Here is a 71,075-nt window from a genome sequence, read left to right as displayed (position 1 = left end):
TTGGCGCAAGTAAGTGTAGTGCATTGAAATTTGACTTACGAACCCAATCTAATAGGACTACCTGACCAATAACTTTTTGAATAGCAAGCTAACACTTTATCAGTTTTGCTCCCTCCTTTGCAGAGCTTGCAAAAGGCCTGATATTAGGAAAAAAGGCTTAAAGTTCAGATTTGAGACCAGAAAAAAATCACACACTGCATAGCAAGCAAACAGGTTTTATTTGCTCCTCGAGGATAGATATAAAGGTACACATGAGAGATCTTACATTCCTTTTATCTGTTGAGAACCCCAGTTCCAGCAATTAAACACCACCTATGTACTCTAATTCTGGGGTTAGCTATAGCAGAATGGTTCCTTCAGGTGGAAACATAGCACATTTGACCAAGTCTGCCTATGGTAATGCTTTGCCTAACCTTACTCATTTCTGACAAGGCTTATCATAGTTCTAATAACCAAAGCATCCCTAATAAACCTTATTAAATTCTGATGTGAGAAAAATTACAACTACTTAAAATTAGCACATTTAAATTAAGAGAAATACCTGGTATCTGTGGCTCACAGACATACTGTCAGCATTATGTATCAAAGTGGATTACATGCTAATTAGCCTGTTCAAGGACTTTGATGTTGACCAAACTATGAGTTCTTGTCTTCCTAGAGATTACAATGGTCTTCTGATGAACATTCTGTACACCTGTGGTGCCTGAATAATAGTATATCATAAATGTTCTATGGGAATAAATGAAATATAATTAAGACATATAAGCATTATGGCTATAAATAAGTTAATTTAAGAATTGCTTGAGTTCAAATTCACTTCACTAGTTGGAAACAGTACAAAATCTAATTCCATACACTCATCATAAATCTTTCAGAAAACTGATTCTGTTCTTCACCAAAACATGAATGGCTTAATTTCATTGGTCCTTTTCCACTGGAGGAAAGAGAACTCTCCAGTGTCTGTACTCATAATGGGGGGAAAACCCTACAACCTAAAGATATCATTCTCTAAACATTGTTTACAACATTCACAAAATGTTGTACTTTGTTCAGTAGAAGTCAACTCCAGGAATGATTGCATTGTATAATAACAGTATACAACTGGTAAATTACCCATAGTCATTTCCTATATTTGAACTAATATAATTTGGCAATTGTCATATTTTTATTTATATTCCTCATATGGCATCTATGGCCTTTGATACACATATGATATTTGCATATTAACATATTACTTATATTTCTGTGACCCCAGAAAATCACTGATTTATGACACTGTGATTTGCAGCTCTGAACCGATGAAATTACTTGTTGCTCCAAGGAAAAGGCCATGTAAGTAGGATTGCAGGGTTTTCTCTAGAGCTGCAGAGTGAGTCAATTCCCAGTGGCAGAAATGCCTATTCCTGTCTGCCAAGTCCTTTAATTCTTACCTCTAAACTGAAATCAAAGCCCTGGGATGCCTTGCTGTTATTCCCCATCCTCCCCAGCAATTCAAGGGTTAGCTTTGCCACTCTCTCATGCAGGCCCTTCGCAGCACAGTAAGAATGCCAAGGTTAGGAAGAAGATAGACACGGGAGTGACTGAAGCACCATTTTTTGCATTCGTCCATTGAGAACCTGAAAGGAACATTGGTCAATCCACAAGATTTCTTAGCACTTGGTGCAAATCGTCAATGTGGAGTGAAAATGTGTCTGTGTAATGTTGGCACATATGTGTAATCATGGCACACATGTGAAGGGCAAGCAAGCATTTCTCACGTTCAGCGTTCACCTTTTTACATTTAATACGCATGAGTACATAAGAGCCACTGGAATTCTCCGATCAAATAGGAGCTAATCATCTCTCACTAAGTGCTATCAACAGTGCTGGGAAAGTGACTGCTAGAGTGCCTGTGTTTATTTGCTACTGCAAGTTGTCTGGTTCTACAATGCCATATACATTATGGCTCAGAGCAGGGATACCTGGAAAAAAAATCACCTCCTCCTAAATGAGCCTACCCGTAATCTACAATTTCAGCAGAGGTCCTGCTGGATGTTCCCCACCACGAGAGGTTACACTGTGGATACAAACAGTAGGGACCTTTCTTTATAGGCTTCTTAGGTGTCCGATTCTCTTCTAGAGGAAGTCAATTTAGTCATCTCGCTACTGAGTTTCAGATATGCAATATACATTATTAACTTATTTTGTCCCTTTAAATCATTTTATTTTACTGATTTGCTAGCATTGCTTTGAGGCAAGTTGAACCCTAAATATTTACAATGAAAGAAATAAAGAGCTGTACTACAGTCTTCTTGGTTTACATTCCAAGCTATGCTTTTAAAATTCATTGAAGGGTTTGCACATACAGTTAAGATCTCTCCCCAGCAAGCAAAGATATAATCTTAGAGAAAGCTGCTTTAGTGACTTCAAGTGTCAATAATATGCAGAGATTTAAGTATCAGATTTATATGTTTGCTTATAATTACATTATACATCATAGTAACTAGAATGTGAATTAGATCTATACAGTTGCTGTGATTACTTTCTTGTATATTAATGTTTTTTTCTCAAAATCTTCAACATTTTGTAAAAAGCAAATTAAAAACACTAAAGTAATATAAAAAATGATTGAGAGGAAAATAACATAAACATATTAAAAACAAAAACAATATTTTCAATAACTAATTTTAAACTCATAGTACTTTAATTTTTGAACTTACTTATTGAACTACATACTTCCAGGGAAGAAACTGTGCACTGAAGACATTTTTCAGAGCTGACATTTGCCATTAAGAACAAGGAGCTGATGAATTCTTTGACCCTCTCAGAAGGAGACGGGGGGAAAAAAAAGATGTGAGATTGCCCAGGTTGAATTCCATATGGTTGCTCCTCACCAGGGGACTGCAAGGCATTGGTCTCTGGAGGGTGGTGGAACCAGGAAATTCTTGCTCCAGCCACATCTGAAGCCTTCAAAGGACACTAAATTCAAACTTCTTTTGTTAGCCACCTTCAGAAATTGCTTATAAACTGCTTTAAAGAAGTTAGACACCTTCAAATGTCAAGGCTGGAAACACATGAGTGCCTTCAATCCTTAATATTAAAAAAAATGACACTGTATCTTTAAAAGCCTTAAGAATTCAAAACTGAACAGCAAAAAGCAAGACTAAGTACTGACTATCGAAAGTCTTAAACCGATTAAGAAAAACTTGGACCATTGGATTTTAAATATTGACTGACAATAATTACAAAGAATAAATACATTTTTGTGAACAAGAAAAATTATTTTCAATATTGGAAACAAGTAGCTTACAATGGCATTCAGGAACAGCAAAAAGACTTTGAATTAACATTGTCAGCTACATTATATTTTTATGAACACCCTGTTGCCAGATGATGTTATATCATAAAACATTACAGAAAAATATTGGGGGGAGGGAATCATAACTGAGGTGTTTGAGGAGACCAAAATGGGAAAGAATGTATCATTGGATGTGCAAGAAAATTGGATGAGCCTCTAAAAATTAGGAAGGAAATAAAAATGTCGATTGAAGACAATAATTGGAATAATGTCTTCCTGATGGATTTACCAGAGTGGCTTGATAAAGTTCTGAAGAGGATAGTGATCGTTTGAATGCATTAAAGAGAAAGATTGTTTTATGTAAAAAAAACCATGATGATAATGATTAGGATAAAGAGTTTTATATTCACTAACTAAGAGGAGGTGAAGAGATAGTGAAATTGTTGATACTTGTTGAGATAAAGAGGGAAATTGCTTTTTTGGTGTGTTTTTTTCTCTTTCTTTTTTTTTGCACTTTTTCTTTTTTAATTTTTTATTATTGTTGTACTTAAAACTTTTCGTAAAAACATTACCTTAAAAAAACTTATTTATTAAACTTATTATACAGTAATGGACAGCAAATTGTTATGAGCTTCAAATTGTCAATACTCGTTGTTTTCTCATTATTCAATAAAAATTGTGTCTATGTCATGGATGGAACTAGTCGTTTATCTTTTGATTTCCTCCTAAATATTTTTTTCTCTTATTTTAATTTTTTTTTTGTATTTTTTTAAAAAAGACCTGTTCAAATTCATTATCAAATAAATCAGCTTGGCCATCTGAGGAAAATTCAAATGTAATTTGCTGTGTTTCTTACCTGTTCCCTCACTTCCAGCTGGATGTATTATATATTATATCAGATTATTTTTTGTTGCTATTGTTGTTTAACGTTCTGATGTCCCCAAACCCTTTCTGAGGCTTCCAAGTTTCAAAATTCCAGAAATAATAAATGTATTATTAATAAAAGAACATTAGAATATTCTACTAGAAAATTTTAATAGAATAGTACTATATTTTTTTTAAAAAAACCAATCATCATTACATGTACTTAAACTTCATTGCTTCATTTAAGAGATTCCCCTTCCTTGCTTCCAGAATTGAAATGATAAAGGATGATATCTATATATTAATAGAGTGCATTGTAATTTTGTGAGGTTTAATGTCCTGATCCTAGATCATGGGAGTGATTATGGAGAAAAATGCCTGACTTCAACAGACCTCTGAATTGGGTGCTTATGCCTTTAATCTGCTGAAAAATTCTATGGGTCCTTTCTGGGTGTGTTGGCAGTTTATGCAAAAGGGATTTTCTGAAATGGATTAAACCTCCCTTTGCATTGTTTCCGGACTGGAGAGAATTTGCTGAGCCACTAAGGGCTGAAAAAACAGAGCCAATGAAAGTGCATACCTGCACATTTCTGTTGGTATTAGTCTCCACTGCCTTAAAAAGATTTGATTTGCTACACATATGCAAGTTATATTTTCACCAAACCAATAAGAGAGAGATGGTTTTTTTTTTTTAAGATCTCAGGATAAAAATGGACATTTTCAAGAAATCAATTTCTCTTTCCCTCTACTCAGGCACATACCTATATCTGTATCTCAGAGGATTGTGCAAAATCTTCCAAGAGGTGTTTTGCAAAGTGCAGGTTGCTGAAAAAAGCATCTGTTTTGGGACTGTTAGAGCAGCTGGATTCTTTGTATAGTAGCTTTCCTAAGAAAGTGGGAAATGAGCAAGTGTTTTACTAAACCAAAAACTACTTTGTATCACTCTGCACATTGTGAATCATTTCTCTGGAAATGTTTGCTCAATCCTAGAAATTTGCTGTTAGATAAACAGATATCTTTGGCTACCAGATAAATGTATTTCTTTTTCTGAGGAGGTTCCCAGAGCTTTTGTTTCTATCATTATCATTTTAAGACATATTTCTAGCAGAAGAGAAAGCAAGAGAGCACAGCTATCAGATGGCTGCTGAATCTTATTTCGGTATTGGAGATGGGACCTTGAAGGACATAATAAAATTCTCTGTCACCTCACTGCTACTTCCTGTTCTCCCAAGTAGCAGGAAGGCTGCCAAGGAGACTCCTTTACTCTACCAAATAATAGGGTCATCCCATGCTATGGCTGAAAACACAATAATGAATAGTAAATCTCAGTTTGCTCCAACAAAAACATTTAAAGGGTTCTATCCAAATACATCCAACCAGCTTCATTCTGCACTGGTCCTGCATCAGTCCAAACCACTAGACTAATGACTTGAAGGCTATGCAAAATAGACCATGCAATCAGTATAGTAGGAAATATATTACTAGGACTTCAGCTTTAACATGTAGCTCTCTAGCAAAAAGCAGAATAAGGTATCATTTGGAATACAATTATAACTCAAGTCTATATTCTCAGGTTTTTTTTTTTTTTTTACTTTCCATTTGCTAAAAATGATTTAGCTAAGGATAATTTAGCCTTCGGCTACCTATAATAAGCAAATGGCATTTTCATTATATAATACAATCTTGGACCATTAAAATCCACATTTTTTTCCTGGAGCTCATAATATATTACAGCTACAGGGAGGAAAATAAGATGCAGCACACTTCAATACATACTGTAAAATGCCGGTATTTTCTTCCATTTTTAATGTGATCATTAATAATCTAATAGGAAGCTATCCTTCTCCAAAAACAGGAACAGCTAAAGTGGGCAAGATGTTACACCAGTACAGCCACTTCCCACGTGGTTGAAGATACCCATTTAACCAAGCATTTACTACTTACTACACTGTACGTTTTGGAAGAAGTTCAAATGAAATAATTTATATTTTTCACATTTGGTTTATGTTATGTTTTTTACCTGTCCCTGTCCCGTGATGAGAAACAATCAAACAAATAAATCAGCAGATCTCCAAAAAATTATTTTGATCATGCCAACAGTTTGTCTGACACAATCACCAATATTGCTCCTGTAGCTAATTAGGTTGTCTGTGAACTATGCTGATTTATAGAAGTAAACCTCATTTGTCTCCATAAGCAAACATTTTTGTACATTCACTGGGAGATGAATTAAAGCCCCATTTGAAAGGTAACTGATTTACATTCCACAACAAGGAAGGTGAAGAAAGCCCCAAGCTATCAATTTATCTCTATATATGACCATCAAAGAAATAACACCTCCCAAATGCTAGAAGAAAAGGAGAGCATAAAAACAGTTGCAATCACAGTTGTTACATTTGTTTTCCTCATTGCTTTCAGTGGTTGGGGTTGTGTTGTTGTTTTTTGTATCTTAATATTGTTATAGTGCATTTTATTTTATAGTAATGAAATCATTTCAAGTGAAGAATTCATTTCATTGTTGCATTACATGACTAACCTGATAACTAGTACCAGTATCATGAAAAACAATAATGATAAAACAGTTAACTTTCATAGTACTTTTTTCCTAGCTAAAACATGGATAAATATTAAGAAACAATATTAAAATGACCACTTTAGCATCTTGTTTCAGACATCTGAGGTGTGTATATATGTAAGTGTAGGGGGTGGACTCTTAGGCTCACTACTCATACAGTCAGGTCATCAGACCGAGCCCGACTGCTGCCTTTGCTTAACCTGCTAAGGGGCCTTGTGTCAGTTGTCACATCAGCAGATGATAGTGGCAAGTTCTGCTGTGATGGTTCTAACTCGTTCTCCGTGGGCTTTTCTTCTACTTGTTTCTCTGTTTTCTCCGTTAACAGTTCTAACCTTTGTGGTTCAGCTTCCTCAGCTTCCTTCTCTTCTGATTCCTCTCCTGCTTCTCCTTTCTCCTTGTCCAGTTGGTCTATGTGTGTGTAGGAATGCAGTTGTTCATTAAATGTCCTGGAGAGGTCTTTCAGGTGTCCCATGCTAATCTTCTCTTCCATGTCATGCAATGAACTTTCTACTCCTACTTCTGTCAAAGGATAGTAATGGAATTCTTGCTTCCCTTCCTCCTCTAGCAATTTATACCCTTTGGCTTTTTGGATAGATGAAACAGCAATAGAACGAAGGTGAGTCTCTGGCATTTCCACAGGTTGTTGTTCCGCTGGTTTTTTGAAAGCATTCAAGATTTTCTTGAGACCCAAGTGGCTGATCTCTACAAGATTGAGGAAAAGGGATACTGATGCCACAGCCAACATGAACATGATAAAAACAGTCTTCTCAGTAGGCCTGGATGTAAAACAGTCTACAATGTTGGGACAAGGCCATCTGCCACAGCGGTAGAGAGGATAGATTCGGAAGCCATACAGAAAGTATTGACCCACTATAAACCCAACCTCAAAGAGGGTCTTAAAAAAGATGTGACAGATATAAGTTCTCAGAATGGCTCCCTCAAGATGGAACTTTTTGATCCCTCTGTGGCTTGTATCCTTGATAGAAACAGAGTTGCCGTCATCTTGGTCAAGGGGTGAGTTTTCTTCCTCTGATTTTCTTTGCTGAGCTCTTTCAGCTTCTTTCCGTTCTTTCCTTTTCTGTTGCACCTTCACATAGTGGGCAGCATGGCCCAAATATACCAGTGAAGGAGTGGAGACAAAGATGATTTGGAGAACCCACAGACGGATATGAGAGATAGGGAAGGCCTCATCGTAACACACATTCTCACAACCTGGTTGCTGGGTGTTGCAAACAAAGTCTGACTGTTCATCACCCCATACAAATTCTGCTGCAGTTCCTAAGATCAGGATTCGGAAAATGAAGAGTACCGTGAGCCACACTCTCCCAATGACAGTGGAGTGTTCATTCACCTCTTCTAAGATGTTCCCTAAAAAACTCCAATCACCCATTGCTGGCTGTTTAAAAGAAAGACAATGATTACATTGTATTATACTTTAATAGTTTAAATATATATTATCTACACGTCTTATTAGTTTCTCGTTATTTTTAACATGCTTCACATTTTCACAATCCATATTCCAATGAAATCAAAAAGCATATTTCATTCTGAACTGCACATTTTAATCCAAAGAGGCTGCTGCAAGCAAACAGCATACCAAAGGGTGCAAAGCCATGCTCTCTTCTCTTTTTTATTTTTAAAAATACACTGAAACTACTCTGAAATTAGGAGCCATTTTATGCAATAAGTTGCTAATGCCTTCTACAAAAATCTCACAATCCAGATATTTTTGGAAGGCAGTTCTTGGAACTCTGCATGCCGTCTGAATAATTATGGTTCCTACATAAGGGAAGAATGCTAGGTCGGGGAAGACTAAAATGAAGATGATTCTAGCCATCACTTTTCCTGAAGGGAATCTTTTTGCTGGTTACTTCTGCAGTGTGCTGGATTTTATTGAAAGAATTTCAATGGCAATGCCAATGAATTATTTTCCTACCCATAAATTGAAATCTGACATCTGGTCTTAGAAGCTTCTATTTATTAGATAATATTTTAGATTATCTAATATTTTAGATAATGTTGGTTACTACATTGTTAATTGTTAGATAGGTATTGTTATCAATTGTAACTGTCTATAATTACAATGTTCATAAAAGCAGATGCCTCATTTAGCTCTTAATCAAACTCTATGGTTTGGAGTCATTCATTGTGCTAAGCCATGGTTTGTTCATTATGGTTGAGTTTAAATCATAAACATAATACAAATGTAGTATATCCCATAATACATTAAACCAAAACCAAATAAACTACCATATGGTTTAGCACTGTCTATGAAACCAACCATTGTCTTAAAAAAATCACAGCTATGAGCTGGCTGGGCTGGGAATTGTATGGATAGAAATCTATTAAGTTAATATATATAATAAGTAAATAAAGTTGGCTTGTTACAATGTGTAATGGTTTGAGATGTACAAGCACTTTCCATATTAAATATTCAAATCCAATGGGAAATATGTAAGCTATCATTGTGCTATACTAGAAATCTGAAGAATCTGGAAATTCTTATGTTCTGTTCGACTGTACAAGTGCTCTGCTGTTCTAAGCATTATCAATAAGGCATTCCCCATATTATTCTATATGCACCATGTATAATTTGCATTATTCCTTAACAATTATTCATTTCTCCGGGTATTCATTCACAGTGCAATTCAGTTCAGAATAATTAAACCAAACATAAACCAAATATAATTACTTTCTGACAAACTTAAAATAACATCAGTAGCACATCCTTTCATTAATGTAATATACAGCAATAGCCACACCACCATTTATGCCCCTATAGTTTATGCCTGCAGGTCAACACATCGTACAGTTCCTTTTAACATATTTAGAAATAATCTATTATAGGGTTTTTTTAGTAATAGGATCACAAGGGTTCTAAATACTTTAACCTTTTCCTGAACAATTCCTGCAACAATGATAGGATGCAATGGTTATTGTAAATTTCTGGCTTCTTGATTTTTTTTCAAAACTACAAACTCTTGGCCAAGTTTAGTTGAGAAAAAAATGTATTCTGAGAAGAGATTAATCTAATATTAATCTATATTTAAAGAAGCATCCGAGCATCTTGTCATTTAGTTAAAACAAGCCACATTTCATCCTAAGAACCAAATTACACACTTCCTATAAAAAGCAAACAGCATTTAGGCATAAATGTGCAAGAAAATTCTTATCTCCAAGCCTCCTATCAAACAGGACACCTTTTCATATTCAAGCTGAATGTATGTTTCTCCAAGTGCAGAAGTGCAGAAAGAAGAAAGCAGGATATTATAGATGGTTTCACTAACATGTTTCTAAATGTTAGATGCATGCTTGCAAAACAGCCTAATACCACCATGCATTCAGGTGTTTCTTTAGAACATTAATACTTTTTTTTTTAAAGGAGGAACCTAGCAGTTGGCCTCTAGATGCTGACATCCTCAGATTCCAGGAGCTGGGTTTTTTTTCCAACCACCTAGGAAGAAAACAATATTGTTATGAATTTATGAAGCAGCAAACTTGCCACAGTGGAAGGATCCGCTGAAGATACGTGCTCCCGTTGTTGCTGGGTACTCTGCAGCAAAAAAAGAAAAAAGTTTTAACTTTTCCCTCCTCTAAAAGTCCCCAACTTTGTCACATGACTGAGCAAAAGTGACTGGATCAGCATTGACAGGTAGGCTTTACTTGCCCCATAGTATATAAGCTCTAAGCCAGACATCTTTACAAAATGAATGACATTCGGTGACAGGAAGAACAATAGAGAGAAAAGACAAATAAAAAGAGGCCCATACAGTAATGAAAAAAAAAGGAAAAAGATTCTGCATGTTGAATAGAACTAAAATGAATTGGTAACAGGCTCTGGGCACCAGACACTGATAATATAGTGCAAGCAAACATGCTATTTTCAGAGACCAATACTATCCTATAGGAATGGTCTCCAAAGTTGAAATACCCAGGGAACCCATATCCATATGAAAAATTAATGGACCCATTAGTAAATAAATTTTCTGTCCTACAAATAAATTTAATTTGAACAAAATGTTACAATTATTGTTGTATCAATACATTTAGTTCAGTGTAAACAGAAATTGGCATGGAACACAGTTTGAATACTGCAGCTATAGAGGATATTCCACTGGCATATTATTATTCTTATAATCACAATCAGAGCAACTTAATTCTGCCTAAAAACATATTTAGCAATTGTAAACTTAGGGGGAATTAAGGAAAGGTGATAATGAGGAACTATGGGCCTTCAAAGGATGCTGAATTGAAATTCCCATCAGCCTCATTCAGTATGGACAATAGTGAGATGGTTGGGACTTGTAGTTCACAAATACTTTCCTATAGTCTTTGACAAAGTTTGACCAAACTTTCTTTCAGAAATGTCTATGGATATTCTCAGTCATCCAGGTCATAGTTGTCCCAAAAGCATTTGCTTGTTTGAAGACATTTCACTTCTCATCCAAAAAGCCAAGAAGCTGAAGAAGCTTCTTGGATGAGAAGTGAAATGATTTCAAAGAAAAACAAGGAAGTCCAGTTGCCTCTTGAAAAAGCACCTTTGGGATTTCTTTCATAAACCTTAGAACCACGTTAGATGATATCGGAGTGTATATTTCTTTACATTTAGCAGGATGATAGTGGAAATTTCTCAGGATGCTTATATAACTTCAATTATATTCAAAATTAATAGATTATAGGGTATTTCTACATTTAAGTTGCAAATTCCTACACTTAGTGAGCACATGATCTGAAAGCAGTACAAAGAATATCGACAAGAGCATCATATAGTGTCATTCCATAATAAGAAGAAAGTAAAGGGTGTTTTGGCAAAAAAAAAAAACCAGAGCAGAAACAATAGAGATACTAGTATAAGGTTTATGAAACTAGAGAACAAGAGGTGAAAGAGTAATATCAAGGCCATTAGATTGCTAGGCATAAGTACCATATAGCACAAGGGAGTTGGGGAACACACAAAGAACAAATGCTACCTTTTTATTTTATCCTTCTTTTTATTTTTCTTTATCTCTGCCATTGCTCTCTCCACCTGCAGTCTTAGTCTGGCAACTCTCTATGGCAGTCCCAAATATAATTGCAAATCCATTCAGGAACTAAATGAAACTCTACTCTTCAGTCAATGGTAACATCCATTGCTTTCAAGTTGACAGGTTGTTTCTTCATGCTTCAATGATGTTTTCTGGAAACAGAAGATTTTTGCCTGGTAATTCCTCTTGCCTTCTTCATATTTCATATCCATGAATAGTTACAAACCTATCTCTAAAACTGGTTTACCTTGTTAAAATTAGCATGGAGCCTACATTTTCTATCATGTGTGGATGCAATTAGAATTACTGAGTGCATGGACAAGCCACTTGATATGTTCCAGATAAGAGAGCACAATGGCTCATTGGTTAAAGACTCTGAGTATCAGTTGGAAAGCTGACAGCCTGGGTTTGAATCCTAACTCTGTGTGCTGGGGTGAACTCCCATTACTTGCTCCAGCTCCTGTCTCCTTAGTAGTTTGAAAGCATGCAAATGTGAGCAGATAAATAGGTACCATTTCATTGGGAAAGTAACAGCATTCTATGTGCCTCTGTATAGTCATGCTGACCACATGACCATGGAAGTATCTTTGGACAACCTGGCTCCTTTGACTAAGAAACAGAGATGAGCACTGCCCCCTAGAGTCAGACACGACTTACCTTTATACTCCAGATGTTTTGGATTGTTTTTTATTAACAGCTAGACTGACTCAAGCCAATGGAAGTTGACATTCAAAACATCTGGACCACATGAGGTTTTTTAATCTTATCCTTTTTCTCCCAACATGTTACAAAGTAGTACTGGGAAATAGTTTTGACCAAATGGCTGAGGTTATCTAAGGAGCCACCTCTTCCCCATTACATCTACCCAACCTATCAGGTCCAGCAGGAGAGACATATTGTGAGTCAGAGGTGGTATTCAGTAGGTTCTGACCAGTTCTGGAGAGCCAATAGTGGAAATTTTGAGTAGTTCGGAGAACCGCTAAATACCTCCTCTGACTGTCCTGCCCCACATCTATTCTCTGCCTCCCGAGCCCCAGCTGATTGGGAGGGAATGGGGATTTTGCAGTAACCTTCCCCCAGAGTGGAGTGGGAATGGAGATTTTACACTGTCCTTCCCCTGCCACGCCCACCAAGCCAAACCCACAGAACCGGTAGTAAAAAAAATTGAATGCCACCACTGCTGTGGGTCCCTTGTGTGAAAGGGTTCTATCTAAGAGATGAGCATTTTATGCCATGGCATTCACCTTCTCTCTCTCTCTCTCTCTCTCTCTCTCTCTCTCTCTCTCTCTCTCTCTCTCTCTCTCTCTCTCTCTCTCTCTCTCTCTCTCTCTCTCTCTCTCTCTCTCTCTCTCCATACATACACACACACACACACACACACACACACACACATATATATTGTTGTATTCAGGTCTTTTCCCATGTAAGGTTGAGATTGTCCTGCCGAAACGTTGCAAAGACAATCTATATATATAGACAATATATATATTTGTGTTGTATTTGTACAGATAAATAAATGAAGGGAGATTAGTATAGATCTATTTCGAGCTAATTAGCTCTCATCAGCTAGCCATACCCTTACTGGGATTTGAACCTGGGCTGTAAAGAAAGAGGGAGTAGTGACCTTCCTCCCATATTTAGGCATACCAGGGGTTGTAACACAAATACATATATATATATATATATATATATATATATATATATATATATATATATATATATATATATATATATATGTGTGTGTGTGTGTGTGTGTGTGTGTGTGTGTGTGTGTTTGTATGTACGTCTTTGGTTGTTCGGGTTTTCTCCCGCGTAGAATTGGAAGTATCTTCACGACGTTTCAATGAAGTCTCATTCATCATCTTCAGGCTGGTGCTTCCGGCTTGGTGCTTCCGGCTTGGTGCTTCCAGGAAGCACTAAGCCGGAAGCACCAGCCTGAAGATGATGAATGAGACTTCATCGAAACGTCATGAAGATACTTCCAATTCTACGCGGGAGAAAACCCGAACAACCAAAGACATACATACATACATACATACATACATACATACATACATACATATATATATACATATACACACACACACACACACACACACACATATTATATACTATTATATATTATGTGTGTGTGTGTGTGTGTGTTGTAATTGTACTGATAAATATATATATATATATATATATATATATATATATATATATATATATATATATATATATATATATATATATATTCCTATTATTCAGTGCCAATTTATATTCCTATTTCTCACTTCTTACATTTATTGCCTTTCATTGCACTTATTGCACTGATATTTTAAAGCCAGATTTTGACTAAAGACTTGCCACCTATTTATTCAGATACAGAAATGAATTATCGATAGAAATATAGGACAGGAGCAATGCAGAATATTTATATGAGACTCCTCCTTCTCTGGAAACATGAAATCAGTATACAATAAGATCTTATGTTATTTTAACCATAGACTTACAAACTTTTAAAGTTTTACAAACTTTTAAAGTTTATTTTAAAAGCTAGTCATTGTAATAAAATATGGTCTATATATACTGTAGAATCATTTTCCTCTCTTTTGGAGGAGCTAAGAACAGAGATTCTTTGCTAATTATCTATATTGTAAATCACTATGGGTTTTATGGGGAAAGTAATGGTGCTGAACTCTAAGATCATCATTTATCCACTTATCATAATCTCAAAGTGGGTGGATGCTTGTAAATGGATAAATTACTCTGCTCTTAAAGCAAGACAAGTCATCTGAGTAGGACCAGAGAAGGACTAAAATGAAAAGAGAATGATGGCAAGCCAGCAGAGTGGTGGACCAGAATAGCATAAGAAAAGGTGGAGAATATTGGGGGGGGGGGGAGACCAGAGATTAGGCAGTTGCAATAAGAAATCACATAGCTAAAACAGTTTTATATACTGCTCCAAAGATCACTCCATGGAGTGATGCTTATGTAGTCACTGAAGTAGCTTTATTGACTTTTTTAAGCCTCTGGTATATAATCATTCCACAAGAGGGTGTTGCGTTGCTACATTAGTATGCCTGCCTAAGATCAAATAGAAAATTTAAGTTGTACTTTGAATCTTTGTTTTCCCTGTTCCATTTACTTTAGATGGCATGATTCCTAATATAATGACCCTACATTGTTTGTATGTATATATGAAAGTATGTAAATATCTCTGTCTATGTATTCATATTTATGCAGGGTACTAAATGGCCCATTCTACCTCAGTAAAAAGGCAATTAGATTGAGCCTAAACACAATCTACTTTCTTTCCTTTCTTTCCTTTCCTCTCCCTCTCCCTCTCCCTCTCTCTCTCTCTCTCCCTCCCTCCCTCCCTCCCTCCCTCCCTCCTTCCCTCCCTCCCTTCTTCTCTCCCTCTATTATTTTGGTGGACATTCTCAACTAATTGTAATGGGGAAAATCAGGACATTTTGTTTAAGACAACCACATGTACTATGTGGCCTGTAGATAGCAGGTAACCCGACCAATTATTTTTGTGACATGTTAGGCTGCTGATACTTGATCCATTCTCCCTGTTTTTCAGTAGAAATGTAAAATGTGTTAGGCTTAACTCACTACAAACATTAGATAGTCCAGTAGCACCTTTTCAGTCTAACAAATATTTAAAAATATACTCCTTTATGAGCTGTAATTGTCTTAATCATATGCCTGGAATTCATGAAATATTATGCTGTTAATAACATTTTTTAGTTTGAAAAGGTGCTAACTCACTCACAATTTATCTTCAGAGCCTATACAGCTTTCCCGTTACAACTTCTATGAAAATTTAAAATCCTGCTTCCCTCTCATCTCTTCAGGTGATAGCATTATATCACTATCCCACCCAACCTTGTTGTCCAAATATTTAAAATGTTGTTCATTATTGCTGCCTATGCTTGTGTAGAGAGATTTTTTTTTTAAAAAAAAAAAACAAGTTCATAATACACAGGGATGGGCCATAGCTGAATCTCAAACATGTTGCTCTGCACGTCTCTCCAACCTTAGCTTCAACAGCAATGAATTCCATGATGTTCAATGCCCTCCCATTGGCTAGATCAGTGCAAATGAGGTCTAGGAGAAGTTGCATACCATTTTCAAACTTCTGATAACTTAATTGCTTGTGACTATCCATATGTTTTTAGCATTTAGCTCTCATCTTTTATTATGTTGAGTGGGACTTTTGGGAAGTAGACTCTAACAATAACCTGGAGAGCCACATGTTTTAAAGGAGTCACTTAATATGAAGATGATTTCTAGCTGCTCCATCTTTTTACCTGCCTGTGTACAGATATTCCCAAGTGCCATTGTAGGACAAATGATTTCTACTTCTGTGTTACTTCTGCTGTTGGTTGCTTTCCAGTCCTAAATGAAGCTTTAAAAACCAAGAGTCCTCCCTGGATCTCTCCAAAAGCTGCCAAGACCATCTCCTCTCAGAATAATAAAGTCGAGTTCCTGCAGATATACTGAGGAATAAGGAGACCCCTACCATCAGAAAGCGTCCTCTCATCTGAGATTATGACTGTCCCCCCCCCCCCCCCCATAGGAAGACATACCCACGAGAGAGGAATTTTCCCAGAGCTTCTGCAAGCAGAGCAAAAGTCCACTCAGAACCACTGGTATTATAACTTCAGAGAAAAGGAAAATTAAGGGCCCAACACAAAAGTGAGGAAAGGAATAAAAAAGGAAATGCCAAGAGAATTGCAAAAATAAAAATGAATTGGAGATGACAACTGATATAGAGAGAATGAAAAAGGCAGCTAAGAGTAAGGAAGTGAGCAGAATGTTCACTTCAAGAAAATAATATGCCTGGATCTTATTTACTTTAATATTCAAATATAGAGGCATAGAACACATGGTAGAGATGGGGCTGGCCAAGACCTGAATCTATCATTTAGGAACAATGCTTAGTATCAACAAACATATAATGGAAAAGCATATAATATATTTTAGATGAAGCCTTTATTGTGAAACTGTCACACTTCATTCACAGAATTTTATGGTGGGGACTAACTGCAGCATTTTTTTCTAGCCACTATTCCTATCTCTTTTTCTTATCAGGAAAAATCCACTAGGGACACCTTGTGGCAAGATGGCAGCAAACACATTTAATAAATAAATAAGTATACAAACTCTACAGTGGGTTTTGATTGCAATTACAATAGAAGTCATTATCTGGATGCAGACCCAATCTCATAATTTCATTGTATTGTACAAGCATTATTATATGAAGATATATAAAGCATAATTAAACATTATTCCAATGTTAAAAGCTGCATGTTTACAGATATGTTGTAAGAATTCAATGTAAGAATTCAAGCTCAGTGAGTTAACAGAGAGTTACTGGCCCAAACTATCCAGTGAGTTTCTATGTCTGTGGGTAGAGTAGAACTTTACTCTATCAACTCCTAATCCATCATCTTAAACTACTGCATAAGTTGCTTATGTTTATTCATTATTTTCTTTCCTACTCCCCAGAATATATAAATAGCTCTCTCTTCCAATGCAAAGTGCATAAAAAGAATAAGATTTAAACTAAATAAGTGAATGGTAAAGTACATGTTTCGCATTTTGAAACTCAAAGTCCAAACTATTATGGCATCACCAATTAAAAACAAACCTTAATTTTATGATCATATAAATCTCCTACCACAACTACTGTATGTTGGCCTGTCTGACATCCCCACTTGATTTCTAAAACAGAAGAGCACTCAGTTGGGTCTTGGCTTTGAAACCAACATTGTTTTCCCTAACTGATGAAGTAGATACTTCGCTGTGAACCTTGGTTGAAATTGGCTTCACTGCTTTCACCCTTTCTGTTTGTTCCAGAAGGTGGCTGACTTCCCTCCCAGGAGGACATCCGTAGAGACAGTTCCTGTTTCCTTGCCCTTCCCACTACTTGCTTTCCTGAACCTGATATAATTGTTTCTCTGGGCAGAATACAAAATATGCCAGCAAGGAACGGAAGCATCTCATACTTCAGCAATTTACCAAAAAAGAAAAGCTTCATGGGCATGAGAGCAGTCTCGTTTCCTGACATGGGATCCAGGCCATTCTCAGATCATTAATCTCTCACCAGAACTGTGGCCAGACACCCCCTGATTCACAGAAGAAGGCATATTCGTGGGAATATTGCAAACTGTGAACCAAGACTGTGAGCAAGATTGTGAGCAAGGCTGGAAGGACAGATTCATTTTGCCCATACATGGAGAAGTTGGCTATTGTAACATCTTAGTTGAACAGAAATCTGAAGCGCTATCATTAGCTTAGTTTGGGTAATAGCCATACTTAATTCTAAGATACCCATTCTCATAATAGCAGATTTAATCATGATTCAGATAACGCTTAGAAATAAATCTGAGAAGCAAATTGCATGTTCTTTCAATTATCCAGCAACCAGATGATTCTCCTTTTTATTGTTTATTCTTCAATAAGATTATGACTTTAATGATCACACTTAGATTGGGAAATCCCTCCATTTAACACTTGATTCTTGACTTAAAGAAACAACAATAAAGTATCCATTTGTGTCCTTTAAGATCTTTTATCTCTTTTTTCTAAATGCCTAGAGAGGAATGGGGAGACTAATTCTACAGTGGGGGTTTAGTGGATCCAGTCTGTGTGTAAGACATGAGGAATAAGGGAAAGCGGGCGTAAATTGTGCTGTGTTTGTGTGATTTGACAAGAGAAAATGTCTGGCATATGATTCTGAAAGACTTCCAATGCAACCGATGTACAACTCTTTCAAGCGTGAGGTGTGACACAACTGTTACATGTAGAGGGCTACCAGACAAGGAGTTTACTGCATCTCTGTAGCTACACTCACCCTGGTAATTGCATGATCCAGTTCAGGCAATTCCTTGATGGGTGGGGCTTAAAACCTTTTAAATAAAATAATTAGAAAGTTTTGGTGGGGAATAGACAATTAGCTGTAATGAATTGGATGGTTCCCTATAAGCTCTACAAAATTGCATGCTAAATGTAAGCTGCAGGGGAAAATGGGTGAAACTAAGTTTGCATTTAAAGAGATGATAGCTTGCAAGCAGAACTAGTTCAAGATTTTTTTTCTTCATGATTGTTGATAATATTCAGAGTGTTATCTGGGTATGGACTGTACAAGATTTTAGTAGATTCAGAATATTTACCACAAAATACCATAGTTATTATTAGTTTAGCTGAAGGTGCCATGCTGAGCTTAGAAAAAGGAGACAAAACTCAGAATAGACAAGTGTATGAATGGAAAATCATGCTTTAGGAGTATCTCTGTGTCAACTAGAGCAGATGGGACAGAAGAGAAGCAATTGACCATTATAAGTTCTGTCCACTACAAAATTGCAGGAGATAGAAGCCACTGATATGAGTGTTGCTCATAAAAGACTTGTTTCAAAATAAATGGAGGAGAAAGGAGGAGGGAGAAGGGAGAAGTAGTACTTCTGTCTGCTACTAAATTGCACTACTGTAGAAGCCACTATTATGTATGTTGCTCATAAAAGGCTTGTTTCAAAATATGGTAAATGGAGGGGGGGGGAGGAAGAAGAAGATGATGATGATTATGAAGCATCAACTGAAGAGCAACTTTCACATGCTATTTTTTCATACATTCAAGTCCCATATAAGGGTTATCAACACATCCTTAGAAGAGTGGTGAATACTGTGTCCATGCCATCCAATAGTCTTGGCAAATGTGTTGTTGTGGAAAGATTCTGTGAGTTACTTTTTTTTTAATAAAAAGTTTTTATTTTTAGACAGACTATCACTATTATTCCTTCATTTTAAATGAGATATTCTAGGTATTGAATTCATTTATATTATAACATTTCATTACATCAACTTGAATCTATCCAATAATAATAATATATCTTTATGTTATATTCTGTATCATTCTATTATTCTTGTATTTATAACATTCTCTAACATCTTTCATTTCCATGTTTTTTAAATCTAACCACTGATAAAATAGATCCCATACCTTATAAAATTGTTTATCTTCCTGTTCTCTAATTTCAAATGTCAATTTACTCATTTCAGCACATTCCATTATTTTGTGAATAACTTCCTCTTGTGTTGGCATTTTCTCATTTTTCCAATTTTTAGCAAATACAATCCTAGCTAAGATTCTAGGAGTTACTAATCCTGAGAGATCCACATTTTGCACTTCAGTTATTATTATCATTAAAATTCTCATTCTAATTCTCTGAGCACCAATTACTTCTCAGGGGCTGGATTAAAGAGCAAAGAAATGCATTAAAAATAACTCTTACTTCTTTCCTATAAGCATGTTTCTTTCCTCTTCTTCCATTATTGCCCTATTTTTAAAATATTATACAGTATGTTATCCCTCTTTGTCCTAGAATTAAGGCTAGCTAACTTCATATTATTAAACTTTAACAACAGTAACAGATTCATAGTCCTTCATTCATACCCCCTAAAAATTATAATTGCAAAATGACCTATTTATTTGTTTGTTTATTATATTTTGCATTTCTTAACCACCCATCTCCAACAATTAGTACAACAATTATAAAATAACCAAAAAAACTATCAAGGATATATTTACATTAAAAAAATTAGTAGATCATAAAAATATTTAAATTGTGTAAATGTCAGTGGAGATTCTCAATCATCCAGGTCATATTTGTCTCAAAGGTGCTTTTTCAAAAGTAAACTGGGCTGTTTTTTCCTTCAAGAAGAAGAAAACATTTAGCTTCTCATCCAAGAAACTTCATCGGTTCTGATGGGGGAGCGATGGAAAGATAAGATATTGACAGTTGAGGTTACACATTAAAATTGTATAGGCATTTAAAACAATTCAGAAGAATTGCTTTGGAACTTGCATCAGTATAACTCCCATTCCATAAAGCAGAGCCTCTTTTCCAAGCACAGCTGGAAAATGTTCTTTCAGCATTTCAGAAGCATATTAATGGAGTAGATTCTATTAAAGTAGGCACAACTTCTGTGCAGATGCAATAAAAGATTGAAAAAAGGAGGCTGATTTATTGTAAAATTGTAAATAGATATAATATTTAAGAAAACAAATTTCCCTCCAAGTAGTGGCTACTCATGGCCAAAGGCAAAAGGGGGGAGGGAAAGTCATATCAAGTATTTTTTTAATGTGTGTGTGTGTGTGTGTGTGTGTGTGTGTGTGTGTGTGTGTAATGTAACCAGAAAAATATGACTGTTTACTCAGTAAATACATCTCCAATTTTTGGAAGTAAAATCTGGTCTGGGAGAAAGATGCAGGAAAATTGAATTTGGAGTCAAGCTGCAGTTGGAAAGGAGGCCTCCATCATTCTACAGGCCATTCATTGGAGCAAGTGTGATCAGTGATGTAGAAGACCAGCAAGGCAGTCATCTTTCCTCTGTATGTAGCTGTTTTATTGCTTTCTGTGCTGGTTTCATCCTTAATGTACTGCATGCAAATTGAAGAGTTCATTTCTATGTCTCTTCTTTGTGCGGGCCATTCATTGGAGCAAGTGTGGTCAGTGATGTAGAAGATCGGCAAGGCAGTCATCTTTCCTCTGTAAGTAGCTGTTTTATTGCTTTCTGTGCTGGTTTCATCCTTGATGTAGTAGTGCATGCGATTAAAGTCTTCCTTTCTGTGTCTCTTCTTTGTGCAGACCATTCTTTGGAGCAAGTTGGTCAGTCAATGATGTAAAAGACACACAAAAGGACAGTAACCTTCCTTTTCTATTATTTTGTGTGCTTGTTTCATCCTAATGCAGTGCATGTAATTGAAGAGTTCATTTCTGTGTCTCTTGTTTGTGCAGGTCATTGGAGCAAGGTGGTCAGTGATATTGAAGACTGGCAAGGACAGCCATCTTCCTTCTGTAAGTAGCTCTTTTATTGTTTTGTGTACTTGTTTTAATCTTATTTATGTAGTAAGTGCACAAAATAATAAATTTCCTTTTTTATATCTTCTTTTTGTAGATCATTCATCGGGGCAAAGAATTCAGTGACATCGACTTGGCCACTCCCACCCAGCCACATGACTGTCAAGCCACTCCCCCTGGTCACATGACTACCGAGCCACTCCTACTTGGTCACATGACCACCAAGCCACTCTCACCTGGTCACTTGACCATCGAGCCACTCACACAAAACAGGCCACACCTACAGAATAGGTTCTAAAAAAATTTGAAACCCACCACTGCTCCATTTATTTAGCAATCAGTCTGACTCCTATTGTTGATGATAGGTTCATGTCCTGTCACTGCTATTAATGCATTTCTCTAATTAGTAAAGGATGGCTTTTTGTTCTGAATATGGATATATGAATATGTCCAGTGAGCCTCAGTCAACCACAGTAAATCCAGGCTCTCAAAGGGGAAAACTGAAATCTAAACTCATATCACATTATGCTAACATGCAATTTTTTAATACCAGGAAAGAAGAACTAAGTGCCCAAGTGTTAGCAATGAACAATGGACTTTGAGCCTTTATTAACAAGAAAGTCAAAAAACAAAAAATAAATGAGATTTTGGCAGAACAGCTGGTTCCATTCCCTGGTGGGTGAACTGTGTGAATGCAGCAGGCCAGACCGTATGCTGGGTCACATTGATAACATTGTGTGTGGAAACCAGCATGCAGTATCTTGATTTTCACAGAGGCCAACTAGGCCATGAAATTTCATTTTTCAATCAACTCAGTTCTCTTGTGTTCCTGTTGAATTTTCATAACCACACCCACAACATTTATATATTTTGCTTTTTCTTACTCATTAACCTGTTCCAGGGCTGGCCTATCTTAACTACACCAGCTAAAATACCATTATCAAATAGAAATAACTTGTTTTCTCAATAAATCTAGTACAATTTGTGATCTGTCTTTGAAACTTAGAGGACTGAGCCCACCAAAGAAGATAACCACAGCTAAAATGAATCTAAGTATTAAGAGATCAGACTTTTTAAGCTTAAATAATAAAACAAAAAATATCCAAATGCAGATTGAAATAAGGTTCTATTTGTATATAACACTTGCACAATTTTATAAATTGTGAATAAGACATTGTTTTCCTCATTTAAGCATTGCACTCAGTGTGTTGTAGTTTCTTTTTACCTGCTAAAACCACAAAAAGGAAAGAATTGTAGTTTGACAGCCTAATCTCTTAAAGTTGTACAATTTCTCTGAAAACTTTAGTTCACTTGTTTTATTATTTAATGAAGCACAGAGATTTGTCTCCTTCCAGAGAATTTAGCTGGTCAATTCCCAGAATGGGAGTGTGCCCAGTTATCACACAATAATACCATTCCCAACCATATTGTTATGGGTTTCCTGTCTTGGTTTTCTTGGGTTATAATATATAAGGCACTACAGGTGGACAGAAATTTACAGTAACTGAGTACAAAAGTAAATATCTTGGAGAGAACAAAAGCTGCATGAGACACAAGCAGAATGGCAGGACTCCAGGAAAGGGGAGGTTGGGGTGCATACTTCATGTTTAATTTTGCTGTCATTTTGTACAATAAGTGAAAGCACCTAGCAAGCTATGGGTAACCTCAGAATGTTAAACAAGTTCAGTAAGATCTCCCAAGAAATATCAGATGTTTAGACTAGGCTGGGAATAACATTTTGGAACCCACTTCTATATTGTTGCCAATAAATCTACATTAATCCCCTAGGGCCGTGTTGGCAAATCTATGGCATGCATGCCAGAAGTGGCACACAGAGTCATCTCTCCAGGCATGCAGAACCGTCACCCGTTCCTCTTTCAGGTTCTGGTGTGCAGGCCAGCTGTTCTTCACATGCGTGGGAGTGCCAGAAACCGAAAGAGCAGCCGCCCGGTGCGCATGTGCGCACTGGAAACTGGGAGATATCTGCCTTTCCGGTTTGGCACTTTTTGGCACTCTATGCATTTATATTTTTTTAAATATATATTTTAAAAGCATTATTTTACATACAAATTATGCATATATTTATTTATGTATATTGTTAGATATACTTTATATCCTATTGTTTTCTAGGAGCTTTGGTACATTTTAATAAAATTTGTGCTTCGTTTTATGCCTTGCACAACAACCTCAAAGCAACTCACTCAAAACCACACATTGAATTTCTGTGTCTGAGAATTGGGCTTTCCCATCCTAGTCCAACCCCTTAATACTACGCCACACTAATGTGATCTGTCAGGCAGCACAATTTTTCTAACAATCTCTTTAACTTGATCTTTAACAGATGAAGTTGTACGCCTTCTATTGTGAATCCCTGACTCCAGTCAAAGGCATATATTTGGAACACATCTGTGGTAGCAAATGTGGATTTTGAAAACTTCCACCGAGCAGAAACTGATTTGACGTCTATAAAGTAAATGAGTAGCAGCCGTGCCTTCCATATCTTTAGGGCAGCCAGATAGTAGCAGATACCCAGGAATGCAGACGAAGTTTGGAGCTTTCACAAAATGTATCTTAAAGTAAATGGCCTCTTTTTTTAAATTAGATGCTGAATTAGCATATTTATTGCCTGTGTTTGAGTGGACAGCATATAATAATATACACAAATGATATTGAAGAAGGCTTTACCGTGTATGTACACACACAATTTTGAACTGGAATACAAAAGCCTTTAAAATAAGGATTAAATAAAGCTTACATTCAAAATTCACTAGTCTGGTACTGACTCCTTGTCTTTCATCATTTTTCACCTTTCATCAATTCTTATGGTTTGTATATATTTTTATCTTCTTTTCCCCCTCTGTTAACTATCATTATTTATTTCATTCTTCCGTCACTTCTAGGTGTTCTGCTTTTTGTCTCAGTTTGCTTTAATTAATTTTATTTATTAGGTTTATTTGTGATGCCCTGCTACCTTCTTCTCTAAATGGTCTCTTCTTCCCCACAGGTTGCTCATTGTTTCCTCCACCTCAGAAGCATCTTCCCATCAGCCCAGTCCTTCTCTTAGCCTCCCTCCATTAGTTCGTTGAGGATCAGTTCAAATGGGTGCTGTGCAGATTGATGGCAACTGCCCAGGATCAACTAGGAGGCCAAGCAAAAGGCATCAAGGATAAAATGAGAGAATCCCAGAAATCTCACAAAATAAGATACATGGGAAACTCTTGCCCATGGAAAACCACTCATCCTGCAGCTCCACAAGAAATGCCACAAAGCTATACAGGTAGTCCTCGACTTACCACCACAACTGAGCCTAAAATGCTAAATGAGACATTTGTTTAGTGAGTTTCGCGCCATTTTATGACTTTTCTTGCCCTGGTTGTTAAGTGAACCACTGCAGTCACTAAATTAAATTAGTAATACGTTTGTTAAGTGACTCCAGCTTCCCCATTGACTTCGTTTATTGGAAGTTCGCAAAACAGGGATCCCGGGACACTGCAACCATCATAAATATGAATCAGTAGCCAAGAGTCTGAATTTTGATCACATGATCCTGGGGACGCTGCAATGTTCGTAAGTGTGAAAAGCAGTCATAAATCCCTTTTTTCAGTGCTGCTGTAAGTTTGGACGGTCACTAAATGAACAGTTGTAAGTTGAGGACTAGCTGTATTTGGAACATTTCTAATGGGAGAGTAGCAGCACTGAAATTAGTTAGTTAGTTGGTTACCTAGTTAGTTCACTCATTTGTTCATTCATTCATTTGCTTTTATGATGCCCCTCTTGCTATCATATGACCCTGGGTGCTTTACAATCTGATACCACATTATAAAAACAGCAACAACAACGTTAAATTAATTAGGTCAGCTTCAGGAAACTAATCCTTACAGTCTTCAGGACCCATCAGCCCGGTGCAATCTTGCATTACCACAACCTTTCATGTACACAGGTTTCTATTTATATTCATCCCGTGATTCAATTATCTCAATAAGTACCATTCTTCTAAATCTCTGCAGACAAAATGTCATCCTCCTAATTTCCACCAGATACCTGTTGCTCAGGAAAGTATTAATATGGAAAGTAACACTTGTAAAGTGTTTGTCCCATAGCAAAAATATTTCAGGAATGTTTTGCCTTCCATTTTCCTGCTCAAACAGCTGAAGGGAACCAAGAATTCTGTCACCCCTACAAATTATCTGCTCTATCTTTTACATACCTCCCGAAACCAAGTCTACCTTCAGACCACCAGCAAATGTGCTATCATATATCTAACTGGATCCGTGCAATCTGAGATGTCATCTATATCAGGGAGAATGATTAATAACCAAGTTTATTTAGAGCTATCCTTTTTGACAGCCCCAGTGCATTTTTGGAATGGCAGACAATGTACAAAGCCCCTTTGATCACTGGGAAACATCTCTCAGAATGCATTGCCCCTCTATATTAATCCCGTCCTTTTTCCAAATTAACTTTGTGCTCCCCCTCCTTACAAATCTGTTCTGTGTGTATGGATGGATGGGTAGGGAGAGGGAGAAAGAGAGAGGAACACAGACCGAGTGATGGCTCACATTCAGTGGTGAGATTCAAATAATTTAACAATCAGTTCTTTGCCCTAATGTCAGTTGGGTAGGCGTGGCTCGGTGGTCATGTGATTGGGTGGGCATGGCCAACTCAACATAACTCACATTGATGGGCGCTTCACCTTAGCTGTTACAATGTAATACGGGTTAACTGGAGAGGCAGTTTCTGTAAGCAGGGCAATAAGGATTAGGCTAGAAAGAACACCAGAATGTTTCCTTCCTGCCTTCCTTACAGGATTAGCCATGTAAAGTGGAAAATAACAAAAGGAGATTTCTTCCAACAACTGGTTCTCTGGACTGCTTTGAAAGTTAACAACCAGTTCTCCTGAATAGGTGCGAACTAGCTGAATCCTACCACTGGTCACATTTGATCTGAAGATAATTGATGCAAGATTTTTGTTACAAGATTAATTGCTGCAAATGTTATTGCGATGTTGCAATTTTAACTGTGTATTAATAGACTAAAATAGAAATACCAGTAAGTGAAAATCTTTGAAGACCAACATTGGGATGATTGAGAACAGACAAAATAATTTAGAAAAATCCACTTGGCTTTTATTCTAAGAAAATGCTTTGACAAAAGGTGTACTAAATATTAAATATGCATTTAATATGCATGTTTGAAATATGGGTAGTGCATCCATCCTCGCTCTACTTGAAATCTCAGCAGCTTTCAGTACTATCGACCTTAGTATCCTTTTGGATTAGCTCAGAGGATTGGGAGGGGCATTGTGTTTTGCTGGCTCACCTCCTTCCTTCGGGGTCGATTCCAGTTGATGATGATTTGGGTCCTGCCCCTGGCCTCTACTATGTGAGATGCTATAGGTTGCAGTACTTTCTCCTACCCTTTCCAACATCTACATGAGACCACTGGGTGAGCTTATCCATCACCATGAGGCAAGATATACTGGTGATACCAAATTATATAGCAATAGAAATAGCGCTTAGACTTATATACCGCTTCACAGTGCTTTACAGCTGTGTCTAAGTGGTTTACAGAGTCAGCATATTGCCCCCAGATGGTTATATAAATCTGATAGATAAATAAATAAATACATTCTCTTACTACAGCTAAGTTGATGGGAAACCATGTAATCAAATACTTTTAATAAATTGACTATTATAGTTTGTTCAAAAAAAAAACACTTCTTAAAAAATACCTGACAGAAAGGATTAGAATTACATGATGTGTTGTAGATATTTAATGTAATAATGTAATATAGAGAACCTGGGATACAAATGAAGATAAATTCTGTTTTAGTTTCTCTTCCTGATGGTATTACTTCTAGAGGTTATATTTCATTGATTTAAATATCTAGGGGGGGATCTTGAATAAGTTTCAGTGGCACTAGAGAAGGTGATGCCTCTGGAGAACCGCATGGCCACCATAAAGCTTTATTCTAAGGCAGGGCTGTCAAACTCACGGCCCGCGGGCCTGATGTATTATGCACTGGGCATGCCCACGCCTGGTTTCACAAAGGGGGAAAAGTCATGATATGTCGTGTGACAATGTCATGACAGCACGAGTTTGACACCCCTGTTCTAAGGACTTGTTAGAGTGAGGCAACAGGTGAGTGACTATTGTAAATGTCAGGATGGTGAAACAAACATTGCTAATGAGTCGCTATTTTTTTCAATTTCTTATATTATCCGAATCTGAAGGCCTTAAAAGTTCCTTGTCTGGTGCTACTACATATATAAAATGGATAGAACAGAGGTAGAACAGTTTGAAATAATCTGAACATTGGCAACGTACAAACACACACACTTTTCTCCGTGTTTATGAGTTCCAGTGTTAGTTCCACTGCTAAAACTGCTGCATTCTCAGCAAGCCTGGTCAGAAGACTTCACTGGAGATAGTATTTTATCAGAACTTAGAAGGAGGTAAACCAACAAGTGATAAGCAAGTGTTAAAAGTTAATAAGAAGGTGCTGTTGAAGAGGATTATGTCCTGCCAGGCATACATTCTGTAGCCTTGTACAAACAATGTCCTTAGTATTTGTTCTTCTCTCTTCAATGTTCCCAGGCTTCCATAGAATTATTACCATGGAAAGATTATGGCAGAATTAATGTCTGATTAATAAAGATGTCTTTAGCGTTTCTGTACATAAACTACATCGTAGGCAAGTTCTGCATGCTGTCGAACCTGTCTTTGGTCCATGTCATTTCCTGTAGACAGGAAAGAGTTACAACATCTCAGTAGCCAATGCTGAATTAAAAAGATCAGTGATTTTATTAGGTACAAAGTATTTTTTTAATTTATTCCTAAATTCCTGTCATTTCTGCCAAATGCAAGCTTCAAATGCACCACTGTCAACAATTAGAACTTAAATAAGGTCAGTGGGTTTTATGCATCATGTATTTTGAAATCTACGCATTTTTGGCATGTGACAACATATTTCGGTGAAACTGCTCATGCTGCAGAAAATTGATCTAGAAACTCAACTGATAACACTTTTTCATTATCAATATATCCTGCCTACATGTAATGGTTGGGTTTTTTTAGATCAGAAGCAAACTCTAAAATATTTCTGTGGAAAGCCTTATGCATGTGACAAATTACATTTTCTGATTTTCCAATCAAAGTTATGGTTATGCATAGTTATGAATGGTTATGCAAATTTCTATTTAAGAAGACTTAAATTAAGAAGACTTGTATTAGCATTACAGGTAATAATTTCAGATTATTCTTACACTTTATGGCAACCAGAATAATTCAACAAATCATAGTTGACTAATACTAATTAGTTTGAATCTTCAGGTTCAGATAAACTGCTTCCTGGGGTTTTGAAAGTATGGTCAGCCTATATTCTTACATATTATAGTTAAGAAAAAATCTGGAAAAATTATGAATTAGCAAATGAATGGTCATGATCAAAATCAAATACCTTTATTTGAAATATCTGACAAACTCTCCAAGTTTATTGAAATCAGCTCTTTCTTAAAGTCTAAGACACTAGTTTGCTTTTGCTTTATTGCTTCTGTCTACATTATATTGAATTCAACATTACGTGTTCACTCTGCCCCAAAGTTCCTGCAACTTCAACCCCATCTAATATTTTATCTATGTTAGTAAGAATTAAAAAATCTAGAGTAGAGAATAGAATTGAGGATTTAAATAGTCCCATACAAATCTATAATGTTAGGGCTCTAAATCCAAAAGATGAGTTAGCAATGAAGTATATTTTGTATGTAGACATCAAGGTACAAGGGAAAGTAACAGTTTCTTTCTTAGAATCTAGCAAAGGCAGTTTAGTAGCCTGAGAGCCTCCATGGCATTTAGATATGTGTTGACAATGACATCTCTTGCAATTTTTTAAAAACTTTTTTCTTTAATTTGAGGAATGCAATGTGATGAATTCATAACCATTTCTCCCTGAATTCATGTTTCTAACATCTACACAAATAGCCAACCCAACTATTAGATCTCTGTGTTGAAAATGACTGAGATTGTAGCTGCCAGACGACTTATAAAAAGGCAGCCTAAAATGGCATTGGGTTAGGCTTTACCATTACAATTAAAGTTAAATATCCAACTAAATAACAACTAAATAGCTACATTTACAATAATTTATTTGGGTCATCAGCTCACTTTTCTACATGACTCCTAACTCTCAACTTTTGCCTGCTGAACTCAGAAAAAAAATTGGCATATGCCAACTTAATTGAGAAATTTTAAGCAGCAGAATGAAGTGCTGCACAATCTTCACAGAATTAATTGTAAAGAAGTAGATTTATAAACAGACATACTGAACATAATGTAGATTTAAACTGTTTTTAAAATGTTATTTCCAACTTGTAAGAGTTGTTTCTACATATATACTGTAAGTAGTCCCTTCCAATAGAATGAAATCCATGCCAAAGATCATATGGAAAGACAAACCAAACATAGACTTTAAGAAGTATGGTAGTGGGTCCAACAGAACATTACAGCTGGGTTCACACATTGCATTAAGCAATAGTGCATTAATATTGCATTGAGCATTATAGTGGTTTCTTTGAGTTGGGCATAGCACACAATTGACTTAGTGCTTAATTTGCCCTTTTATCGTGCATGGTTTAAAAAATGCATAAAATCAAGATAATAAGCTTTTGAGATGTTTATTTATTTTAGTTATTTATTTATTTATTTGATTTTATTTGTCAATCATTTACAAGATAATAGGTATAAAAATAAACATGAGTATGAGTGAAATGGGTACGAATAAATGGGGACAGTAGGACAGGGACGGTAGGCATGATGGTGCACTTTTGCACGCCCCTTACAGACCTCTTAGGGCCCTGGTAGACAGTTTAAAGTTAAAGTTTGGGGGATTTGAAGATGTAACAACAGAGTTGGGTAGTGCATTCCAAGCCTTGACTACTCTGTTGCTGAAGTCGTATTTTCTGCAATAAAGTTTGGAGCGGTTTACATTGAGTTTGCATCTGTTGTTTGCTCTTGTATTATTGTGGTTGAAGCTGAAGTAGTCATTGACCAGTAAGATGTTGTACTGGATAATTTTGTGTACTACGGTTAAGTCCAACCATAGGCGGCATAGTTCTAGGTTGTCCCAGTCTAAAATTTCAAGCCTGTTGCAAGCAAAGGAGTGTAGTACACTTCTCATGAAATACTTCTGGATTTGCTCAATTGTATTAATGTCCGATATACAGTGTGGATTTCAGACAGATGAGCTGTATTTGAGAATTGGTCTGGCAAAGGTTTTGTATGCCCTAGTTAGCAATACAATATTACCAGAGGAGAAGCTTCGCAAGATTAGGTTAACAACTCTTAATGCCTTTTTGGCGATGCTGTTACAGTGAGCTCTAGCACTTAAATCATTTGATATGAGTACTCCAAGGTCCTTGACAGAGTGAAGATCATATCCATCTAGCTTGTATTTGGTGTTCTGATTTTTTTATCAATGTGCAGGACAGAGCATTTGTTGGTTGAGATTTGGAGTTGCCACTTTTTTGACCATTCAGACACAAAGTCTAGGTCACTTTGAAAGGGAGTAGAATTGTCAGTTGTGTTGAATAGTTTTACATCATCAGCGAAGAGGACACAGTTGCTTACAAGATATTGCAAAGGTCATTTATGTAGAGTATAAAGAATGTGTGCCACTTTAAGAAAATAATGTGGCAAATAATAATTATTCAAGGGACAATGCACTACATATTTTAATCTAGGGAGCACACTTCTTTAATTCTGTGGTCCCATGTGCATTGCAATATACAGTAGCTCCAGTCAACCTCATCATGGCCAAATATAATGAGAGTAGTAATCCAACTCAGGGTTGAATTGGTTATGTTAGTTGTACTGAATGACATGCTGCTGCAAAGAAAGTTAGAATAGCCTAAATTGTTAGAACAGCTTCTGCTCCCTAAATCCCACCATTCAGAAAAGTTCATGTTTGTCTTTTCTTTCGGTCAATGTGAGGAACACAATTTTTTTTTTCAAATGGAAGAGCAGTATTTTATCAAGTTATGTAAATGAGTGCTATTTTTGCCAGTTTTCCATGTGTCTGTTAAAAATCAAATGACTTGAATTGCCCTGCTTGATCTCTAAAAGTCTTGTGGAAATATTTTTGAAATGGAAAAATTCATTAAATATTTTATGCCTGCATTCCTTGCCCTTGTTTTTATCACTAGATAATTTTATAGCAACAATGATATGCATCAGAATGGTGGCACTTGGGAGCCAAATATCTACTCTACACCAGGGCTGGGGGGAAAGGGACTATTCTCATGAATGCCTCCCAGGTTTGTTTAGCAGTTCTGTTGATAACCAATACAATAATTCATGATGTAATGGTTAAACAATACTCCAGAATCAATCATGATTTATTCTGGATCAAAGATTTGGCATGTGATTATGCAGATTTTTTTTAATGCTGCCTTAAATTGTGCTATTTAAAAGAATATAAATTTGCTTCCTTTCATCAAATTTTACATGCTTATGGGTATATCTGACATAAAGTCAAATCCTCTCAAGAAGCAAATTGGGTCTTTTCCCAATTGGTTGATGGGCATAACAGTAAAAAGAAAACAGGCTCAGACATAAGGGTGAGGGCCCACAGATATCAGTGGCAGGAGTGGCTCTAACCTAAAGCCAAATAGGCACAGGCCTGACTGCCAAATTTTAGTCAGCACCAAAATCGAAAAGACTTCCAACAAACACAATTAAAAAGAATGCAAAGCAGTGCATTCTGTGAACCACTATGCCTACTCAAGAGTTAAATATAATTTCACAGAATTGTTGCCACACGACAACATTGGGGGCTGATGTAATTAAAATTACCCATTGTGTAAATGGAGTGAAAAATGTCTGAAAAAAGAAAAAAAATACAGTCTTTAAAATCATAAATGTTAAGTCTAAAAACTCAAAGGGAAAAAAAAAGAAACAGAAGAGGGAACCTTTTAAACATTCTTAATAAAATTGGAAGTTGAGCCAAACCACAGGGGGCACCAGCATATGAATTTGCCTAGGATACCAAAATGTTCCTAGTGCCAGCCCAGGTCACTGATTGTCTATAAGGAGATCAATTCACTTCTTATATGGATATGAAGCAGAATTTGGTAATGGCCTATAAACTGCTGCAATCGTACATCAACATCCAAAAGAGCTATCAGAACTAAAGTTGTCAAGAATAATCACAATAATAGCTACAGTTCTGGGCAACATTGTTTAAACCAGTTCTGATTGCCACCAAGGTGTAATTTATGCTGCTTCCAGTGCCCAAGAGGGTCACTGATTGGAGAGTACTGTTCAACTGTTCTACTTTTTCTTCTTCTTTAACATTCTCTGAAAAGAACCATAATGAAAGAAGAGATAGCAAAAAAAATGAAAGTTACAAATCAAAGGTCGTATCAGCTATCAGCTAGATACCCCCTCCTCAGGCTCCATCAATAATATCCTGTGATCCTTCAATAAGAATCAATTTAAAATGTCTGTAACTCTGTAACTGCCACCAGCTCAAGATGCTGCCACATACTGTAAATCACAAATATCTTTCAGTGTATGAGCTTTTATTGGGGTTCTCCTCAAATAAGCCAGGCAAAGGATGGGAATGTGCAGCGGCTGACTGATAGTTCCTGCTGCATTGTCTCAAAGATCGACATGATCACTAGTCAAATGAAAAATAAACAGACAAAAGAGAGGTTTTAGATAGATCTGAACTACCACTTGACTCAGCGTCTAGGCAGGATATTGATCAGAAGGGCCATTCTTTATTGTTCTGCTATTGTTTAGCATTCACCCTGTTCTATCGTGGGAACCTAGCAGATTGAGTCTATGTTAAATATCCTATTATCCACAAGGCAAATGTAAAAGCTCTCTCCTCCATGTGGAATGGGAGATAGGCAGTGCTTACAGTAAGTTGTTTTCCTGAAATATCATGCCATATATCCTGTAAATATAGCCCAGGCCTTTTTGCCAGCTCAGTCTCTCACCGGGTAAGAATAAGTGGAAAAATAAAAGAATTTAAAAGAAAAGAAAAACACAGCCCTCCAGTTCATTAAATGTATGCTTGTAAATATGTGTCTGTGCATGTGTTTGTGCGTGTGTATACACACACAAGCATAAACATGTATAAATACATATCAAATCAATTCAAATCTTTATTACAATCATAGATCAGCATGTATACATACATAATGTATATACACATCTCAGGGGTAGGTTCCTGCCAGTTCTAACCTCTTCTATAGAAAAGGTTCCACAAATCTACAGTGCTGTTTAGAACTGGTTCCAGCTCCCTCTCCCCACCCATCTGCACATCATCAAGATGAAGAGCAAGAGGAGGAATTCTGGGAGTTGAAGTCCACAAGTCTTAAAGCTGTCAAGTTTGAACACCCCTGGGTTTTTTTTTTCTAAAGGGTTAGGGGTGCAAGGGTCTTGTAATTTGACAGCTTTAAGACTTGTGTGCTTCAAATGCCAGAGTTTTTGAGCCAACATTTTGGTTGCTAAGCAAGAGCATTGTTAAGTAAGTTTCACCATATTTTACAAGTTGGCCATGCTCACCCAGTCACATGGCTGGCAAGCTACTCCCACCCGGTCACATGACTGGCAAGCCACTCCCCCAAAGAAGGCCACACCTACAGAAGTGGTTCTAAAAAAAATTGAAACCCACCACTGATACACATCCACACATGTACACATACTTAAAATAAAACAAAATAATACTCAGTGGCATCAGTTTAGGCCTTTTCAGAGCAAAACATAGTACAATATTTATGTCATTCATTTTTCAAAAAGTAATTAAAGTAGGAAGATTATATATTGATTAGAACTTGGCAAAATGCTAGGACTATCTTCCCCAACTGACAACTTCTCGAGATTTAAGATTACAAGGCCATTATGCCCAGTCAGCAGGATTATGCAAAATAGTTTGGAACTGCTAAGACATCTAGCCCAGCATATCTTGCCCAGAGCGTGGTAAATATTAAAAATTGTGCATATCAGCTCCAAGGCAGTATTATGAGCCTTTCCCCTATGTATAATTACACAACAAAAGACAAATGTTATTTTTAAATAACAATCTAGGAAAGAAAATTAAAGGAGTCACAAAATAATTTCTTGATTAGACTTTAATCCTGATTGTATTATTTTAATAAATAACTCAAGTTGGAGAAGATACCTAATGCTCTTTTATCCTCATATTTTCCCAACAACTCTAAGAGGTGTGTCTGGCTGAGACAGGGACTGGCTCAATATCACCCAGCTGCTTTTCATGTCTTAGGTGAAACTAGAATTCACAATCTCCTGGTTTCTAGCCTGGGGCCTTAACCACTAGACCAAGCTGTCTCTTTCATGCAAGCTATCCTTGCCTAAAGAGGAAGCATTCACTGAGACTTACTCCATTGTGAGTGGATACACTTTAGTCAACACACCTGCTGTGATACTTATTATTTGCATTATTTGCAGTGTCAGTCTTCACAATACCAGTATTTGGAAATGCAGTATTTCCCAGCCATCGAAATAGACATTATACTCCCCATACCCAAATCATCATACAATGGTAAAACAAAAATATTAGAGGTTAACTCGAAGAATATATCAGAAAAAAATATTCTAGAAAATTGGCTTGACTAATATAGGATATTAGTCTGCAAGCTGATGATGATAGAGCTGCTCCCTCTGTTCAGCTAAAACCTTTGAGTGAGATTTTAACACACGAGCAGTGGGAAATAGCTGTTAATTCTAACTTCCATGGTGATATTGATGGATAGCAAACCCTTCAGAAATACAGCACCACTGTCTAGCTGTCATATACGAAGCAGTCTAGTGTGTGTAAAGGCTCCATTGTGCCCAAATCACATTGTGCCCAAAAGACATACCAAACTACTTAAGCCAGTGCTTCTTAGCCATAAGTAGATTTCATTTGTCTGTGGTTGTGCAACTAGTGCCATGATTGAAGAGAGTGCATGATTGGTAGAAAGGTACTCAGTTTTCTTGGTTGTCAATGGGCATAAACCTGGAGAAAGAAAGAAAGAAAGAAAGAAAGAAAGAAAGAAAGGAAGGAAGGAAGGAAGGAAGAAAGAAAGAAAGAAAGAAAGAAAGAAAGAAAGAAAGAAAGAAAGAAAAGTTTCCCCTATCTGGGCCATTCTGTAAGAAGAACGGTTAAATTATTGACCTTCCTTCCTTCTTTCCTTTCTTCTTTCCCTTCCACCAACAATTGTGGAGGCTATGTGGCTGTTAAATACAAGCTAGAATCAACACTGCCTCTCTTTTTTTTCTTTTTATGACCCTGCAAACCCTTAATTTGGGAATAGAGTTGAGGAGACTGAATGGAACTGAGCATTTACTGGCTGGATGCCCTTCTTGATGCCTACATGGAATTCACAGCAGATTCTTTTTTTTCCTTTGCACCCTAAGAGAGAAACATATGCTGCTATTTAGGATTGAACGCCCAACCTTCCAAGTGGGAGGTATCTTCATCACTAGGCCACCACACCACCCAACATTGGCTCCAATAAAGACACTTTAAAGAGCAACCTGTGGAAAGGAAGAAAATCAGGGCTTGCTTTCCCAGTATGAGTGAGAGGTTTAAAGAAAGAAGAAAAGCATTAATCAGGAACCAGGGTGACCACCATTGAAACAGGAGAACATCACAGCCAAAGCTAAAGAACTATTAAAATATGGATCACAATTTCTTAATATAAATCCATTTCTAGCCAATTTCAGTATGTGACAAAAGCAGGCCAAACCTACCCTATATATTTATCAGACTTTCCCATTGCACCCTAATCATCTACAAGTAGGCAAAAGCAATGGTACAATAAAAAGGCATGGGATCAGGTTGCCTGAGGAACTATTTCAAGAATACCTGCCCATTCTACCAGAATAGAATGATAGTCATGCTCCATGCCCCTTCCCTTCAACCTTGTCACCTTGTGGCTTCTCAGAAACATGTTTTCCACTGCAGCTCCTGCCCTACAAAATATCTTCTCACTTTTAATCTTTGGAAGAGCACTTAAGAACCATCACTTCCCTCCGTTGCTGGGAAAGGGGAAGTCACAGCATGATGAGAACGAAAAGGGTTGTACCAGGTATGTGTGGCTGCAACATCCTTTTTCTCCCTTTTATTTCTTCCTTTTGGGTTTCCTTGCTTTTTTTGCTTTTTTTTTTTTTTGCTTTTTGCTGTATATGTTGTTGATATGGTTAGGATATAAGCCATTCAAAGACTGGTTTTAGAATGGATAGTTATACAAATGTTTCAAATAAATAAACAAAGAACTATCTCATAAGAAAACCATCTCTTCCACAGTAGTCAATGAGTTTTTAAACGATTTTCCTTTGGCTCAATAAACTAGACAATGCCCATCTTTTCTTATATACAAAACCCAAACAAAACCCAATATTATTTGTATGAAAGTATTTAAGTAACTTTCACTAAACTATATGATTTCATTTCTTTGCCCTTCTAAGCATACAAAAGCTGCAACATTTGTTTTTCCATGTCTGCCCTGTTTCCCTGCCAAGACTGGGCAAATGTTCCCTTTCATAAGGGTGTTTGTATGAATATAGTTTGAAATGTCATTTTCACAGCTCTGCCAAAATATTTTGCCTGACCCTTAAATCATTTCTAATATTCTGTTAATAAAATAATGATCCAGAACATCCCGTGATATGTTTCACTTGTGGCCAAAACGCTCAAATAGTGGGTGCATTGTGTTAAGCCAGTCTTAAAAAATTTTTGAACTCTGAAGAACCAGCTAAATGAGTTGCTTTATATGGACACAGAATAATTTTCTAAAAGGCTTTCAGAAGCCCACATGAGGATCACATGTGGCACTGATGTTGCATTCTTCCTTAGACACGCAGATACTAAATACTTTTTAAAGACAGGCTCAGAGCTTCATCCGATCATCCTAACCTGTCACCCATTTTCCAGTCTGAACAAATCTTTTTTTTTCCTTTTTTTCCCTGCCCCCAAATTTTCTGCCTGGCAGATGGCATGTTTCTTGTGGCATTTCCTGTCATACAAACTGTTTGAGATTGCAGGAGTGAAAGATGTAGATAAAATGAAATAACTGATTAGCTCTGTAGCTGCTTTTCCTTCTTAAGAACACACATAATGCATATTATCACAATACTTATGTTAAGAAAATATCCTTTGGAATGCTAGTTGAAAGATAAACTAGGCTGCTGTTAACTTGATAAAGCTGGGGAAAGCCACCCTACCATCTCCGTGGGCAGGGTGCTATTTATTTTTATTTAATTTTTTTGGTTTATCAAATATGTACAAGATAACAGGTATAAGTATAAACATGGACATGAACAAAGGAAATGAATACAAATAAATGGGGACAGTAGGACAGAGATGGTAGGCACACTGATGTGCTTATGCAACCCCCCTTACAGACCTCTTAGGAATGGGATGAGGTCCATGGTAGACAGTTTACGGTTGAAGTTGTGGGGGGTTTGAAGATGTAACAACAGAGTCAGGTTGAGCATTCCAGGCATTGACCACTCTGTTGCTGAAGTCGTATTTTCTGCAATCTAGTTTGGAGCGGTTTACCTTGAGTTTGTATCTATTGTTTGCCTGCGTATTATTGAGATTGAAGCTGAAGTAGTCATTGACAGGTAGGACATTGTAGCAGACAATTTTGCGTACTATGCTTAGGTCAGACAGTAGGCGGCATAGTTTTATGCTTTTAAAAAGATATATTCATGCACACACTTTAACAATTGCGATATTCCAGTTTTAAAGAGAACTGCAGTATCTGTTTTTTCCCAGCTACTGCACTAAAGTCTTTCCCTGGTCTAGTGCCCTTGAAGAGGAATACCGCTGAATCTATCCAACAAACCACTGAGGGAAGTGTATCCCAAAATTCCAATGTGTCGGCTCTCCTCTGAGATGCAACTAGTAAGTAATACAAATATTAGAGAATAGTGAAGGGAGGATACACAACTCCATATAGCAGAGATGTGAAGTGTGGCTTCTCTTTCTTTGTACATCAGGATGTAAAATTCTTTGTTGAGTTCTCACCAGGTTTTATTCAGGCAAGTACAGATTGGGCATGGGCCCACCATGGGTCAAGTCATCCATTATTTGTTTCTCCTAAGGGAACTGGTATCTATTTGACAAAATGAGTTAGATACCGCCGCAGCCTCCAAAACCTGATTAAAACTGACCTGCAGAGTTGCAATCCAGCCTCAACTGAAATCAGCTGAGTTCTAACTAGAAAAGTGTATTAATAAAAGAACAGTGAATTTGAAGTCCTGGCTGAAATATTAATTTACTGACCATTTCAATTTTCCATAAGGAGGGGTTGGTGGCACAGTGGTTAGAATGCAGTATTGCAGGCTAATTCTGCTGACTGCCAGGAGTTCAATCTTCCCCGGCTCAAGGTGGACTCAGCCTTCCATCCTTTTGATGTTGGTAAAATGAGGACCCAGATTGTTGGGGGCAATATGCTGACCCTGTAAACTGAGAGGGCTGTAAAGCACTGTGAAGCGGTATATAAATCCGGGTGTTGTTGCTGCTGCTATATTCCAGGGGTGTCAAACTCGATTTCATTGAAGACCGCATCAGGGTTGTGTTTGACCTTGCCGGGGGGGGGGGAGACAGGCATGGCTAGCTCAACATTACTCATGTTGGGGCACTTGTGGTGGCCCGGGCAGGGCTAGAGGGATCCATTGTCTCTAGCCGAGGAAGGCAAGACCAAGGAGACCTGGGTTTACCTCATTTTTAGTCTGGACAGCCTCCTATAGCTCTCCGCCAGCAAAAATGGAGCTTAGGGGTCCATGTGCACCCACTGAGCCTCATTTTCAGCTGGGACAGCCTCCTGAAGTCCTCTGCCAGCAAAAATGGAGCTCAAGGGGTCATGCACACATGCCCTCGGCCCCATTTTAAGCCAGAACAGCCTCCTGCAGCCCTCTGCCATGAAAACGGAGCTCGAGGGCTGGCCGCCTTCCATTTTTACTGGCAGAGGCACTGCAGGCCAGTGCTTTGCTGTTTCCAGGGCAGCTCCGCAGGCCAGATATGATCCATGGGCCTTGAGTTTGACACCCCTGCTATAATCCATCAAAATCATGGTCCTCAAAGGTATTGTGTGAGAATTAAGATGAAAGGACATTCCATTTAGTATTGGACCAGGGAGTAAAAATTATGAGAAGGGGCAGTCAAGAGAAGACAGTCTAAGTTGCAAAAAGGCATTACCAGCTTTCATGAGACAGTTTACATGTACATAAAATGGCACCAAGAATGACTTATGGAGGCAGAATGTCACCGCCTCACCATTCCCTTCTAATATTCTCCAGTCATTAACCTGAATTCTATTAAACTAATAAGTGTCATTAGTGCTTCTGGCCCTCCTGTGAGGGAGAACAGAATGGAATTACTTTGTGTAGCAAAATAGGCAGGCAGGAATGTGGACTCTTAAAGAAGACTCCAACACAAAATTCTCAAGATGCCAGCACTGTAATGTTTAGTCTTCCAAAATGCAGCCAGTTTCTCAGTTAGCAACTGTGCTAAAATGGCAGCTTTCATGCCTCTTCTAATTTACTCTGATAAGGAATAATTTTATTCATTCGTAAAAGGGGGTGGGGAAGTAGAAACAAAGCATCTTTACATAGCCATAATGCTGTTAGAATTGACACCAGGTTGCTTACAGGCAACACTTTACACAAACTGGAGAGTTGCTAGTGAAAAATCAGTCATCCATAAATCCATTTTTGATCTTTTTTATTTTTTAAAAAGATAATCTCCTCTAGAAATGCAAGTGCAACATCTCCTTATACAAAGGAGGTTTTCCAATCAAGTTTAATATAGGAAACTAAAAAAAAATATTAGATACTTATTTTAGTGGCTATATCTATGCTGCAGAAATATCTATCTGAGTGGTTAATATCTTCCTATTCAGAGAAGCATACTTTTTTTGGGGGGGCTTACTTTTCCTGGAAAAAAACTTTTTTGCTGATTTTTTTTGTCTTATTTTTTGCTTTATGTTCGAAAGATTTAACATTATATTATTTTTATAAATAAATAAGCCACTTCTGACTCTATTAAAACATGAATAATAAAATGTATATTTCCATGATGGACATTATCCCCTCAAATTTGGAAAGGTTCAATAGATGGTGAAGAAATGGAGGTAGTGACAGATTTTATTTCCCTGGACTCCAAGATCACCATAGATGGGGACTGCAGCCAAGAAATTAAAAGACGCTTGCTCCTGAGGAGGAAAGCTTTGGCAAATCTAGACAGCATACTAAAAAGCAGAGACCCAACAAAAATGCACATAGTCAAGGTACGATTTTTCCAGTCACAATGTATGGCTGTAAAAGTTGGACCATAAGGAAGGCTGAGCGCCAAAGAATTGAGGCCTTTGAATATGGTGCTGGAGAAGTCTTCTACGAGCCCTTTGGACTGCAAGGTGATCAAACCAGTCAGTCCTAAAAGAGATCAACCCTGACTGTTCTTTATAAGGCCAGATCCTGAAAATGAAACTCAAACATCTTGGCCACCTAATGAGAAGGAAGGACTCACTGGCCTAATGCTAGGAAAGATTGAGGACAAAAGAAGAAGGGTACGACAGAGAATAAGGTGGCTGGATGGAGTCACTGAAGCAGTAGGCATAAGCTTAAATGGACTCCAGTGGATGGTAGAGGACAGGAAGGCTGGTAGGAACGTTGTCCATGGGGAGTGATCTGGCCCACTGAGCTGGACACAACTTTGCAACTAACAACAAAATTTTCTTCCATCACTCATTACAGAATTTGTAAGATATGTAAACTATAATCCACATCATCTTTGCCAATATGGTTAATTTTAAGAAATGTTATTGACTGGGCACATAGCTTACAAATCTGGTGCACCAACTTTGGGGAGGGTCTTTAACAAAGTAAACACAAACTTCTCTACTGCAAAATATTTTTTAAAAGTTTAAAATTTCTTGCCAGAGATGTTTGAAAGTATAGATTTCTCTGTTATTAAGAAATGCTTTAGTCATTTATTTCACAGGGTCAATCAAAATGGACTCAAATGTCTATACACCAATGTATAGAGTATGAGGAATAAAAAGGGTGAATTAGAAATAATAAAGTAAATAAGGGCAGATATGATATTGTTGCCATTACAGAAACTTGGTGGGATGAAACCCACAAATGGAACATACAGCTAGAAGGATTTAAATTATTTAAAAGAAATAGACCAAATAAAAGATGAGGTGGAGTTGCACTAGATATAAGAAATAACTATATCTCTACAGAAATAGAGCACAACAATGATGAGACCTATCTCGGATGCATTTGGGTCAATATTAAAGGTTGGGGGAGAAATGACATTGCCATAGGTCTATACTACAGGCCACCCAATCAAGCAGAGGAAGTAGATGAACTTTTTGCTAGTCATCTATGTAGGAAGCACACCACAATACTAATGGGGGATTTTAACTACCCTGACATCAACTGGGAAACAAACTCTGCACCAAGTGGAAGATCCAATAGATTCCTAACAAACCTAGCAGACAACTTTGTTTCCCAAAAAGTATAGAAGGGAACAAGGGGATCAACCATATTGAACTTAATTCTCACTAACAAAGAGGAAATGATAGAAGGTGTTGAAGCCACAGGAACCCTGGGAGCAAGTGACCATGCAATATTGGAATTCAACATTATGCAAACACAAGTAGCAGAACAAAGTCAAACTAGAGTCTTGGACTTTAAGAGAGCTAATTTCAATAAACATAGAGAGAGCTTGGGAAGAATTCCATGGATGAGAATCCTCAAGGGGAAAACAACTCAAGAAGCATGGGAAATTTTGAAAAATGAGATTACAAAAGCTGAGTCTAGCACAATACCAATGAAGAAGAAAAATAACAGCTCCCAAAAGAAACCAGCATGGCTGCATAAAGAACTCTCTGACAAATTTAAAGACAAAAAAGTTAAGTATAAAAAGTGGAAAGAGGGGGACATAACTAAGGCAGAATATCAGCAAATAGCCCGAGCCTATAAAGATGAAGTGAGGAAAGCTAAGGCTCACAATGAAGAAAGGCTTGCCACAAAGTAAAAAATAACAAAAAAAAAGCTTCTTCCAACATGTTAAAAACAAGAAAAAAGTTAAGGAAACAATTGTCCATTGCTGGGAGAAAGTGGCAAGAAGGTGACAAGCAACAGGGAGAAAGCAGAACTATTTAACTCATTTTTTGCATCTGTCTTTACACAAAGGGATAAAGCAGTCCAACCTATCAAAAACAGCAACTCAAAAATCAGATTAGGAACACAGGGAAGAAAATGGTAAGTGAGCATCTGTCTACCCTAGATGACTTCAAATCACCAGGACCAGATGGATTATACCCCAGGATTCTGAAGGAACTGGCAGATGAGATCTCAGAACCACTGAACTATATCTTTCAGAGATTCTGGAGCACTGGGGAACTGCTAGAGGACTGAAAAGAGCTGATGTGGTTCAAAAAAGGAAAAAAATAGATCCAGGAAACTACAGACGTATCAGCCTGACCTCAATACCAGGAAAGATTCTGGAAAAGATAATCAAGCAACAAATTAGTGAACACCTAGAAGTACACAAAGTAATAGACAGAAGCCAACATGGGTTTGTCAAAAATAGATCATGCCAGACTAATCTTATTGCATTCTTTGGCAAAGGGACAAAATTAGTGGACCAGAGGAATGCCATCAATATAGTTTACTTGAACTTCAGCAAGGCATTTGATAAGCCCATAACGTACTAATAGATAAAGTAGAAGAATGTAGGTTAGACAGCATCACCACCAGATGGCTTCGTAACTGGCTGACCAACTGCACTCAACGTGTAGTCCTCAATAGAACTGCATCTACATGGAGGGAAGTACCTCAAGGCTCTGTTTTAGGCCCAATGCTCTTCAACATCTTCGTCAATGATTTGGATGAGGGAATAAATGGGGAACTCATCAAATCTGCAAATGACACCAAGCTGACAGGAATAGCCAATACTCCAGAAGATAGGCTTAAGATACAGAAGGATCTTGACAAACTTGAACATTGGGCACTATCTAATAAAATGAAATTCAATGGTGAAAAAAGTAAGGTTCTATATTTAGGCAAGAAAAACAAAATGCACAGGTACAGTATAGGTGGTACCTTGCTCAATAGTAGTAACTGTGAGAGGGATCTTGGAGTCCTAGTGGACAACCATTTAAATATGAGCTAGCAGTGTGCAGCAGCTGCCAAAAAAACCAACACAGTTCTAGTCTACATAAACAGAGGGATAGAATCAAGATCACGTGAAGTGTTAATACCACTTTATAATGCCTTGGTAAGGCCACACTTGGAATACTGCATTCAGTTTTGGCCGCCACAATGTAGAAAAGATGTGGAGACTCTAGAAAGAGTGCAGAGAAGAGCAACAAAGATGATTAGGGGACTGGAGACTAAAACATATGAAGAACGGTTGCAGGAACTGGGTATTTCTAGTTTAATGAAAAGAAGGACTAGGGGAGACATGATAGCAGTGTTCCAATATCTCAGGGGTTGCCACAAAGAAGAGGGAGTCAAACTATTCTCCAAGGCACCTGAGGGTAGAACAAGAAGCAATGGGTGGAAACCAATCAAGGGGAGAAGCAACTTAGAACTGAGGAGAAATTTCCTGACAGTTAGAACAATTAATCTGTGGAATAGCTTGCCTCCAGAAGTTGTGAATGCCCCAACACTGGAAGTCTTTAAGAAGATGTTGGATAGCCATTTGTCTAAAACGGTATAGGCTTTCCTGCCTAGGCAGGGGGTTGGGTTAGAAGACCTCCAAGGTCCCTTCCAACTCTGCTATTGTATTCTATTGTATTACATTAGTGTGATTGTGTGAACCTTTGATACTTATAGGGGAGAAAACATTTATTTTATATGAACCAAAGTTGCTAATCCTTCAATATTTGGAGAGAGAGAGAGAGAGAGAGAGACTGAGTGTCTGAGGGAAAGTAATAAATTTATTAAAATGAGGTTAAAATAATGATAGAGAATGTTCTGCAAAAACTATGACTGTTGGGCAAAGAATGGAAACAATAATCTATAAATCTGGAGAAATGTGCACCAAAAGTTTCTGTAAATTGAAAAGAGAATTCTCCAGTTTGATCAACCAAATCTTATTTGCAAGAATCTGATTGAAACTGACTTGTCAAGAAATTGACTCATTCATTCTCCATAAACAGATTATATGGGTTGCTCTCACACCCTCTGAATCATTACATAACTATTCTGATTGTAAGCAAACTGCATATACTGTTAGAAGAAATATAACTCAATACCAGTTGCTGGGATGCATAAGTGGAAGGCTGCTATTCCTCTGACATCTGGTGGCCAATAGAAAACAGCTTCAGTAAGCTTTTGGTTTGACCTATCCAAGCTGTTATCATTTACATTTATTGGCTGTTTAGCAAAATACTCTTTCCCATTCTATTCTCCATTAATATCCATGTGCACCATAATGTATCTATAAGAAGAGTAGTCTCATTCACTTCCAAACTCTGGCAGCATTTGTGAACTATCAGTTTCCAACTGGTACGTGACATTGTGTTGAAACTCAAACCATCAGATTTCAAAGCTACAATTAAATCATAGATGAATACATTTTTCTTTCTTTTCTTTTTGACAGTTTAAAGTGAAAAGTGAGAGGTATCGTTGTTTGCTCTTTGTGCACACATAACCTTTTATTTTGCCCATTATTGCATCGGGCTTTTCAGACAATACCAGAAACTTGCAAAAACCTAATTTCTGGAAATGGTAGTAGAGTAACTCAACACATCATAGGAAAAGACCTCTCTGTTCTAACATTTTCAACACTCCATTTCCAGCTACGGATGATTAAATAGAAGAGATAATGCTCAGCCATCACACTGTTTTACTTCAAGTTATTTATTACAATGCAAACTCCTTGTCCTATGTGGGAAAATGCTGAATAAGTTTTAGATTTAAAAGTGGTGAACTTTTCTTTTAAGAAATAATGAGAAAAATGTACATCAAGAGCCCAGATCCCTGGGACATTCTTCTCAACATTTTGTACTTACAGTTTAAAAACAACTTATGAACATTCTTGTAAATAGTTATCGTAAATTTCAACGCAGCCTGTATAAACAAATTCCCAGTGGATTGTGCTCGGTGACGCAGAGCAAAAGACTAGTGTTTTCTCTTGGGAAGACTTTCTTTCACTTTTACCACACTTTTAATTCAAAATTGAATTGCTTAACTGGGAAATCACTGTAGAGAGGTGAGCAATAGGGGGCCTGTAAACACTTAGCCTTAGAGGAAATCATATCGTGCCTCTATATTGTCACTAATGTTTTACTTGAAGTGTTAAATTGCTGCATGGCTTACATTCTGGTTTTTTTTTTTTAAAGTATAAACAAGATTGGGCATGTGAGCCCTAATAATTTGTTTGTTTTTTTAAAATAAATAATCCATACATCACATTAGTCCAATTGACAAGTCTATCCCAGACCTCAGGGGAGGAACTAATAAACATTTAGTTACTTTGCTATTGTTTTCCTAAAACAATTTGACTTCCTTTGCGATAACCCTGAATTCCTTCATTAAAAATAGAGAGCCTGACAGCCAAAGGAAGTGCTTGAGTGGAGCCAAGTCACTGCTTACAATAAAGTTTTTTTGGGACCACATTTATATCCCGATCCATGGCGAGGACTCTATAGGAGGCTGACAGCTGCTGGGGCATGTCATACATCACACAGAAGCTGGAAGACCCTCCACTGTGCTTCTTTTAGATTTTTTGGGATCCTTCGGCCAGCCGGCTGATCCCAGACAAGGCGGCTTGGAGCTCCAGCAACCACCTAAACTGTGTTTATCTCACATCAGACAAAAATCCGTACTGGATATAAATAGAAAAGGTACAGTCCTGCAAACTCTAAAAGAGATCTGAAAGCTAATGGATTAGTAATTTTATTATTAGCAATTTTTTAAAAAAAATTGGTGGTCATGGTTTTCTCCTGTCTGGTCAAAATATATAAATTATTTATATAATATATAATATATTTTTAAATTTAATATATTTAAAATACATTAAAACTGTATTTATATATGTGTCCATGATTCCATTTCATTCTACAGTGTCATGCATTTAATCCAGGAATTTGCAGATATTGTTGAATACAAATATGCATTTCTATAGTTTTGAAAGATGACATTGCTACATGATTCTTGGCAAATAATGCATTATTGAAAATGTATATTCTGCAAAATAATCTGATAAATTAGATGTCATTGCAGTCTTGCAGTTGGGGGAAAGGCTTCCAGATGGGGGGCTCCTAGCCCTACCAATCCAAAAACTTTTCCTCTGATTTTTTTTGTAGATTTTTTAAAAATACATATAGAATTAATTATGGGAAACATAATTCATGACAATGCAAGTTCTCCTAAAAGTATGATAACTGGAGTGCCTGGATGATGAGTGCATTTTCTGGAAGGAATCCATGTCCTAGGGTAATAAGTGGGATTTATACTCAAAATAACTGTGCACAGACACTGCCTATACTAGATGACTATTCATGAGATTGGCATAATAAAAAGACTGAGGATTAGTGAGGAAGGGTAGCTCTAAGTAATTAATTTCTGTTCAAAAGATATTATAAAAACCGTTGACAGCATATTTAGAAATATGTTTTCTTTTATTGAAGTATCTTGACATTTTATTATTTAAATCCTTAATTTTGGGTCATAACGCAAAATAGATCATCTGAATTGTTTCAGGACCTCTTGAACTATTACTTGGGAGTTTCTGTCTGTTTTTCTGTTCTGTGCAAAGTAACTGACTGGTGAAGCATGTAGAATGAAAATAGAATAAAGATAATGATCTGGATTTTAACACCCAGAAGTAATTTCAATATCAAGCAAGGCTTCTTTCATCTCCTCTAGAGTCCAAAACCTTAATTACCAAATATTTATAACACTGCAAGAAAAGTAACACACATTATAGCCAGTGGTTTTAACAGGGTATGTATGTGTGTATGTGTGTATGTGCAATGTGCTTAGACCACAAATCTATTAACAAGTCAGAACACAAAATACTCAAGGGATAGAGCTGTTAGGATTGATTATGTTACAATTTTTATAGACATCTGACCTGCAGCCCTTGTTTAACAAATTTGATAGTTGATTAGCAGAAACAACCATCACTTGATAGTGAAAAGCACATAACAGAAATCAAAAGCTGATGAATATATTCTTACATTGGTATAGTATTAAGAAATGATTTTTTTTCTAGTTTTGGATGCTACCCGAAATCCACTGAAGCTGGGCAGCCAACAAATGTAAATAAATAAATATGTCAAATCAGTTCTATTTTGAATGTTGATTCTGTTTTGAAATCAAGATTCACAAGTTTGTGAAATTGCAAATTTCCCACTTTCCCCTTATAGTTCAAATGATTGAAAGAACAATGAAATTATGGTATGGGGTTTTTTTCCCACCAATCCATCAGTGGACGAGTGAAATACAAGCAAGCAGCTGCTATAGCGAGCAGAGACTTTGGCACACTTGACCAATAAATAGGATACATTATCAGGGACCATTCCCATTAAAATAAGGAACATATTTTCTAGCAACTTGTATTGAATCATACTGCATATTTATTGTAAATAATAGAAAATTGTTAAGATGCCTGGAAAGGCAATCTAGGTATAGTGGATAGAATATCCCCACTTACAGGGTGTCCTTGCCCCATTCTTATCTCTCAGTCTGATAGAGTTGAACGGCTGTTACAAAGGACAAACAGCTGGGGATAACCATGTATATAGGCTTGGATTTGGGGGAAAGGTGCAACCAAATGAATACATTTGTAAGATTATTTTTTAAATTGATAAATTGTAGGCTCTTTTAGACATTCTCTCAAGTGGTGCGAATGTAGTTCCTGGATATCAAAATCTTGCATGGACTGTCTTGAAGAGGAACATCGTTACTTTTTGTAAGATTTAACAACATACAGATTGAGCAAAATCAATTGTCCTGCACTGGATCTGCACAGAAAAAGAACACCTACCCACCTCCCAAACTTTGCTGAGTTTCCTATCTTCCTAATTCAGCCGGAAACACAGTCTGAATACCAAGGCTTTGGCCTTTTTTTCACATTTCGCTTCTAATTGGCTCAAGAAAAAGTGTGATGTGATCTATTTTCCTTAGGTCATTTTGCCAACGATCTCTTATATCAAAGTTGTGTCTGGCAATAATGTCACTGAACAATGGAATCTATTTTCTGTGAATTCCTTACCATCTGCTTCCTTTAAGGCTTCCACATTAGCTCTAAATTTCAGCTTTGCACAAACTTGTGCCATTAAAGGGATATTCCTATTTTATATTTACATCAGGTTTAAAAGCCTATTTGTTAACTTTGTTTTCTTGTCAAAGCTTCAGAGGTGTTTTTTTAAAATTAGAATATAATATATTTTTAAAAAAGTTCATTTTTTTAAAATCAATATTTATTCAATATATTAATTAATTAGTATATTAATCCTCCTCTCCTTTGTTTTCCCCTTTGCCCATTATTAGCATTATGCATTGCTTCATGTGTTCACATCTTACTATGCCTTGCTTTTCTGATTAACCTGTCCACTGTAAATCCTGAGTAAGCCACATACACCTCTAAAGCTCTTGGGCCTTGGCCAAAATGTCTGCAAGAATCAGGTCCTGCATTTGGCATAATCTCTATTATCAGCTTCCAATTAGGCTCCTAAATGGGAAAAGTCTCCCTGACTGCTAGTGCCATTTGCTGCTCTAACAGGAGCTGTGAATACAGGATCTCTCCAAAGTTATAGACCAGTGATGGCGAACCTTTTTTGGTTTGCGTGCCAAAAGTGGGGGGAGTGCAGGGGGGTCAAGCACAGGCATGCCACACTCATAATGCAATGCACAACCCTAGTGCAAATGTGTGCATGACCAGCACTCCCCCCCCCCCATTTTTGCATGCTTTTTTGCCCTCCCCAGGCTCCAGAAGCTTCCCTGAAGCCTCCGGAGCGTAAAAAACCAGCCGTATGGACAAACCGGAGGTTCGGGAACGGACTTCTGGTTTGCTTGTAGGGATGGTTTTAACCCTCCTGGGGTCTTCAGGGGTCTTCCAGATGCTCCGGAGGACGATAAAAGATCCTACAAGCAAACTGGCAGTCACTTCCAGTTTGTCCATAGGGCCGTTTTTAGTTCTCCAGAGCCTTCAGGGACCTTCAGGACGCTTCCCTGAAGTCTCCGGAGGGCTAAAACCGGCTCTATGAGCAAACTGGAAGTCCACTCCCAAACTTCTGGTTTGCCCATAGGCCAGTTTTTTTGCGCTCTGGAGGTTTCAGGAAACTCCTGAAGCCTCCAGAGGGCCTCCGGGGGGTAGGCTGTTTTCGCCCTCCCCAGGCTCCTATAAAGCCTGGGGAGGGCAAAAAATAGCCTCAAAAAAAAGCTGAAGTCAGCTGGGCAGTGGGCACATGCTCCCTGGCCATATGAAAGGGCAACGCCTCGCGTGCCCTGACAAATGGCTCCATGTGGCACCTGTGGCACACGTGCCATAGGTTCGCCATCCCGGTTATAGACTTTGCTCCTTTAGGAAGACTGCAACTCTCTTCACCTTCAATGTTGAAGCCAATGTTGAGCCAGAATGATCACTGAAATGCAATAGTTTCATCTCAAGGGATTTAGTCTAAGCTTGTTTTAGGCTCAACATTTAGGCTTACAGCCTCAAAGAACCAATATAGGGTTTGAATGATAACTCTAGTCTGAATTAATGTTACTTCAGTCAACTTGATGGATTATCTTCCCCAGCGGCTTCATGTAACTTCATTACATAACATCAATATTACAATCTGTAGGTTTATTACATAACATAGGGGAGAGGAGCAAGAACTTTGGAACCCACTGAAGCAAACATTAAAATGATTAATCTTTCTCATGCATACGAACTGTGAATTTAGAAGTAATATACTATTATTAAGCCACAATTCTCATACCAAATTGATTATATTGAATGACACCTTCCATTTAGATCATAATACAATCACTTAATATAAGGATAACTGGGAATGTATCCATCTAATGCCCATGTATGAATCTTTACTCAAAAGAGCCATAAAATCCATTTCCTCTGGAACTCTCTAGAGTTGACACGAAACCATCTTTTCCTCCAAAAAGCAAGATTGGCAACTGACTGATGGTTGTCAGAAATAGGTGGAGTCAGAGGCGATCTCTTTAGACAAGGCATACTATACCACCTCCTCTTTAAAAGGCAGCCTGCACTAACCCCTCCCTCAAAGAAGATTGGTCCACTCCCAATTCCAGTCAATTATGACTGCCGAGACATACAAAAAAAGCTTACAAAGATCATTTATCAAGTCCATCAGTAACATAGTTCATGCCCCAGAGGGTTCTTCTGCTTCCTCAGTGTTCACAAGGTCTGAAGAATCCCAGGAGATCTTAAAGGACCTTGCTGAGTCTATCTGGTGAAATATGTACTTTCACATTCACTCAGGTGCTGGTAACAAGCTCCTGAAAGCATTTGCAAACTTGAGTTTGTGAGGATAAAGCAAAAGCAAGCTATGTTGAATTTCAGGGGATTTGAAATATATTGAAATTATACAAATCTTGGTGCCATAAGATTCAGTGGGTATGGTGCCTCATTCATTGTCGTTAAGCTGGTTGCTTTGCCAGCAAAGTCCACAGACTTCTGATTCTGTTTTTTAACTGTCCAGCAATGTGGTATAATTTATGTGCTATCTACCTCTGCCCCTAAGAAACACATCTTTGATAAACGAGGGACTTGCTGAATAAAGGATTGTCCTTTCATTGGTTGAGTTTTTCAGAAATAACTAGGGGCAACTTATTTCTGCCCCGCCCATTAAGATCAACCATTCTTTTTCTTTATGAGTGGTGAAAACTTTTTTCATAGAGCTGCAACTACAAAGAGATTCACACTGTTCCTCAGTTACAAAGAACACTTGACAAGTTGTACTTGCTCTCCTGACAACTGAAAACAGCACAACTGAAAACTTGTACAACAGCAGTATTTATGTGGGAACAACTGCAAAAGTAGATCATGGAAGAAGGAAGAAACCTATAAAATTATTTGATTTTGCCAAAAAGAGTGTCTAGGAAAGGGGTGAGCAAAACACATGATGGAGAAGTAAATACACACGTAAAGAGAGAAGACAGTAAGTGTCTGACAAGCTGCAGATGGAGAGAAAAAATGAATAAAATATTGAACACAAATTCCCAAGGCTCCACGCTGGGTAAAAAAGAACAGCTAATTTCATGAAAAAAGAAGTTAGGTAAGTAAAAATGTTCTTTGAAAATCATTACAAACAGAATGCTGGATTGCAATGAGATAGTTAAAAATGTTATAGTCACTTCTATCTTGAGAAAGAAAGCTGTATTTCTAAAATACAATTAAGAGGATAGCTTTTTAGAGTATATAAATTTGACATTTTTATATTACAAAATATAAAATTACAAAATTTTATATTTTAATGTACATTAGCAACCATGAATAATCTAGCGATATAACGGGTTTCCTTTTATTGTGTACATTTAAACTTATATCAGAATGACTGGAGGAACCCACTTTCTAAATTGGGATGCAACTTTGAGGCAATTCAAAAATGAACAAGAGCAGCGCTGTAACTTAATATGTTTTAACTTCATTTTTTTTCCATTTCTGTTTCCTTTGTTAGTCAATGCTAATCCACATAATATTTTCAGAATTGTACTTTCAGAACATTGGGGGACACAACAGGCTGTGAAGTTTGAATATATTCTCTTATTGATATTTTGTAACCACAGCAATATACAATTGATCTACCCTTTGCAGTTGTAGAATTTTATTGGGGGGGGGGATTTTAATATTACAAGAAGAGTTTTATAGAATTTTGCTTTTAGCTTCTTGCATAATCCTGAAACAGTGCAGTCCTATACATTTTTGCTCAAGAGATTAGATAGGACTACAACTTGATTTGAGGCTTACTTCAGTTTAATAATGTAGAGAGGTATACTCTTAAATAGTCTACTTCCATGCTGATTTTTGTCCCCTACACATTTAATTTTAGAAATAGCAATAAGGATAGCAATAAGCACATTCTCCTTTGGTTTGGAAGCACAAGTTTATTAACTGCAAGATAGAGATAAGCTTTATCCTATAGAACCAATACAATAATTTCTTATTGTATTCTTATATCATCAAATTTATAGTAAAATGTAAATAGAAAATTAAGGTTTTCTACTAATACATTCACATCACTGGTTTGTGGTATGGTTTAAAATATTATTTTCCCTTGGTATTTCTAGAGTGCTAGAGTTTGCTTCATCAGAAGCAGAAGTTCCCCTGAATTAATATTGCCTGCAATTCATTTAAAAAAGCAAACCAAAAGAATCCAAAATGACAAATACCAAATAAAATATTTTGAGTCGCTTCAAAATGAGATTATTTAAAAAAATTATAAAAATACAAATTTGGAATTTTCAGGACATTTTTGTTTGTTTTAAATATCACATTATCTAAATTAATCTAAGAAAGAAGAGGGAATTGAAGAAGGTGTGGCTTAATTTCATGAAATAGTGAGGATTTCTCTAGCATCTTCTCTAGCATCAAGGCTTCTCCAACTACTAGACTGCATTGAAGGCTTAATCAGTCAAAAGCTTGTTAACAGATAAAGATTCTTCTCAGCATCAAATACGGCTCCATATAATTGGAGAGGGGGGGGAACAGGGCATTTTCTGGGTGGGTTTTTTTTTCAATTTCCAAGATTAGCCCCAGCTTCAGAGACTACACATGGTTAGCCAGTTGCTGCCAGCATATATGAATTCTTCTGAAAAGATTTTTAAATATAGCATTTATCCTAGCACTCATTGAAATATATATAGTATGAAACAATGATTGAAAAATGTGATAACCTCTTAGGTAATACAATAAGGAAGTATAAAAGACATAACTAGTTAGACAAACTTATTTCTCGCAGCTTTTATCGAAATTTTGGTGTGAGAAGTTCAGGATGATGAGATTCAAGTTCACTTGGGAATTATGACAAGTACAAATATTGCATTCTTTTTTAATTCCTCTATTTTGCCCTTGGACTGCTAAAGCTAGAAGGATTCAGAAACATGACATAATGCGCTATTATCTTCTTTCTCTATTTGACTTGAGGGCAGATTTCACACATCCATCTCCACTGCCCATGTCACATGGCACTAAAAGAAATAGAAACAAAGAACAGTTTATACATCCTAAAGAAGAATAAATGGTGCTTCATTCTTTGGTAAAGTAGCAAACGAATTATTATTTTATATTAACATAACCAGTACATTTGCTGACCTCTTTAAGAAAGAAAAGTTGGAAAATAATGTGTTTTTGGAGAGCCATATTGCTCTGCAGAATTTGTAAGTTGAAGATCATGTTGCTCGGACATTTAGCAGCAAATTAAATAATAAAAATGTTAGGAAGTTTAATTAACCTAGCAAAGTTGCAATTGAATTTAAATATGGAATTATTGTTACATACAATGAAGATATACCTGTCCAGGTAGGTAACATACCAGAAGTGGGAAGAAAGTATACTTTGCATGGATTTCTTGATCTCTAGTTATTTAATGGAGTGATCATAATTTTTATTTCTACTGTAGTTGGTCATACAGAATTAATATTGCCACTGCTCCAGAACACATGCACAATTTCTACTCATAGGGCTTCCTCAAGCATCAACTGCACTACCCCTAACCCCTTCCCTAGCCCTTCTTCAATGCTTCCAATTCCCAATTCACACCATAAATCAAAGCATATCTGGTATAAATTTGGGACCCTTGAACTAGAGGATGAATTAGAGTAAACTTCCAAAAATATTGTTCCCGTCACTCTTTTGCAAATTCACATTTAAGATTGGACAGAAAGAGACTGATATTTTTCTTCCTTAGTTCTTAGCTGTATCCTCAATCCTTTACACAATAATGCAAGAAAAAAACCCTATTACAAATGTGGATACATTTCACATTTGACAGTGTGTGCACCAACTGAAGCTCAGCGTTTCCTGATCTCTGGAGATTGTTAAATGGTTTCTTCTGGACTAGAACCCACTTTATTTTATGCATGAGATATTATTCCCAGTTGGAATACCTTGGTCAGAGGAAAGAGAGAAAAATGAAGGATACAATATTATAGACCACAATGTTTATGGAAGTTGGTAATAAAATCAAGGAAGACTGTGAAAATGTAAGAGATAAAGGGATTCTAAAAGGTAGAGTTAGGAATGCAGGTTATTATTAGAGATACAAAGAGAGTGGGGACTTTCTTACTGCTCTGGAAAAACCTAGTTTAAGTTGCCGTTAGTGTTTATCTTAAGCTGTGAGTTGTTTCTTTAATTAACCAAACAGTATCACATGAAAGACAAAAGACATGCACTCTGTGACACTTTTCTGCAAAGCTTAAGCATATAAGCACGTCACACAAGTATTTCTTCTGAGGCTAAAGATTACATTATAATTTTGTTATTTGCTGCCTTTTAATTATCCTCCCTCTTTAAAATGTATTCTTAAAAGAGCAAAAGTCCCTTTTGCTGGCTGCAAGCTGCTGGCTATAAAACTTGGGGAAATTGAGAGGCATCAGCTGCAACCTTTTTTTTTCAACTGCCTTAAAACTATGTCAATATGTCCTAATCTCTCTAGGTTGATCAAAATTATTTGGCTGTCCTCGCATACCCAACACCTCCCAATTTAGTACCAGCCGTATGATTTTTACGCTTAGTCATATACTGGTTAACTTGACACTGAAGTCACTGATAACGAATGAGCAAAACTAGATCTCACACCCATCTGGGCAGCAGCCTTCTGTACACTCACACCCAAGGTCATTATCTCCACTTAGCATTATCCTTTGGTTAGAGTCTGAAGCTAGTCTCTCAAGTATTCAGCAGCATGCATTGGAACTTCAGTGTCGGGATTTATTTAAAGCTACAAATGCTTGAAATAAATCTGGAAACAGAACATCTGTCAAGCATTCTAATTCCAGTGCAGCTGAAAAATCAATCAATTAAAAGCAATAAACTGTGTTTCTCTAGATGGAGTGTGTGTAGTGCTATCAAGCAAATGATGTTCGGTAGATATTGTATATTTTTGTTTTGAGGAATCAGCGATGGCAGAAGCAATGGAAAAGGGGGGGGGGGTAAGAGAAGACTGCAACATCTAACTCCTTAAATAAGATAGACAAACGGTATAATATAGACTCCGTTGGAAACACTCTCATGTTTTCCTATTCATCTTCTGTCACTATTTTTCTTTTAACTAAGAAAGACAATGAATCAGAGATGGACAGCTCAAAAAGGTCTCATAACTGACAGTATTAAGAATCCCCTTGAGTCTTTCTTCACTAGAGTTTCACAGTGTAAGCCAGCCCTTCCTGTAGTTGAGAGTTTCTCAACCTTTGCAAGATGTGAGGACTTTGATTCCCAGAATTCCCCAGCCACGTTGCCAAGGTTGAGAAACCTTGCTAAAGTGAGAGAAATAAGGCCACCACTGTTTTAACTTGCCATACTATCCAGGTATGTTGTGGCCACCAAAGAAGACAGTTGGGATGATGGTGCACATGGGATAGCCTAAAGCAGTGTTTACCAGAATGGCTGACTTTGGAATTCTTGGAATTAAAGTCTACCCATCTTAAAGTTGCCAGGTTGAGAAACACTGTCTAAACCTTGGGAATATGAACAAATAAGGTTAAAAATCAAAGGTTATATTACCCCCTGAAGATATTTTGAACCTATTTTCTATGCTGCACTGATTTAAGTTAAAAACATTGCAAACAAATAATGTGCTTCCCTTATTGTCTTTATGATCATCTGTATTTTAAGGTGAAATTTTCATGCCTTTAATCTTTTAAAGCCACTTACAAAGGCTTTGCTGCTTTGCACAATATGTCATTCAGATGTGAAGGACTTCAACTCTAATTATCAGTGGATTGCTAATGGCCACCTCTAAGAGAATTAGAATCCAATATATCTGGAGGTCATTAAGTTAGGGAAGACATTTCCATGCCCTACACATTGTTCACCATAACTCCTTTTTTCTCTTTTGCCCTCAGACGCCAGTCTCCCAATTGAATAAACATGGGTGATTGGAGCTTCCTAGGAGAATTCCTTGAAGAAGTCCATAAACATTCAACAGTAGTGGGAAAAGTCTGGTTGACTGTCCTTTTTATCTTCCGGATGCTTGTCCTGGGCACAGCTGCAGAATCTTCCTGGGGAGATGAACAGTCTGATTTCAAATGTGACACCCAGCAACCCGGTTGTGAGAATGTTTGCTATGACAAAGCTTTCCCAATATCCCACATCAGGTATTGGGTCCTTCAGATTATCTTTGTCTCCACACCATCCCTGCTATACATGGGTCACGCAATGCATACTGTGCGTATGGAGGAGAAGAGGAAACTTAAGGAGGCCAGGGAAGGAGCAAAGACAATCCAGAACAAGTGTGACTCTTTTTCCCAGCAGGATTACCCAGCACCAGAGAAGATAGAGCTGTCCTGCTGGGATGAACCCAATGGGAGAATAATTCTTCAGGGCACTTTGCTGAATACCTATGTCTGCAGTATTTTAATCCGTACCACCATGGAGGTTGCTTTCATTGTTGGGCAATATATGCTCTATGGAATCTTTCTGGAGACCCTCTATGTCTGTCACCGGCAGCCCTGCCCTAATCCAGTCAACTGTTATATCTCTCGGCCAACAGAAAAGAACATCTTTATCATTTTCATGCTTGTGGTAGCAGCCTTCTCTCTCTTCTTAAGCCTGGCTGAACTGTATCATTTAGGATGGAAGAAAGCTAAGCACACCTTCTCTCAGAAAATCAGCCCTACACCAGCAATTGGCAAACTAGAGGGAGACACTCAAGTGAAGACAGATGAAAGCTGCACCCCTCCTCCAGATTTTAATCAGTGTTTAGCCAACCCTCCTGGAAAATATCTCAGCCCCTTTAGTAACAAAATGGCCTCTGAGCAAAACACGGTCAACTTCGCGACAGAGAGGGTTCACAATCCAGACGATTCAGGTGGAGAAGTCCCCTTTATCCAACTAAACTACATGCAACATCCAGAAGCCAGTGTAAATTCTGCACTGAATCTGACACCAAATTACTTTCAGAACAAACGCAGACTCAGCAAAACTAGCCACACAAGCAGTAAGGCAAGGTCTGACGACTTGTCAGTGTGAGGTACTTCTAGTGGAGCTAGAAGAATGGAAGAAGCTGTTACGGCAAATGGCTGCAGTTAAATTTTTGAAATCCTGTCTGTCTAAACTCTGGATCGATTATCTTATTAATTCGTGTTTAGCTGGCATATTCCAAAATGCCTTTTTGCATTTCCTGAACCCATTACTTTTCCAAAATAAAAACTGTTTCATTTCAAAACAGCAAAGTAACTTTAGCAGTTACATGGTGTTCTTATACTTCAGGTGATTATATTATAATCCAGCACTGTTAAGACAATATAATCATCGCAACTTCTCCAAGAACCTTAGAAATTATAGTTTGGGAACAATGCTGAGTTGTCTCTGTTCCAAGCCCTTACACAGAATTACAATTCTCAAGAATCCTTGATTGGACAAAGGAAAGGAGTAAATTATAATTCTGTAGAAAAACTCAGGGCATTTCCACAATCCTCTGTGGGATTGGCTCCAGGCGGAATGGATTCATGCTGTAATCTCTTTTTTGTGAATTGAGTTAGGTTATTTCTGACTCTTCTCAGGTGTATTTAAAACTTTTGAATTTTTTTTTCTTTTTAGATCACAGAGGTTCTGCAGACTTTCTGGGCAGTCTGTTTTCTCACTTGTGATAATTTTGGTCTTAACCTTCCTCTCAATTCCTGGGCTCATGTTAGCTATTATTACCAAACTTCACAGAAGTTCAACCTTCACTGACCTTGACTTTTCTCTATCCATTATTCACAATATGTCTTCCCCTCATCAAATCCAGCCACTATGGTCCTGTTGCAAGCATGGATACAGTTATTGGGAAAAGTCAGAACAGATTTTACAAGAGATGCGGGCATTTAAATACAAAAATGGAACAGTGGCAGAATAGATAAGAAGTCTTTGAGCAACATCAGATGTTTTGATTACTTTCTTTTTCTTTTGATTGAACTTTCCTGCTTCAGCTTCTCACCATTGCTGTTTATTTTCAGATTGTCTTGCCAGCACATAAACCCATATTCTAAAAACACATGGATAAAAAGACAGAAACCATTTCTGAGATTTCATCTTTGTGTGGAGGGAGGTGAGGGGATTCCATTATTCAACAGCTGATAGCAATTCAGGGGATGGAGCACTTGAATTACATTTGATATTCTCATTTTGATAAACTAGAGGATGAGTATTGACTGACTCGTGGGGGTTCCTCCATTTTCTGAGTTTCAAAGACAACCGATGTGAAGACAATAGATCAGATTGAAAAGGCTTTGTGAGGGATTTGGGAGAGGACTGTGTGGGAAAGTTACTGAGTGGAATTTGCAAACTAAATTTGTGGCGAGTCTCCACATTTCTTAAAATAATTGGACCGTTTGGAATCATAGCACACCAACAAGCTATCTCCTGTCTAGAAAACTAAAATCTTACTTTTTCTTCTTTTTTCTTCTTCAAAACTATATAGAAAATCATGCTAGTACCAAGTAAAATGCAATTAATTCTACTTGAATTTTTGATGTATTTGTCTATAATAAATCTTGAATGCTGCATGGCTTCACAGTGTTAAAAACATGTACCACCTCAGGAGGATAGCAACAATATTTGTTATTTCAACAAAAATATTGATGTAAAAAGTTTTCTACTGAAATTAATATTCCTGTATGAAACATGAATTAATACTCTGTGGAACACTAATAATTTGTGGCTTTTTAAATATGATATTCTCTATCCATTTTTAAGTTACTGCTGCTGGGAACAGAGCCACTAGGCCAAGGATCGAAAAAGAAAACAAGATCACAGAGGCAGACAATCTTACCACATCAAAACATAATGTTTCTCTTTAGCAATTTTTTTCGCTATGAGGGAATCATAGGAAGATAGCTTTTAATTATGCCGTAACATCCACTGGAAAACTGAGTTAAATTTCATGAAGTTTTGGGAGAAATTCTTTAGAGTTTCAGGTGTGGATTATTTTCTCTCAACTAAAATGTGTTAAGCCTACTCTGAAGACTTACTGCAGTTTTTTAGCTAATAGCCAGAAATATCCTATTAATTTTCAGCAGTTGGTGATGGAATTTTATGGGCATGATCCTGTTGAGGTGAGAGAATGCCTAAAAAGTTGGCTGGATCCAGTGGTGGGTTGCAGGCGGTACGCCCTGTGCTGGTTGCAACGGGATCCGGAAACCACCACTGACTGGATCTCTTTAAGAAGTTAACAGATCAAAATCATTTCTGTTTGTTGCTGCATAATTGCTGTGGTGAAATAGGTAAGCAGGAGACACTGGTGGAAAATGAGAACTAGGGTAGCACCAGGAGGCATTGTCAGGCAATTAAAGAAATCAAGAAAATATTGAACCAACCAAATCAGAAGATTTGTGTTCAGGAGTTGGGAAGTGACTGAAAGATAAACTATTTTTATAGCATCTCTAAAACAATCTAAATTCTTGCAACATCTACAGGAAATACAGTCCTCATATAATAGTAGTGTTTCTGCAGCTTTGGAAAATAGAAACACTTGTTCCTGGTCTTCAAACATTTATGGTAACTTCAAGCTGCAAAGGGGCTAGAAATATTTCAATTTATTTACAGGAACCAAAGGCTCTGTTCCTCCTAAAATTTTCTAAGAACATGTAAGAACATTTGAGTCACTATTACTTGTTAAGCCACTTACAAACAATTATTTTGACACAGATTATTTTTTACTATGGTTTATTAAGTCAAATATGTTTGCTACATTTTCCTGTAACAAGCCTATGAAGCCTGTAATTTATAGTAAATGTTTCACCCAATATCACACAACTAAGGTGTAATTTGTTCGTTTGAACCAGAATAGTTTAAGCATCAAATGGATAGAGAACTAAGTGAAGGAAATTAGTTTTATTTTCCAGTTGTCGCAATGTGTTCTACTTCATTTTCTAAAAAAATTGGTTTACACAGTATCATATATGATGTACAAATGATTGAAGAGATAGGAAATTAATGCTCTTTTCAAGGCAAGTAAGTATTTTCTCCTGTTTCTGGGAAGGAAACTAAGGGCACCGGGAGTGTGTTTTTGTGTTAAAGGACTTGATAGAAGACTGTAAAAGTTTGTCTTTAAGCTACCTTTCTTTGTGGTCTACTTTCCTCTGTAATGTAAACCCAAAATGGGAGCATGCATGTTATCTTTGATCATGTACTGGGCTTGTTATGTTTTAATAAAGTTTGGGTTAAAACTTGTCTTATTCACATTTCTCTTCTTAAATGGAGAGTAACATTTTGCCTAGGTCCGTGATGGCGAAACTATGGCATGCGTGCCATAGGTGGCACGTGGAGCCCTCTGCAGGCATGTGAGTTGTCGCCCCAGGTCAACTCCACCATGCATGTGTGAGCACCTCCTGCCAGCCAGCTGATTTTTGGGTCTCTGCCGTGCATGTGTGGGGGTGGGGCATATGCGGGAGATGCGTCACATGCATGGGGGGTCGTGCACCCATGCGCAAGGGATGGAGGGAGTGTGAGACGCTTTTGGTCCCAGGAGCCTGCAGGTCCCTGTCAACCCAAAAGCTGACCTTCAAATTCCATTGCAAATTCGAACAGCTTCATCATTGGAATGAGGAAAGCCTAACAAAGTAGCTGCATTTGTTTTTGTTACAACAAACTCAACAAAGACTCCCAGTTTCTGTCTCCAGGCATATTAAAGACAAATTTAGCAAGGTCTGTTTTTACAACCAGTATCCAAGTCACCAGGTCTCTTTTTCTTTCAGAAACAACGTTTTCATTAAAAAAGGAAGTTTTTTGCCAGTTTCCAGCATTTGTTGACAATGTCCTAAAAAACTGTCCATTTGGGAAAATGGGTTTGCACTTACAATCATTGTATTCACTTACCAATCATGGATTTACTTAATAACTACCACAAACGTCATAACATCAGGTCTGATCATGTGGGTGCCTCAACTTATGAGCATGTCTTACAACTAGAAATCCAGTCTCAACTGTGGCTGTAAATCAAGGACAGTGATAAGCATACCTCACTAGGACCACTCCCCACTATTTCACAAGTTGCATTAGTTGCTGATACAGATACACTTCAAGGTGCTGGTGATCACACAAAGTTCTGCATGACAAAGGGTCAAGTCAATGAAGGGATTGCCTAGTTCCCATTCAGAGGTGGGTTTCAAAAAAATTTACTACCTATTCTGTGGGCATGACCTATTTTGTAGGCATGGCATGGGGGGTCATGTGACCAGGTGGGAGTGTCTTGGTGATCATGTGACTGGGTGGGTGTGGCCAATTTAGCTGTCCATTTTGCCAATTAAACAGTCCATTAAACAATGCACAGCAGCCCCCTTTTCTATTCTTCTTAATATTTTTTTTGCTCTCAATTTTTTTTTTCACTAGAGGGAGAGGTTGACAATGCCTGGGATTTTTTGGGGAATTTCTCCTCTGTGTTAGAGGCACCAAAATAACCAAAATGATATGATGTCTCCTGCTGGAGCAGGGGGTTTGGACTAGATGACCTCTGAGGTCCCTTCCAGTCCTGGATTGTTGTGCTGTTTCAAGGCATCCTCTGGTGCCAGGTTTGTGGTCCTTCCTTCCTTTCCTTTTTTTCTCCCTCCCTCCCTTTATCCATCCATCGATCCATCCATATCTCATTCACCCTTCTCTCTTTCTCCCTTCCCTCCCAGGGCGCCTGCAGCCTCGGCACCTGCAGCAACTTACACAGTAAAGGCAATTGAGAACTTTTCACACACATGAGAAGTTTTTCTTTACTGTCCAAAAGCTTGCTCCAAGGCTGCAGGTTAGTGGTGGGTTTCAAAAAAATTTAGAACCTCTTCTGTAGGTGTGGACTGCTTTGTGGGAGTGGCTTGCTGGCCATGTGGCCGAGTTGAAGTGGCTTAGGAGTCATGTGACTGGGTGGGCATGGCCAACTTGTAAAATGTGGTGAAACTCACTTAACAATGCTCTTGCTTAACAACCAAAATGTTGGCTCAGGAACTCTGGCATTGAAGTGTGCAAGTCTTAAAGCTGTCAAGTTACAAGACCCTTGCACCTCTAACCTTTTAGAAGAAAACTCCAGGGATGTTCAAATTTGACAGCTTTAAGACTTTAAGGTTTAGATAGGACTCTTAGAGGCGGGCGGGGTGATTGGCGAGCCAGCCAATCAGTGAGCGGCAGGCGGGGGCAAGCATGGTGCGGACGGGCGGGAGGAGGGAGCTGGAACTGGTTCTAAATGGCACAGTAGATTTGTGGAACCTCTTCTATAGAAGAGGTTAGAACTGGCAGGAACCCACCCCTGCTGAAGGTGCCCAGTGAGCGGGGGGAATGTTGCCCGTCTGCCCCCTCCCAAAGCAGCTTCGCAGGTTTTCAAGTGGCAAGATCCGGAGCTTCCGGTAAGATGCACATCTTGTGGCCCGGATCACCCTATCCCCTGCCCCACCTGCCACCCCCAAATTGTACCTCACTGTGAGTGTCTCTCAGCCGTTGTGTGCAGGGAAAATGCTTGAACAGAAAAGAAAAACTTCCCAAGACTGCAAGAAGCTGTTATTTGCCTCGCACTCACGAGAAATTTTTCTTTACTGTGCAAAATTTTTCCTTGCACACAACAGCTGTGGGACACAATTTGGGTTCACCCCCCACCCCAAGGCCCTCCTGCCTGCTTGCCCAGTGCTCACTCAGCCACCCCCTCCAATCCCCTGGCTGGATGCAGCCACTCACCGGCGATTGGAAACCGAGGTCGTTCACCGCCTGTTTGCCCAGCGCTCACTCAGAGACCTTCTAGTTCCTACCCACCCAGCCCCTCCCCAACATCCCCTGCCTGGGCGCAGCCACTTCTGGTTCCATCACTGGAGGCTTTTAAAAGGGAGAACTTTTTGGTGTCCGGCTGGCAAAGAAAGCTGTCAGCCATGACCGGCATCGCTGTGGATCCCGTCGGCTGGATGGGCAAAGGAAGTGGGTGGGTGGGGCAAGCATGGTAGAGATGGGCGGGATGAGAGAGAGAGAGAGAGCAGTGACTGGGTGGGGGGGAGCGAGCGGGCCCAGGCCAGGGGACTGTACTGGTATGGGAGCATGTCCAGGCCATCGGAGCTATCAGTCCTCTAACATATGGCCAATTTCTACTACCTATTTAACTGGACCGGCAGGAACCCACCTCTGTTCCCATTGTTTCTACCTACCTGGAAAAACATGGCAGAGTTTGTATCCTTTACATTTCTCAATTAAACAAAATTATCTGTTGGACCCATCTATTTGTCACGACATTTATCCTGTAGAACACGGGTGTCAAACTCCTGGCCTGCAGGTCGGATGCGTCACACACTGGCCACTCGCATACCAGTTTAATGAAGGGGGGGAAAGACGCAATACATTTTGTGATGCCGCCGTGGTGATACAAGTTTTGACACCCCTGCTCTAGAATGTAGTTGCCACCCTGATGGTATTCCAGAAGACCTTGAAAACATGGCTGTTCTCCTTTACTTTAGAATTTAGAATTTATAGACCGCCCCCTCTCCCCGCCCCCTCTCCTAAGTCTTGGGGAAGGTTTATAGAATTTATAGACCGCCCCCTCTCCCCGCCCCCTCTCCTAAGTCTTGGGGAAGGTTGGCTATCACTGGTGGGATTCAAAAATGTTTACTACCGGTTCTGTGGGCGTGGCTTAGTGGACATGGCTTGGTGGGCGTGGCTTGGTGGGTGTATCAGGGGAAGGATACTGTAAAATCTCCATTCCCTCCCAATCAGCTGGGACTCGGGAGGCAGAGAATAGATGGGGATGGGGCCAGTCAGAGGTGGTATTTACCAGTTCTCCGAACTACTCAAAGTTTCCGCTACCAGTTCTCCAGAACTGGTCAGAACCTGCTGAATACCCCCTCTGTCGGCTATGGTCCCCTGTTTAGATGCATTTCTAGTATATAGAGGGCATTGTGCAATTATATTTTGTAATCTATCATTTTATTTTACATTGTGAGCTGCCCAAAGTCCCTTTAAAGTCCAGTGATGTCTAAATAATGAAATAAATCATGTTTAAACATGGGAAGCAGAAAACATCCTACTCGTCTTTGAGTAGCCCTTCAAATGTTTCAGAGTTATACAAAAAAAAAAAAATACACACACACAAAATCTCATTTTGCAAGAACATTAGTTAAGAATATTTGTTAAGTTCAGCAACAGATAGTCATACAATGCCCCAAACTGCATAATAAACACCTTAGTAATTAGTGTTATCTATCCATGCATGTATATTTCCTGCAAAGTTCCAAAGTAATGTGGAAAACCACATTACTCTATCCCAGGGTTTCTTAACTACAACAACTTTAAAATGTTACATACTACCTGGGAAATTCACATCTAAAAGTTGCTGAAATTGGCAAATATTACTCTATGCTACATAGGGATCCTATCCTATCTTTCTCTGCCTTTGGGGGAAATTAATATTGTTAATTATAGAATGTGATTGGAAAGATTCAAATTCAATCCCACCATGAATTGATTAGGTAATCCTGGACCAGTCAATTTTTCTCGGCTTCACCTACATTACAAGGCTGTTACAAAGATGATAAGGGAGGTATGGAGAAAAATATGCATACTACTCAACACTTCTTGGAAGAAGCATAGGAAAAATATAACATGTAACAAAAATATAATGCAGATTGTGTTAATAATGGTATGGGAACAGGAAGAAATTGTGTCCATTTTTGTTGTACTGTGTGATTTTGCTGTGGCTATTCTTGTATTCCTTACATCATGGAATGTTATCACAGTCAGAACAATTTTGCAGCACGGATGCTAAAGCTGTTTATGATCAGCTGTTGAGATTCAAATACCATTGCTGAGTTTCAGCTACATCAGCAAGAAATTCAGAAACAAGCTGGTCGTCGTCCCCCCCTGAATTAGAGGTTATATTAAAGTTCTATAAACAGAACTCCTGGTGCATTTTTCTTTCTTCAAATAAATGTTTTTGGGCAGAGAATGCAGTGTCACCATATAAATCAAATATGTTGCACAAAAACATTTATTTGTCATTATTGTAAACCATTTTTAAACAATTGCAAATTTGAATGTGGAGAGCAACTGGAAGTAATTTACAATCAATTAAATTTGGGAACTTTAATCCTTACCCTTCCCTACAGCAATTCCATATTCCTCAAGGGATTAGTAGTCAGGGATGAGGCAACAAAGTAATGAAAAAGAAACTGCTGAAACTTGAACCTGGAAATCATGAATCCTTTAAAAAATATCTGATAATGTATCTATATCATCTTCAACAAAAGAGAAGGCACTTGTTGACTAAAAAATACAATGGACTGAGCAGAAGTGGTAATCACTTGCCTTACCTAGCGGTTCGCAAATATGAGCATGCTTTGTCTGCGCATGCACTCCGCCTTCTGCGCATGGGCTTTGCCTAAAAAAAGTGGCCTAAATGGGATGCCGTAGAACCGGGGTGGGTAGGCAGGGCCATTTTAACGCACCATGTATTAAAATTCATACATGCATATGCCACCTTTTTCTGCAAGCTGAAATGGCAAATATCAGGATTTCCCCAAAAACGTATTTCAGCAAATTCTGTATGACAGACGAGTTAAAAGTGAATAACTGATTAAATGCTACCTCACAAGTTCCATGGCCGAACAAAGATTTAAACTTGGATTTGTCCATCCACATGCAATTCCTCAGCTGCTAAAAAGCCGGACCGGTTACCTCTTAATAAATGCTGATAAACAGAGATTCAGGATTAACATGTTAATTCTATCACAGTGTTGTGACTGGAAGACCAAGTAAGAATTTGTGGATCACAGTAGTAAATTATAATGCTATAATAAGTATGTCAGTTTCAAAGACACCACAAAACTTTTAGTTTTTTCTGCAGAATAACTATAACAAAGATCACTGTCTATAGAGTGTAGAACTGAAAAGTCTTTGCAATTTATATCTCTCTATCACCAGTTCTTGAAAGTGATCAGTTGAAACCTAGTAATCTTGTCAGGGAGCACAATCGAACAATATATTTTGAGATAGAGAATGGCCCATGAGGATCACAATCTGCTAGTGGAGAGGAAAAGTAGCAGAGATGGGCTGCACATACATCGATAACTGGTTTGTCAGAAATGTGAGTGTGTGCGCATGCATGCTCACTACACTCAAACATGTGCCTTCCTCGCTGTTGAACGGCTTCAAACACACAACTAAGTATCTCAGGCAGCCACGGTGAGTAGAGCAGGCGAGGTGCAGCAATCAGCTGGGCTGCGCAGGCAGGGAACAAAGCCAGAAAGTGAGATAAATGGGACAGACTAGCACCGGGGTGAGTGGTGATTGGAACTACCAGTTCAGGCGACCAGGCAGCAGCCCACCACTGAAAAGTAGGGGAGGTAAGTTAACTTTAAGAGATGTGGACTGAGATCACTTCCGGTTCCCGGAGGCGACGGACGTTGCCATTTGCTGCTCGTCTCTCCGGTGGGCTCCTTTAAGGAGCACAAGGGGTCTTGGAGGGACCACCTGCCATAGGGCGGCTTGATGGAGCCCCCAGAAGCAGCGGCAGCTATCGGGGGGTTTCCAGTCTCGCCCCTGGAGTCGGGGAGCGAAGGGGGGTGCATGGCGTAGCTGTCAGCTGCCTGCGCCTTCGCTGAATAGATTCCGGAAGGAAATAATCAATCAGAAGTTGCAGTGAAGTGCTGGAGGTGAGAAGTTTGCCCTAATCTCTTTTAACACCATTTAATGGATGAGCAACAGCTACTTGCAAGTTGTGGATTCAATCTATTTGAAGTTGCAAGATTGGAGGGTTTTTTTTTTACCCCCCTTGGTTAAAGCGGCATTTGAACTATCTCACGATCTTGGAATGGAGTGAGAGAGTAAAACGTTGAATTACCCACTTGTACTAACTATGAGAAAGATTTACATCACAATTGCAAGAAGTGATTCCTGAGCTGTTTTAAAAGCCTTATGGAAGCTTTAAATGCTTTGCTCCCTGGTTCCCTGTGAGAGGCAGAGCCAAGATGGCTCACTTCCTTCTTCTACTTCGCTCTAATAAATGAAACTAGCCTTTTGAAACTACCTTTGAAGAAATTTCTGGCTTTATATTACTATTACCTCCCGAAGGACTTCTGGAGCCTCCCCTGTTTTATGGTCTTTCAGGATTTGGATTATTTGACTCTCTTCTTCTGGCTTGGAACTGTGACTGAGAATTAACATTCACTTCTGGGCCTGTCTGCCCCCTTGGTATCACCCAACTGCGCACTCCACATACGCCATTTCTTCTGTATAAGGATTTACACTTATCCCTGAGCTTAACAAATGGGGCCCAAAAACCACCGCCGGAGAAGGCAGCCTCAGCGCCTGCCTCCTCTGCATCCAGCCCAATGACCCAACAGACAAAAACTATCATTCTTACAACAAGAAGTGGCTGGAGAGAGCACAAAGGACTTATCAGTTGCCCAAATGTTTCAGGCTATTATGAAGGGACAGGAAGAACTGAAAAAAGAACTGACAGATTTTAGGGAGCAGCTCAGAGATGCACAGCAGCAAACAATAGAAAATAAGCAGAGGATTGGAGTACTGGAGGAGGACATGGTTGGGCTGAAGGAGGGGGTGAAGGCAACTCAGAAGGGGAATAGAGAACTGGAAAACCTCATGGTAAAGATGGAACTTGAAAGAGTGTCCCTTTTTCTCAGATTCCAGAGCCTACCCGAGACAGAAGATGAAGACCTTAAGGATGTTATGTGTATAATCTTAGCAGAATACATTAAGAGAGATAAAGAACAGTTGTGGTGGGATATGGACCTGGTTTATAGAATCAATTCAGAATATGCCAGAACACATAATGTTCCAAGGGAAATCCATGTTAAATTTCTTAGGAAGACCACGAGGGATGAGGTTTTGGGAGCCCAAAGGGGGGACCACTAAAATATAAAGATAAAGAAATTGCCATTCTTAAACAAATTCCGAAAAAAATAAGAGAAAAGAGGAGGAAGTATTCCTCCTTATCAAAGAAATTATATAATAAAGGAATTTGGTTTAGATAGTTATTGCCAGAAGGAATGTTGATTTTCTGGGAGGGAAATAGAATTAGAATTAATTCAGTTGTGGAGGCAGAGGCCTTCATGAAAAAACACACTTCCCTCCTAGAGGATGAAACTATAAGAGGTAGTGAAAAAGGTGATAATATAAAAGATATGAGGGAGGGAGAGGCTGCGGCTCCGCCAGGGGACAAGGGGGAGGGAGCAATACTGAAAAGACTCAGGTCACAAAAATAAATGTATTTGAAATATTATTGTAATTGTTGATATATTAGAAAGTGGTAAAAGAGATGATTGAACACATGGTTGATACAATGTATAATAAGATGCTGTTTTTGCTTATCTTTTATCTTTTGTTTTTCTTTCTGTAAAAGTTGTGAGATTTGGGGAGATTTCTACTTTCAGCACGATGTAGCTGCCAAAAAAATTTGTATATCCACCTACCCTTCCCTATAAATGTTTAAAAACCAATAAAATTCTTTTTTTAAAAAAAAGAGATGTGGACTTCAAGTGTCAGAATTCTCAGGGACTTAGAACTCAGAACTCCCAGGAGTCCACATCTCTTAAAGTTGCCAAGGTTGATAAATACTGCCCCAACAGATTATCACTGTTTTTACTTTTGATGTATTCTCTGGTAACTTCTGAAAAATCTCTCTTCAAAGGGCCAAACTGGTAATAACCAAATGTTGTTAAAGCAAGGAGAAAAAATGAGATACCAAGAGAATAGTTGTGAACTCTAGATACTATAGATCAGGGGTGTCCAAACTTGGCAACTTTAAGACTTGTGGACTTCAACTCCCAGAATTCCCCAGCCAGCTCTGCTGGCTGGGGAATTCTGGGAGTTGAAGTCCACAAGTCTTAAGGTTGCCAAGTTTGGACACCCCCTGCTATAGATAATTGCAATGCTATGTGTCATACATATCTAACAGAAGAAACTTCACAGAATTTAGTGGAGTTTATTCCCAGGCAGCTAACCCTCTCCAATAGTCCTTTAAAAATGGTATCTTGCTATTAAAATTTACTTTCATTCATCTGAAGTTCTATCTTTACTCTATTTAATGGGTGTTAAATAGCAGCTGAAATAATCTCTCTCCCCAGAATTCCTTAACTTGGGACTCCTGAAGGTTTTTTTTTAACCTCACCCAATTTATTGACACAATTCCTTCCCCGATCCCCCCAGGATTACTATGTTTCTGAAAATAACATGCGTGGAACAGCTGGGTAGACCAAGAATGTCTTGAATGTATGTAGCATGATTCCCAAGATCAGGCTAAAGCTGCTCGCTCATCCCCACCATCCTTTTTTCTCCTGGATTTCTTTTTCTTCCCATATCAAGCAGCTGTTTGGAAAATCAAAATATAAATCAATATTAAACTATAAATCAATCAATCAATTTTAAATAATAATTTCATGTTTCAGTCTTGAAATAATACTTGCTTAAGATTTGTCCTGAAGATAACTGAATGTTTTCAGGTCAGCAGCATATTAAATAAGATTTGGAGATGCTGAAAAGGCTTATACAATCATAATATACAACCATCGTAAATTACTAGATTGGCTTCTCAAAAATGCTAGCCATTAATCATGGTTTACTAAATTGAACTATGGTTTACTAAACTAATACCATTTGTTTATAAAACATATTCAATTACATACCTAAGTGTCTATGGTGATTCTCAGTCATCCAGGTCATAGTTGTCCCAAAGGTGTTTTTTCAAGAGGCAACTGGACTTTCTGGTTTTTCTTTGAAGATGTTTTGCTTCTCGTCCAGCTCTTTCAGCTCTGACTGGATAGTGGGGAATGTAAGAATTTATACTCCTTGCAGAGAATTGTTCATTTGCATTCTTTTAGAGAGTTGTTGCCTTTGAACTATGGTGCTGGAGAAGACTCCTGCGAATCCCTTGGACTGCAAGGCGATCAAACCGGTCAGTCCTACAGATCAATCCTGACTGCTCTTTGGATCCTGAAGATGAAACTCAAATACTTTGCCCACCTAATGAGAACGAAGGACTCACTGGAGAAGAGCCTAATGCTGGGAAAGATTGAGGGCAAAAGAATAAGGGGAAAACAGAGAATGAGATGACTGGATGGAGTCACCAAAGCAGTCGGCATAAGATTAAATAAACTCTGGGGGATGTTAGAGGACAGGAAGGCCTGGAGGAATGTTGTCCATGGGGTCGCGATGGGTTGGACACAACTTCACAACTAAACAACAAGAGAGTTGTTGAGGCCTCTTGGAGGTTTATTTGTGTCCTCAGGGACACTTGAGTAGTGCAAATGGGTGTGGAGCAGTGGTGGGTTCTGGATCCCGTCGCAACCTGTATGCTGTGATGGGGCCG

At 38.0% G+C, this 71,075-nt stretch overlaps 2 protein-coding genes across 4 annotated transcripts; one reads left to right on the top strand and one right to left on the bottom strand.

Annotated features, from left to right (window-relative positions):
• Positions 1-6,867: 6,867 nt before the first annotated feature.
• On the bottom strand, positions 6,868-8,106 carry GJA8 (gap junction protein alpha 8; the record flags this gene model as incomplete). The annotated part of the gene is made up of 1 exon (XM_081952201.1): positions 6,868-8,106. One exon carries the CDS (start codon positions 8,104-8,106, stop codon positions 6,868-6,870), a length of 1,239 nt encoding a protein of 412 aa, XP_081808327.1.
• A 38,112-nt stretch (positions 8,107-46,218) lies between these two features.
• On the top strand, positions 46,219-60,957 carry GJA5 (gap junction protein alpha 5). 3 transcript variants are annotated; one of them, XM_081952180.1, is made up of 2 exons: positions 46,219-46,475; positions 56,665-60,957. In XM_081952180.1, the coding sequence occupies exon 2, from the start codon at positions 56,690-56,692 to the stop codon at positions 57,788-57,790; it is 1,101 nt and encodes a 366-aa protein (XP_081808306.1). In that variant the 5' UTR covers positions 46,219-46,475; positions 56,665-56,689; the 3' UTR covers positions 57,791-60,957. The 3 variants fall into 3 exon arrangements, with proteins under 3 accessions (XP_081808306.1, XP_081808307.1, XP_081808308.1); XM_081952181.1 differs by lacking the exon at positions 46,219-46,475 and adding an exon at positions 51,477-51,878; XM_081952182.1 differs by lacking the exon at positions 46,219-46,475 and adding an exon at positions 53,554-53,858.
• The last annotated feature ends 10,118 nt before the right edge of the window (positions 60,958-71,075 follow it).

Source organism: Natrix helvetica (genome assembly GCF_964273705.1).
Source record: "Natrix helvetica genome assembly, chromosome: 4".
In the NCBI taxonomy this organism is placed as follows: domain Eukaryota; kingdom Metazoa; phylum Chordata; class Lepidosauria; order Squamata; family Natricidae; genus Natrix; species Natrix helvetica.
This window is presented reverse-complemented; position numbering and strand designations above follow the sequence as displayed.

Excerpts from the sequence above, each read along its gene's own strand:
- GJA5 (XM_081952180.1), top strand. The coding sequence starts at position 56,690 with ATGGGTGATTGGAGCTTCCTAGGAGAATTCCTTGAAGAAGTCCATAAA.